Source organism: Perna viridis, chromosome 13, assembly GCF_037379345.1.
Source record: "Perna viridis isolate PV_CMFRI_1.1 ecotype Kerala chromosome 13, ASM3737934v1, whole genome shotgun sequence".
Classification (NCBI taxonomy): domain Eukaryota; kingdom Metazoa; phylum Mollusca; class Bivalvia; order Mytilida; family Mytilidae; genus Perna; species Perna viridis.
The window spans coordinates 17,088,378-17,160,466 of NC_142457.1; the positions used below are offsets into that span (position 1 = coordinate 17,088,378).

A 72,089-nucleotide genomic window follows, 5' to 3' on the forward strand; every position below is an offset into this window, starting at 1 on the left:
TAAATAACCTCGGATGCAGAAAGGTGAATTTCTTCTCAAATTGTCTTTTTTTCAGAACTCTGATGGCACACGGGTCAAAGAAGATTTATCCTTAGGTGGCGCTAAAAATCACAGAACAGTAAACCTTCCAAGAATTTTTACGCAAAGAAACTAAAGGAGCCAATAAAGAAGTAATGGTAAGAAATACAGCCATTTCAGTTATCAGTTATTAGGCGAACTCTGGACAGAATCTTCCGATTAGTACATCGAAGTTTTTTTGCGTAACAAAAACGCCTGAATGGTTCCGATTGGATCCAATCACGAGGTCCGGAATTATTTACGTACAGAAAGGGCCAACTACAATTAGGGTAAAAGTACCGTACCAATCTTCCTACAAACAATTCCTTTTTTCCAAATCATATATGTATTGCAAAAAAAATAACTAAATACTATTGAATAAATATGATGTGAGTGACAAAATTAAAACAAACAATGGCGGATTTCTTTGTTAAAAGCTTGCAATCAATGTTGTCTTTGTAAACAAGCTGAAAGGGTTGAACATAATTGTTACGAAAAATTAATTGGAGAAACATGATTTGGGTTACGTTAGATTAAAACACTGGTTCTTGAAACACGATGGTACAGAAACTAAAAACGTAAAGGAAAATATGTATGTTAATTATTCTAGTGAAAAGAGATGGGTTAATTGAACACGACCCTAATGGACTTATATTTGCCATGTAATTAGATCGTTATTGTAATAGTAAACAGCTGTTCAAAATGCTGAAACACATTAAAAGATCGCTAAGGGTGTTCATATAATTTTATGACGTCAAATTTAAGATGAATTTAAGAGACTCTAAGTGGGCTGAATCCTAAATCATTTGCTTCATACATTATAAATGCAATTTATTTATGGCATACAATGTGAAGTATTTCAAGAAAAAAAAGGTCTAAGATATCGCAGTTTCAACTACGTATTTATTATTATGGTTATTTTAAAGAAAGGGTGAAAGGCGTGCCTGTAAATGAAATGGGTCCTTATTTATACTCGGCGTCACATAAATAGCATACTGTTAAAATTTGAATAAAAATATTTTCTACGACTTTATTGACACCAACCGTCGTTTAGATTGTCTTAAATGACTTGCTCATTCGTTTAGCCAAACAGCTTCTCCCTAAACAAGTCGCGTATTAGCTTAAATCATGCGTAACAAATCCTTACGGGAAAGTCCCATACTAATATCCGCCATGTTGGTTTCTACGGGACGATTTGTTTACAAACGAAGTTCGTAAGTTCCCGTCGAACTCCGGTGACAATCGTCTGCTTGATCAACTTCTCGGTATTGTACGTTGTTCGCGTAAAATAAATCCGAGATATCCGAAATAACGCCGAAATGCATTCTGGGTTCTTCGGTTTTTGGACAAACCATTTAAACGTAAACAAAATCTCCTAGCAACCCGATCACTGTAAACATGGCCGACTTTTTACAATGTAAATATTGGCACCGAGAATTAAAATCTGACCGGAATTTAACGATTCAATGTTTAGGGAGAAGCCGTTTGGCTAAACGAATGAGCAAGTCATTTAAGACAATTTAAACGACGGTAGGTGTCAATAAAGTCGTAGAAAATATTTTTATTCAAATTTTAACAGTATGTTATTTATGTGACGCCGAGTATACACATAATTTATTTATCACCGCCTATGTTCGGATTGAAAATTTTAGTAGCAGTTGTGATAATAATTTGTATGGTAGAATAAAAAAAGATATACAAAGGTGTTTATTTAAGTATCGGTCTTTACTACTATCAGACAGGAGATGATTCATGCATGTCAAAAACCAATCGAATTCAGTCTTATTTCTTACTCAGAAACATTTACAGATCACATGACCAGTCTTAGTTCTTCGTTTGGGTGTTGTGCGTCGAGATAAAACTGAATATCAGATATAGATTGTACATGAAATTAGCACTTTTCAAGAGTTATTGCTCTTGATTTTCTTTGATTTGGTTGGTTTTAGTGGGAGATAGATGTATGGTTTTCTCAAAAGTACAGATATGAATACAAAAAGACTGCTGTGACATCTACGGCAACACCGCCTGCAGTCCAGCGGTCTAGGGCGTTGTTTTACATGTATATGCATGTATAAAAGCGTCTCAATGAACATTGCTATGGCACATTGCGGTTTGCTTTGTGTAAGAATTTTTGAAAAAAAAAGTGGAATTCGTCGCACCTCTGTACGTAATTTGGTGCTTGTAACACAAAATGCACAATTCTTTCATAAGTTGTTCAAGGCTGCTTTTGTGCTTACGTAAAAATGGTTTGCTTTCATTGCATAAATAATCCCCCTAAATTATTTTGCATTTTTTGCGTTGGAAAGATGCTTTAGTACAACAACATAAGACATTTTATTTGTTATAGATCTACCACTATATGATAGTGTACAGGATATACCTTGTCCGTTCATCTATCTGTTCGTTCATCCAGAGACCATTATAAATCATAACTCTTAAATTATTCAATCCATATTGGTTTGTATTCTCCTATGGTTTCAACTATTATTACAAATTATTAACAAATATAATTAGAAAAAAAAAAAACAAATACACCAGTGAAAAATATTGTTGATAGAAGAACAAAAAAAAACTACTCTTGTTATATCGTAGAGATATATTATTCGAGTTCTCTTATTCTCAAAACTAAGGAACAAGTGCGTATGTTCTAGCATTGCTGAAACAAATCATTTTCCTAAAAGAACGATAGTAGCAAGTTTGCCTCGAATAGAGTAAGGCCATACCCGATACTTTAAACAATATTGATATCTGCCTTCGAATGAATATTTGGAGCATTAAGCCATTATACCATTTTCGATTCCCAATTGAACTGCTCCGTCAATCTGACCTCAACTAAGAAGCTTACACGTTCGACGCATGTTACGTAATACTATCACGTGATCAAGTCATACATGTACATGTAGTAATATGTCAAAGGACATTCAAGTTATAACATGTTTTCCATAATGCTTCAAGTTTATATATGGCCACTGGAGCTAACTGATTCAGGCAGAAATCCGGCATTTCCTATGAATAGTAAGAAAGCAAACAAAAAAACAAAAACAAAAACAAAAACAAAAACAAAAACAAAACCAAAATAGCAACACAAACAGTGCTGGATTTTTAAATATCATGGACATTCACTAAAACTACTAATTCATATATAATGCCGACATTGCAGTGGTAGGTGTGTTTAATGGTTCAGAAAAACCCACCAAACAAACAATGGCGACAGTTCTTTCTGTACTCAAATTTGCATTTTTGAGACAATCAGTCAAATCAATAACGATAACTCTTGTACAGTGCTTATCTCGTACAGCATTTATCATATTATTTTTTTATCTCAAAAGCGAAACACCCAAATGAAAAACTAAGACTGGTTGTGGTCTGTAACTGTTTCGGAATACGAATTAATTGAATTTAGAGGGTTTCTGATGTGCATGAATCACCTCCTGCCTGATTTTTATAAGGACTGCTACATAATTACTGGACCATGTACATCGTTTATGTACTTGGAAAAAGTCTGAGAAAATAATGTCATTCATTTAAAGTTCACACATATACATGTAAAGAGCATGGTAAGATTGAACCATACGTTCTTTTTTCATGGAGAGAAGTAGGGAATAATCAAAATTAAACAAAAGCATGACAAGGTGAGAACACATCTAGAATATGTTAAGCTCTTATATTTATGACCACTGAGAGGAAAACCAAAAGTCAAAACCGAAACAAGTGTAACAACTAAATGTAGGATAATATAACTGTACTGCAAATACATGTTAAAATTAAAATTGTTTGACGGAAGATGCTGTATGAGAAAAATTAATACAATAACATATACGGCATGTTTAAGAACATTTTTTTGTTCTTGAATCGTGACGAAAATAAGGAAATTGATGCTGTAAGATCTATAAAAAGCACAAGATTTAAACTGCAAAATAAAATTACTATCAATTAAGGTTTTATTGTTCTCCTTTAGAACATATGTATCTGATTTAATTCACTATAAGGAGCTTCTCGACATTTACTTTATTGGAAAAGTCATCCACGAGAAATGGGAATTAAGATAAATTGTAATGTTTGTCCTAAAAACATGATAACTAAGTTCAAAATGTAACAGATTGAAGACGAAGATAGGGCGTATCCGGTCAACGCCCACTCGTACAATGAATAAGACATACATCATTGCATTAAATCTTCCACACAAAATTGATAACTCGATTCGAATGCAAAAGAATCGTGAAAATACACTAAATGTGCTGTTCATTCTCTTCAAGCAATATGAGAAGCATTTCAAAGAATTTCACACATCGACTACACTCAGTATCGAACATCGTCCCTTTATGCAAATTAGTGTTGTACTCTGGAAACGGCTTGTCAGATTTATAATTAGTAATGTTCCAATCTCCTCCACAGACATATATTTATGACCGGTTCCTGATTGGCTACGTGTCAGTCCGTTAGCAACTGGCTAGTGCTGCCCATGGCATACCAAGTCAAGTACACTACGCAACTGTGCTTAAAGTTAGATTGGTGTAGGCACGTCAGTCAAAAAGGCTCTGCTATACTGGATGTGAATGCAAAACTCATAAGACATGAGCAACACTCATTACATTTACCGTATACTGTATTAATTTGCATAAAGAGGCGGGGGTCAAGTACTGAGTCTGGCAGAAATGTAAAGCTTTGAAATAGCGGATATACACCTTCTGTGCAGGAGATTGATAGCGATTTGGCCTTGTGAAAATTTTCACCTCCAAGAAAGAAGGGCTAATTAACTTGGGTTCGCCGTTGTACAAGATACATGCAAACTGGCTTTTTTAATGAAAGGCAAAATCCGCAAATACGAAATCACTCAATATTCTTTGAATAAGGAATGTGAATCACTGTTGAATAACATTAATTAGTAAATACCAATATAAAAAAAACAACTATACATGAAACAACAACAACAAAACAAACAAAGAGAAACACATAAAATCACCATATAAAAAAATCTTTACAGACACAAACGCGTTAATTTCATAATGTATTTGGTGTAAACCTAGTGTATTTCCACTCTACAGATAGTAGAGTTTACAAATTCGAATCGCGTGAAGTTCGCCGAACATTTTAAAATTGGATATTTTATTAATGGGAGTGCAAAAAAAAAACAAAAAAACAAAAAAAAACAAAAAACAAAAAAAAAACGGAAACATAATCTGGCCTAGAGGTTTCACGAACAAAATCTCAATTTGAGAAGTTCCTCAAATCCTGCCTTTTCTTCCAGTCTCCAATTTCAAGTGATATGATTGGTCAAAGTTTGATTTACATTAGGAAAATCTCAATTTGAGATTTTTTTTATGAAACTGGCCTGGGGTTAAACAAAATCAAAGTTGAGGATTTCCTCAAGTCCTGTTTTTTGTCCTCAAATCTTCGAATCAGTTTCAAATGATCTAATTGGCCGAAATTTGAGATGAGGAAGGATTAAAAGAAAATGAAGAAAATCTCAATTCGAGACGTTCTATGAAACCAGTCTCTGGGAACAAATCTTGTGAAGTTATTGCACATCTACTTAATCCAATCTGTCTTGCACATGAAATAAATCGTAAGTATTTGACTTGTTTGTTTTATTTAAGATTCACACTTTATATTACACATAAGCGAAATGGGTTCATAGTACAATTACATATATGGGCAATTGACCCACTGTTGATGTCATTCAAAGAAACTCAGACTGAGTTCATTATAAACCTTAGTTGTACATGTATTTATTTAAATGATGAGTAAATAAAGCATAATGTTACAAGTATGAATCTTTAGATGGGGGTTCTAGAAATCTATGTCTCTCGCTGGCATCGTCGGGTGATGAGCTGGTGTACCTGAGTCGGGTTTCTGAGTTAAGTTCTGACTGTGTCGTCGGACACGTGGAGGTACGAGCTACCGATGTCGGAGTTTTGCAGATTCGCCCACTGAATGCCAGGAAAATAAATGGGTTGGCACAGCTATTGAGGCCAGTCAACAAGAGGATAATAGTCATAGCAGCACCTAAAATTATAAAAGATAAGGTAAAATACGGAACTGATGATATCTAGACATTATAAAAACGAAAATTAAAAAAGGAAATTCTGTATAACAAACAGCGATATTAAAGTAAAAACCGGGATGTTGGAAAACGACTTGGTATAGGCATTTCCGATATATAAAGGTTGGTCTTATTGTAGGATCAAGAATTCATCGATGTGTCAAATCCGACAATTCACTCACAAAACACATAAAACTCCGGAAGACTTATACGTCAGCTTTGTGAGTGTATGAGCCGATTTTATATCCATAAATACTGAAAAAAAAACAATGTTTAGTCCTTATAATTCCAACCGTTACTATATGGAATATATTAATAGTTTTCTTTTCTTGTAGACTCTAATTCAGTGAAATTGACACCCGAAATCGAATTGCAAATGGCGGTATTCAACGGACAATGTGAAAGTTTTGTCAATTTCAATAATCAAAGCATTTACGGGCTATTGATAAATATGTTCTTTCAAAATAGTTGTTTGGAATGAAAAATGTCGAAAATAAATAGAATAAAGTAGATAATACTGTTTTAAGCCTCTAAACGGCTCTATCTTTGGCGAAGCGATGGTAGCCATGGTGTTGACGATTTATACATGAAATTTATATTATTGTTTCCGCTGAGGTGGCGTAAAAGGTAAACAACCAATCATATTGCACGAAAAATACATATGCAAATTAGATTGGAATTAAAAGTGCTAATTAAAACCTTCCACTTCCATTACGGTTAAAAAATAATTTCCGGTAATTTACAATATGAACAGGAAGCTTAAAATGAATTAAAAAAGGTCAAGATTTCAGTCAAAATCCCCGTTTTTCTCAATCTTCCAAATGAAGGGCTTCCTGATAGACTAAATGGCTCCTGGTGCAGCAATTATGATAAAGAAAGAAAAAAAATTGGAACACAACAAATCGGATGAGATGCATAATTCTAACCTGCTTTAAAAAGTAAACGTATTTATCTAAAAATTGCTGCAGGGAATAGGTGCACCGGCGGAAGGCTTAAAACACACATTACACGACTTTCATTTTTGTTCCCGGAATAACGGAAATAAAAATGTTACAGTTTATTTGAATTTATTTTAGACGAAACATGACTCAATCTAAAAAAGACTAAAACTATAAAGTATTCAATAAAAAGAAGCAACAATAGAAAATCATAAATAACAAATGTGACGCAAATTTGTAAGAATTAAAAATAACAGTAACATTCTATAGATGCATATCAATTCTCTCATCATTCTGAGCCTTTTCTTATGTCAGTAATACTACTCAGACAGTTTATTATCAACACAACAATTTACTACCGTATTCCAATTGAGAAGATTTGTAAAAAAGTGAAATATGGTGTGAGCTCAATTAATCTATTCATAGACGCTCAGTTTTATGGCATCCAAGATATTCAAAGGGATTTCTACGTATGGGAACCGTTCTAAATATTTTTGTTTTATTTCGTCTGTAACAAATTGAGCATTGTAAATCGCTAATGGCGGAATTAGGTATCATTCAGTGTTAAGTTTTATTAAGTTTAGCACATTTAGTACGGAAGCCCAGCGGAGACATACAAGACGATATAATTACAATATACATGTACATATATATCGATACAACGAAATAAAGATATCATATCACAACATAACTATATCGTGATAACGATGTATAGCCAAGAGGGACATGCAAAAAACGATGTAAACGTACTTACATATATACTTAGATAACGAGATACATATATCAATATCACGATATAATTATTTTTCATGTCCCCGCCTGGCTGCTTACAATTGGGATCCATACATTTTTTGTATAAACGATGCGAGAAACACACCGTTCTTCCTTATATGAGGTGTATATTAAATATTTCCGCATACAATGAATTTAAGATAGTTAAAAAAAAAAAAAAAAAACATCTGCCGCAAATAGAAAATATGAGACAAAAACTTAATAATTTCTATACGACATTCGGGATTAACCCAAATTTACGGAATTACATGTATAATACATTAATGCACAGCTTTCCAAATTAGACATTATACAAAGAGGAGGAAGTTTAACCCTGGCCGATATTGCACCAAGTTATCATGGTTACATCGATATTCGGAATCTGAAAACAAAGCAGAGAAAAACAAAATCGAAGCAAAATTAGTCTAACTCAGATTTGCTACCCAATGATATAATGTTGCACTCGATATGTTCTGAAAAAACGTCCGTGGGTCTAACTGCATTAGCAATAAAAGAAATGTGTCCAAGTTACAAAAAACTTTAAAATTTATTTTCTTCTTCTACACAGGCAAATATTTTTCAAGTGAAATTCATATTCATCCAGCTTCACATGAAATTCATGTGAAATTCACATGAAATGAACATGATTTCATTAGAAATTCACTAAACACGAATCTCATGTGAACATTTCGTGTGAATTTCACGTGAAGGCTCCATTCACCCGAATTTTACGTGAACTCCGTCACTTAGTTTATTTGCTCAATTCAGGTGAAAATCATGTGAAATAATTTTGCCTGTGTATATATCCTTCTTACAGGTAAAGTGTACTTAAGGAGGACTTCATATATATATATTTGGTGATTATTAACTTATGGCAAAAGTTTGATATCATCTGAAAGCTTAATGTTTAATAAGAAAAATTGATCTCACTTAAGTATTTAATATACACAACAATCAGTCAAACTTGACCTTTAAAATTGACCCTATTAGGGGCACAATGATTTGTCATAATTTTGTAAAGGAAGTGACGTTTTCTGTCCCATTCTACTTTCACTTTGTTGTTCTCTCTTAGAAGCCATTAAAGGTAGGTTGATTTTTAAGCAGAGTTTCTGCAAATATTGCTCTTTACAATGTTACCACTGTCACTTCATTTTGACTAGTGATAAGAAATATAATCGACCTTTAAAGTGACTGGTTTTACTATAGAGAGTAATGGGGAAAATAGTGGTATTACACCTGTATAAATCTATCAAGCGATAAAATTCCAGCCCTAATAAATGCTTGACTATACAGAGGCAATAGGAATTTAGTTTTTTCTTATGTTATATTTTCTTAGTCAAGATTTACAATTCAAAATGAATGACCTTTAATTATGTATAGATACGAGATACATGTACATTGCACGAACTTCAAAAATCAATGAAATTGTCATTAAGTAGCTATCCTTGTAGGTATCATGCAAAATCTGAAAAAATGTGATACACCTGAAAAAGGCTACATATTTTTATTTTTGTAATTAAGTTGTTTTATGGGGCTATACCATGAAATATGTAATTATTCATTCAAATCTGCCTGCTCGTAGGAGATAATCAACATTAAAATTCAATAGATTCTATGGTATTTGAGTGTCATTTACAGAGTTATCTCGCTTTATTTTGAAATTTACAGTGCATTCTAATTTTTATCTCTTATGAACACGGGTTATATGACAAACTGGATGTTAATTTCTGTTTACTATGGCAATTCAAACAAAATATGAAGGCTTTTTACCCATGAATCACATTTTGCATGATTCTTAGCTGGAGTGCTGCTTAAATGCATTAGAATATTTTTCTACATGAATGTCTTAATTCTGGTCTATTCTCATACATATTCTTAACTGAAAGAATTAAAGCAGTGTTTTGGATAACAAACAAAATTCTTTTCTGTTTTGTGGCGTGTGAAATGTAACCACCAAAGCGTCTCTGATTTACGGATCCTTATTAATTCAATCATATTTCATGGGCAAAACTAATATTTTGTACTAAGACCACTCGTAATAAAGTACGATGATTTGTTTTGGAATAGACATATTTATTGCATTAATCAAGCAGTAAATATTTTGAAACGATTTTACGACTATTTATGTAGAAAAAGATAGCTATTTGGAGGATAGTCAAGAGTATAATTTGCGATGAAAATTGACTTTCTATGTAGTTGCTGCCTTCCGCGAATAATTGAATCTACCACTGGTCATAAACACTTCTAGGTTTTTTGTGCTAAAAACGATATTTATGAATCATAATTACAGATTTACAAGGGACGTCAATTCCGGGTTTTAATATTTCAGGTTACAAAGTACGCAGAAGTGAAATAGCGTAAAAGATATATTGTGTATTTTTTATAGTACTGACAGTATTAATAATACATATATACTGATTTTTTAAATAAAATAAAGTGTTCTATGACGCAATTTCAATTAAATAAATATGATAGTTATTCTACATTCTACAACTTTCTATTTCATATTCCATTCGAATTATGATAATTCGATATACACTAACGAAATACTGGCGGATTCAGAAATTTATGAAAATGTGAGCTTCAGTTTTGCCCTCTTATCAGTTTTGTTGGGGTGTGGTTCTTACCTCCACGCCCCAATCGGTTCTTGGTCCTTTACATGCCTTATACCAATTGTGCTTCATATCTTTATACAAAGATCAGTATAAATAATTTGATTGAATAAGTGTACTTACTCGTAAAAGGAGCTTTAAAGTCATACACAGACCACATCTGAGCAACGAAAAACGGCCCCCAGCAGAGCAAATAGCACGTGACCACTGTCAGTGTCATTTTGATAGTTTTTATCTTTGATTTCGACACTTTTTTCGTGTGAACTCTAGGTTGTATGATCTTTGATCTGTCGGTAATTGATTTCTCCGTATCGCAGTGTCCATTTTTATTCTGAAATGTTTTATTTATGAGCGATCTGTTATCAATAGAACGGCAAACCACATAACAAATCCTTCCGTAGGTTAATACTAATGCTAGGAACGGGATAAGATAAATTGACACGAATATCCACGTTATATAAGCCTGTATATGCGAAATTGGTCCGTTGCTTAGCGATTCCCAACAGTCGTATTCATTACTTCCGGGGGCAATCTCAACGTACGAAAAGAATATTAATTGCGGGATAGAAAACAAGAATGACAAAATCCAAGCTATCGAAACCATGAAATGAACTCTCTTTATGGTCCAAGTCTGGCTGTTGATGGGATAACAGATTGAAAAGTATCTATCAAGTGCTGTGGTGATGAGAACATAAGATGACGAGTACATTGAGATTAACTGGACATATTTTACAAACTTGCATAGAACATTATTCCCTTGGAATCTAAATGTCAAATCCCACGCGAACTGGGATAGCTGATTGAAGAAAGCCAACGACAAGTCTGCGATGCATAGATGAATAATAAACCACTGCATCCGCGTTAATTTCTTCCGGTGACATTTTAAAACGACAATAACTAACACGTTTCCAATGACAGTTGTAACAAACAGTATTGCCATCACGGCTAATTCCACTTTTGCCAGAACTTCATCTCTTCCGTAATTGGTCTGAGTTCCGTTTCCGGTTTGGTTCATGTCTGTTGAATTCAGATCGGAATTCATGGTTGCACTAACTTCTTCGAATATCTTTAATTCATCAAATGTGCATTAATCCTGAAAAAAACACAAAACGAATGTTTATACTAGTTTACCTTGGCTATTTGCCGAAGATGAATTATTACGGAGAGCAATTTTGGAGCATTTTAATAATTAATAATTCCCATATTTTCCCTTACGTCAATTTTTAATTGAATTAATTTTTATCATACCAAGATGTAAGGCATTGTACGTATTACACACACGCGTACTTCATGTCATTCAAGATATCTCGCCCTGGGTATCAATTATGATTATAGTTAATGAATCATTATTTCAATTCCTAGCATGCACTTACAGTACCATCTTTCTAGCTATAAACGGCCTGTAATTAAATCAAGAATGAAAGAGCAACAACATTGTAATTTACGTGTTACACTGTATTACATATGATCAATTTAAGAATCTGGCAGCGTGATGTTTTCTGAACACGATGAAAATTCTCCGGATACGGTATTTAATCAGTATCCTTAAGTATTTTTTTTTTTACTTTTGTGGCACTGGGACCGGATCTGCCTTGTTACTTTCATCACCACGTTACCACAAATTAAGACAACTTGTCCGACGATAAAAATCGATTTCTGATCTTTAGAAAATATTACTAAGAATAAGACGGTAATACGTCAATATAGTAATGTATTCTTTTCTTGAAAAAAAAATCTTCCTGGCAGTAACATAAAACTGCCATAGATTAAACGCCATAAGAACCATGGAATATTCTTCTAAAAACTGCGGGAAGTTTATTGCAAATGGAAGTAAAACCGTATAATTATCTTTATTGCGCGCGCATGCAGGTAGTACATAAATTACATTCAGTACTTGCAAATTCGTCTTCTATATGCATGTATCTGAACAATTAAACCAATGAAAACCACTTTAAAAAATGATTGAATGATTTCTAGCATTAGCGACTCCTGTACACTGCTTTTGTACGATAAATCTTTATAGCCACCCAACCAACAGGTTGTAACTTTGATATAATCATCAGGATCAAAATGCAGTAAAAATCTCTGTCACATCGAGGAAAAATCCACTTAAGTTTTAAATAGGAAAAACGCCAATTTACTCATAAATAAATGTTTAAAATTTTATTTGATATGATTACAAACATTCTGCATTTATAAAAGAATCGCTATAATTTCCGAAATTACAATTTAATTGATACACCAATGTGTCTAAATTTATCCGATATCAGACTATGACGGACCGATTCATAGAAACGTGTTTTATAGATTTCTTCAGGAATTTCAATAAGAAGAGAGACGTATAAGATCAAATAGTTTTAACTTTTATTGTTTCGTTATTAATTCTACATCTGTTACTTCAATTGTTTTTATTGCTACTTCGAGTATTAACAAACACCTCTTAATTACATTACAACAACATTGTTTCCATAATGGTTGCCCGTACAATAAATATTTGTGTTATTTTTTCTGTTCATGTAAAGATAGCATGATTTTATATGCCGATATTCAAAGAGAACTATTTTCAACTGGTGCCCCAATTTCACCAAATTAATGTGCACTCGACATATAAAAATATTAAGAAGTTTAAATAGGTTTTTAATTTATTAACATACAGAGTATCTGATCAATTAAAATTAATATATTGAAATTTCAGGTTGATCCTATGATCTCAGTTTCCACAACATAGATGGCATATTGTCATTAAACGATGCTATTTGCTTTGATTTTTTACATCACATCTACCCAAAGAACTTGAGATAAAGGAAACTACAGACACTGTGAAGTCAGCCTTATATCTGACCTTCAATTAAAGATTGATGGTAAACAAAAACTCATGACCAAATTATACGACAAACTTATTATATTCCGTTTTGTCAACGTCAAATTTAATTAATTTCCTTTCATCTGTGCCATATTTTTTTTTCTCGATCTTTCGTCGACCCCGAACTTGGTATTTTGTAAGCAACGTTAACTCGGCTGGTGTTTTCTTACAAAAAAAAAACAGAGGACGCTTATCCTACCGGTGCACCTGATCCATGCTCCCAGTTTTAGTGGAGTTCGAGTTGCTCAGTTGCTTTTGTTTTTTTTTTTTTTTTTGTGTATGTATTGATTTGGTTATTTCATATCCTTTATTGTGTGTTTGTATATGTTTTCCATGTCTGGTCTTAATCCATGGATTATATTCTTTTGATTCTGCTTCAATCTTTTTTCCCTTGATTACTCTTTAAAACTATGACAAAATGTTGTATGATGAGTCGGTAGACTACAAGATCTTGACCCTGGCGGAATCTAACCTCAAATTTGATAACATTCTTTTTGTGTTTACTTAGCTTATATCAGTATGTATCAGTTGGCGGTTACACATAAACCCAGGTACAAATCACAAAATTAAAAACTCGATGTATTTCTCTGTTATTTGAAAAGTGTAGAAAAATCGGCATTGGATTGTCAAGCAAGTCAAAGTTTAATATATACTTCACATTGAAATAACAAGATGTCTTTCTCGGAGTAGACTTACCAAATTCGTATAAGGCATTCCAATATCATATCCATATTTATGCATTAAGAATTTTCTTTTTTTAAAGATTTGTGCCTCGCAGCTTTTACAGCTGTAAATAATGACGAGAGCGGTTTTGGGTAACTGCCTAATGTTCAAACTCCTTTCAGCTCAGTATGATCTGGTCCGAATATTACCATACACCGGAGACGTACGCATAAAGTGTGTGCAGTTCAAAATTACGATTTACCTGAAGTAATATTAAAACATATATTCTTTAAATGTCTTTCACATATCATGCATATAAATTCATTCCGTTTCATATATATATGCCTAGTTTGCAATCTAATCTATTTCACTCGCAAGAAAAAGATCAAATGGTCCTGCACTATTATAAATTCATGGAAGACCACACCTTTTACTTTCGCTGCTGATCATTGCTTATTTAACTGTTCTATGATTGTAACTTCAATTAGTGTTTATTTAAGTATTGGTCTGTCTGAAAATTAGGCAGGGGTGATTCATCAAATTTCAGTAGCCTTGACCCCTTTAAACGATTTTTAAAATTACCACGCAAGCGTTTGCTTCCATACAAACGGTGTAGTTTATGATATTAGATACCTTTTAATTGGTTTTAGTGTAACAGTGTTTTGGCGGGACATTTCTATTTTTATTTAAAAAAAGACTGTTGAAATATAGCTACATTTACATTCACTAACGCTTGATAATGTTACCATTTGGCGTCTTTAAAAAGTCATATATTTTAATACTTCAATCGTATTAATTTTCGCATTTTCGTTAATTGACGTTTAGTTTAAAAAATAAGTTTTCATATATTATTGTAGAACTTATTTATTTCTGATAAAAATATAATGCAAATGGAAAAAAAGGTTGCCAATCCTTTGATTAAAAGTACTAAGTATTATTAATTATATGAACAATTAAAATATATAGTTATAACATAGAAACTCGGCGGTTGTTTTCTAGTTTAAAGCAGAGGACTCTTACCCTACCGGTACACCTAGTCAATGCCCTCAGTTTTTAGTGGAGTCACTATTGCTCATTTAGTTTAATAACTTTGTATGTATTATCTTGGTTAATGTATGTTCTTTGTTGTTTGTGTCTGTTTTCCATGTCTGGTCTTCGTCCCTGGATTATATTCTCTTGATTTCCGCCAGAATCGTGGACCCTTTGATTACTATTTAAGAAGAATGCATTTTATTACATGCCAATGCTACGATATCAAAGTGTATAGAAGCCCCACCCCCCAATACAAGTCATTGCAAAACATAGATAAAGTCCATTTTATATGTAAGTGGCAGGGAAGATTTTTTAATATATTGAAAAAAAAAATCGAGAAAAAAATACTGCGATTGCGAACAAATTCATATCCGACTTCAAAAGCCTCCCATCAGAATTAAAACAGTCGGTGTGCATTGGTGATTATACATGACAATTCTAAAATCAATTAAACAAATAAACCATTGAGATCATACATGAGTGAAAATGCAGGATAGTTTTAAATGTAAAATTCCTTTTGACTATTGCAAAACGTTTATCATTAGGTAATTTTGTTATTACCGTTCATGATAGAGCTTTTTGTTAGCAATTTAAAATTCAGTAATAATTTGTAGATAATTGAAAATATTTATACATTACGTATATATCGTAAGGTTCGTATTGTACCAATGCTAATTAAAAGCAAGCATTAACACAAAAAGAATAAAATTGTGTCTATCTACATGTCATCAAAAAGTCATTTTACTCCTGTATTAGTAATATCGTCGTCCTAGAAAACTATCATTTAATAATGCAACTGATGATAAGAATAGGATTGTATTACGTCTCAACAAAACCCTAGTTAAACTAATTAAAACTATCCTTTTAATTTTTTTCCAATGATTTACGTAATAGTTCTTATTATACTACATATTTTTACTAAATAAATGCAGCATCATATTATGTTTGAGTATTGCATATAACAATATTTTTTTTTCAAATTTAGCAGAACCCTTTGAGAAACGGCCTTAGATGTGAAGAAATAAATGAATTGTATGTATCATTTGTATTGATCAAAGAAAACCAGACATGCGTCTAACGCTTTGATAACACAATCGGTTCTGCTACGGATGAAAAAGATTGTGAGAATGTGCGTTTCTGTAAACAGATAATGGCTCCTGAATTTTATAGAGTTTCAACACGTTAGTGCAACATTAAAATCGTTTAAAGAATATATGGGGCCCAGTTTTTATTGTTTAAGTTAGGTGATCATGACACCCAAAAAATCTAAGTGGACGTTTCCCTTTATTTAACGACTTGGATGGATATAGTAAACCAATGGTTTATCTGATGAAGCATCACGTGCCATAATTATCCAATCAGATGTCAAAAGATATAATATGAAAAATATTTTGGTTCTGCAAGATAAATGACTAATTTTAATCATCGACACTATCTTCACATATTGCGAATAATTATATGGAATCGCTTGGCTTATCCCGCTGCACGCAAGATTGCATGTTATTTAGCGTCATATTGGTTGACATACAAACAATTTAATAAACAATTTCGATTTCATGATAATAATCCAAATTTTCAAACTTTATAACTTTTTTTTTTTATTTTAAACCAGTTTTGGTTCTGTAAAATTTTTATTTAGATAGTTTAATTCTTATTTTGTCCGTGAATTTATAATTCTTTTATTTGGACAAATTTAAATGAAGTAATATTTACATGGTATATGTGAGTCTCTGTTTTCATATAAGATTGTTATTAAACTGTTTTCTTCATATAATCAAATTACTGAATATTTATATTAAAATTTATAAAAAGAGTTTATTTGCAATTCGGGAACCAAAATTATTCAAATATCTTAACAAAATGTATGATAAGTTAACATTAAAACTCCACGCGACTTTATGGATTTATTTTGCCAACCAAAACAAAATCACAGGTAAGTGATAACATCACAAAAAAACTTTCCTATAAGCAATATTGATGAAAATCTAGTGGACATCTTCTGTCAAAAGAACTCCGGAAACACCAAATACCGGAATCGTATTTATTTTTACCGAATTATTCAAGTGAACAAAGTAACAATAGCAGTGATTTCAAATATATCAATTGTGCGGGTACTGCATTTCGCACAGTTTATGTTTACCGCAAAAATATCGAAAATTAATACAATGCAAAAAATACTACAGTTTTACAGTATCAAAATGGCCCCGTGCAGGTCCGGGTGTCAAAAGAATAGACCTGCAGCAGCGCTAAACTTGTCGTAAAAGGCGACTAAATAGTGCTCAGAACCCTAGGGGGGGGGGCTAGGCGCTCTGCTCACAGAGCAGCTGGGTTGTGTGCTCCAGGTGGTGGAATGGGTACCCTTGGCGTGTTACATACTGGGGGTGTCAGGCTATAATACAGAAAACCTGACCGCAAACCATAGTGGTGCACCGTGATGGGAAAGAGGCCACGTTCCTCGCAGGATAAAGAACCCTGCTGTGGTATTCGATAGGAGTAGGAACCTCATGAAAGATGACATATGATTGGCTGATGAGAAAAGTCATCTGAACAGAAAGTAAAATAAGGTGTTGTTAGATACTACATGCAGTGACTGAATGGGATAACTGATACGTCTAATTTAAATTAGGTTGACATGAAATTAACGTGATTTCTGGCTAAAACAATTCTGACTATTTCAAAATTATCAAACCATGTACCATTACTTCAAATGATATATTTGACTACAACGATGACGAACCACATTGTACCATATCAAAATGTAGTATTAAAAATTGCAAAACTTACAACATTCTTATTACCGACCCTTACTTCTCCAGTTCCCTTACAGACACAACCTTCCATACAAGAAGTCACGATGACTTAAGTTGCAAATCAACAAACTTAATATATGAATTAGAATGCAACTGATGTGGTTTAGTATATGCCGGAGAAACACAAGAACGATTAAACAAAAGAATGTGCGGTCATCGTTCGGGAATTAACACCACCAAATTTCCGACAGTTTATCAACACTTTAATCAACAAGATCAATCAATCCTCTCCATGAAAGTTCGTTTTTTAGAAAAAAAAATTAGCATCCTACGACCAGTCCCGTTCTAAGTAAAAACTATCGTAGGGAAAGAGAGGAGTATTGGATATGCAGACAAGGTACTGCAATACCTTACGGATGCAATGACAACATCAAAAGTATAGGAAACCTTTCAAGCCAATATAACAATAGCATATACGTCACCTAAGTTACATGATGTCTCCATAGATGGTCTCCCTCCCTTCATGCAAAAACCTCTTGGACTTCATCATATTAGGACCAAACTTTATTCTATACCTCTCACTCTACTACACTCTCTTTACAAAACAAGTCTTGACACTACTGTTCCTGACCCCACCTCATCATTATACAGACTTGTTGCCATCATTTTGGATATTGGTTTCCACAGACTCCTTAAACCAGTTTGTGTGAAAAGTCAAGATGAAGAAAAACGATCATTTCTTCCACTACCGTTTGTCAACAAAAATATAGATGCAATTAATTTGGCTAACATCCTCCATCACACGTTACCAACAAAATTCCCTCATATTTCAAAGACAAATTCATACCAATTATTTCATATTTCTATACTTCACCCATTGCATCTAAAATTTTCAATTATAAAAGGCTATTGCAGAACCTCGAGATTGAGGACTCCAAGGCTAAACCACCTGACTAATCTTGCAAAACCTCTCCATTGAAATATGGTCCTTCTGGTCCCGTCGTTACGGGAGATTTAACCATCATCGAAAACGAATCTCTGCGTAATATCCTTTCTAAAGGTCCCAAGTACCGTGAACTACGCTTCATAAATTGGAATTATAACTTTAAAGTTCTTATGGATGCCGTCGAGGACTATGCAAGAAAATGGATAAAACGAGTAGAAGAAGACATGGATTCTCTGTCAGAGTGGTTAAAGGCCGTGAGGTCTTTAATTTTGAAACGAATGAAAATTTTAAGTAGGTCAATGAAAGCTAAGGCTATATTAGTTATTAAAGACCCCGATGTAGCAAAAACATTGTCTACTATACATGACAAATACGTTGTCGTACCAGCAGACAAAGCCCAACACAACATTGTTTTTGTCTGCAAAACGTTTTACATCCAATATTTATTATCAGGGGTAGACGTAGAAAATTTGTTTGTTTGTTTGTTGGGGTTTAACGTCCAAGCAGTATTTCAGCTATATTCAGACGATGAACATGAAATTGATGATAAAATGAACATGAAATGATGATGAAATGAAATAGGGATGGGACACAAGGACAATGGGGTCGACAAATTTTGATTGCTACTGGAAATAGGGAGAGGTGGGTAGGGTCGGGCAATTTAGCCTCCTGTGGCGGAGCCCTATGGTTTCTACTCCGGGAGAATACCACAGAAGGGTACTTTATCGTGCGGGGAACGTGGCATCTTCCCCATCACGGTGCACCACTATGGTTTGCGGCAGGCCTATTCTTTTAACACCCGGACCTGCACGAGGCTAGAAAATAATCGCAGTGATAAGACCTATACTGCTACCACACTCTCCAAAGAAGAGATTGTGGAAAACCATATGTCTGTGCTATGCTCTTTTGGTCTTTCTACCAAGGACGATGATTGCGATTTACCATCTATGTACTGGATTCCTAACCTCGACAGGAATCCATACAAACAACGTTTCATATCTGGATCTGAAAAATGTACCACCAGACCTCTTTCAAAACTTTTAACTTCTATACTCACAACTGTCAAAGAGGGTCTGCAGTCCTACCACAACACTTGTTAATCCCGTAGTGGTATTAATTCAATGTGGATCCTAAAAAATTTGAAAGATCTTTTGGAAACAATTAGTTCAAGACTATTATCTGAATATCATAGCATGAAAACCTATGATTTTTCAACACTGTATACTTCTATATCCCATACTCAGTGAAAATCCCGAATTAAAAATATTATTCATCGTTGTTTTTCCAAAAAAGATGGTATACCTAGATACAAATATATAGTTCTTGGTAGAGATTCCTCATACTTTGTAAGAAATAATTCCAAATCATCTTCCAAATATACAGAGGAAGAAGTTTACAAAATGCTGGAATTTTTAATCAACAAAATATTTGTCCATTGTGGTGGAAGTGTTTTTCAACAAACGGTCGGCATTCCAATGGGAACAAATTGTGCTCCTTTACTTACTGACCTATTTCTTCACTATTATGAGGCTGACTTGATAGCTGATCTGATCAGAAAGAAGGAATATCGTTTGGCTAGATCCTTCAATCTCAGTTTCCGCTATATAAGATGACGTATTATCTTTAAACAATCCTAATTTCGGGGATTTGATACATCGCATCTATCCAAAAGAACTTGAGATATAGAATACTACAGACACTGTGAAGTCAGCTTCATATCTTGACCTACACTTTGAACTCGATGGTAAACTATTGATCAAACTTTACGACAAACGTAAAGATGACTTTTCATTCAGCAACATCCCTTCAGCACCTGCGCATGGAGTGTTCATATCACTCATACGTTATGCCTGAGCATGCCGAAACTACGCAGACGTTTTGTATCGCACTAGAACTCTAACAAATAGACTTCTGGAGCAGGGTTATGTTGCTACAAGATTGAAGTCATCACTACAGAAGTTTTATGGTAGTCATCATAAACTCGTGGATCATTATGGTGTATCCATCTGCACCATGAAAACAGATTTATTCAACGGGTCATAGTTTTCCTTTCCTCGTTTGTCTACCCCGGACTTAACTTTTTATGAGCCACTTGGCGGGTGTTTCTAAAAATGCAGAGGACCTTACCCTGCCGGTGAACCAGGTCCATGTTCCCAGTTTTTAGTGGAGTCCGAGTTGCTCATTTAGTTTTGTTATTTTGTATGTGCGATTTTAGTTGCTTTGTGTTCTTTGATTATAGTATAACCTTTGTTCCTTTGATTACTCTTTCACGAGAAATTCACCTAACATTAAATTTAAAATAGCTGACGCCAGCAAGATTCATTTGTTTGTATAATTTACAGAAGGAATTATTTTACACGCTTTTTATTTCTTTACGTCTCTAAAATATCCAGGTTTATTTTATTGCCCACTTTTGCAATATGATACTCATAAAACATTTCACAAACCACTTAGCGGTGCACTTGTTTTGTGATATTCTTTTTTCAAGTATTGGAGCAGACTCATTTTTCATAGGTAAACGAACTCGATCTTGTTCTTTGGACAAAGTGGACGTTTTACTGTAAATTATTTCGGAATCCTGAAATGTGAATTTGCATAACAAGAACATTTAATTTTATGTTGGTTATGGTTGACAGCAGGTATACGTAGATTGATACAGATGATTAGAGGTATAATTAACGTCAAAATGCGAGTCTTAAACAAAGGGTTATACTTGTGATATTCGTAAAAAAATATATATCTAATGACAAGTACAATAGTGACCAGACACGCCCGATATGGTCAAATTTCAGCTTTTCTATTAGATAAACTTTTAACTCCCCACGTTCCCTTTTCCACCATTACTGAATTCCCAATCGTAATCAATATAGCCCAGTTCATAGTTAACAATAATAGCACATTTTGAGAACAATATTTGGCATTTACAAATAACGTATAACTTTGCATTTTAACAAAGTGTGCATTATTCATTCGGATTTCCGTATGTCGTGTGCTCTATCGCCAATCGATCCATGCCAAATAGTTCATTTTTAGCTCACCTTGCCGAAGGCGAAGTGAACTTATGCCATCACTTGGCGTCCATCGTCTTCGTTGTGGACACATTTTTGAAAATCGTCTCCTCTAAAACTACTGGTCTGACAGGTTTTAAACTTGGCATGATTGTTTCTTAGGGTGTTCTGCACAAAATTGCTGTTAGGATTTTTTATCCATGACAAAAAACGGCGGTTGTTACTAAAAATAGAACATAGGGGTCAGATTGCAGTTTTTTTGCAAACAACTCATAAACCGTTGCCTTTAGCAAATTTCTGGTTGAATAATATTAATCAGCATCATGAGATGCCAATGACATATGCCAAAATTTCAAAACGATTGGTCAATGTAGGAGTTACGGCCCTTGAAACAGGTTTGTTTGGCATTTTTTGCATGTGCAAATTTGAAAATCTTCTTCTCAACATCCATCGCACAGAATTCAATGGAAGTTAATATTGATGTTTCTTAAGGTATCCCACACAAAATGACAAATGGGATTGTTGATTCATAAACAAACATGGCCGCCATTACTAAAAATAGAACATAGGGGTCAGATGGCAGTTTTTACAAATAACTCAGAAACCGTTTCTTTTAGAACATTTCTGGCAAGAGTAAAATTGTTGAGCATCATGAGAAGGACCTATGCCGTAATTATCAAAACCATTCAAAGACTAATGTAGGAGTAACGACCCCTGAAACAGTTTTTGTTTTTTTTGTTTTTGTTTTTTTTTTTCACATCTACAATTTTGAAAATCTTCTTCTCTAAAACCATTTAAGATCATTGAATGAAAATATGCATAATTGTTCTTTAGTGTATTGTGCTCAAAATGGTTCAAGTCATGAAAATGCTATGAATAATTTTAGTTGATTTTAACTTAGTCTGTCTCATTCCTCAAGTTTTTCAAATAAGCAAATGGATAACCAGGTGAGCGATTCAGGCTCTATTGAGCCTCTAATTATATTTACAGACTGCTATTCTGGATTTGTTTGGAACGGGACGTAACCCACAAAAATAAGACATACTGTTTGGCGGTCTCATTGGAAAAAGAAAGAATAGTAAAATGTATCTTTGAAATTTAAACTACTTTCCCTTCGATAAGTAGCTAAATTATTTAAAAGTATCCAAGTATTTATACTAAACGCAGCTACAAATATTTGAATTTGAAGTATACTGCCGTCCAAGTCGAAGTCGGGAGTATGAAAAAGTCTATTGAATGCAATGTATTCCATTCAGGAACTATACGATAGCGAAACCTTCATGTTCACTCTTCAATAATAAAAAGTATAAACATGAACATTGTCATAAAGTAACATAATATTAGAAATAAATTGTTGATCAAAAGTATTCTCTGTTTAATCAGAAGTAAATTAAGCACTTATGAAGGTAGACCTAGGGTAATGGACATTACTCTTGAAATCAGTGAAATGTTTGTATCATATTCAATTTCACCAAAGCCTTTCCAGCTTTCCTTTGAATTAGCATGAAATCAGTCCAGGTTACTTTGATGCTTACATGAGATTGATGTAAAAAGGTGAATACAAACATTCCAATGATTTGTAAGAGTTGTGTCCCTTACCCTAGGACTACCTCCTTAAATGCCAGTTCGTTCAGTCAACAGGGAATCAAAACAATACCTGATAAAAGGGATTGATAATACCGGTGAAAAGATTGTGGACAAAACAAATGAAATGCGAGAGCACCATACAGATAACACACGAAGAACAAGACGCTCAACACTTAAAAAATATATGCAGATAGAAAAAAAAGGAAAAAATAGTACGAATACCTACAAAATCTTGGAATGAAAAAAGATGCTCTGGTCATTGGTTGACATTGAACAACAATAAACAGACAGTCGATAAACGCAACCATACAATTTAGTTATTAAAGGCACACTGTTATAGACGCCCTTTTCTTCAGCGTATATTTTGAAAAAAAAAAACTCTTCCATTAGATCAATACATTTCAGGTAATTGTGTCGAGAGATAAGTTAGTATACGTTGTAGTGTTATGAGAAAGGTTATTATACTGACATAGCAATTAATAAGAGGAATGTTACATAAGAACAAGACGTCGCTCTTTGCCATTTCAAACAATACGTGAAGTAGCAACTGTTATCAAAGCGATGTCATAATGACAAAACAAGTATCAGAGATGATTTCCAGAAGTCTTCTTGCATAAAGATCATTCGTTGATAAAGTAAGCCTATCATTCATAACGAAAAATACAGGTTTCAATTTGTTAAATAGATTACTGTCCATTTTAGTAGAAAGACATTGTAGTTTTTTGCTTAAAGAGCGGTAAAAGTTTCATACAGAATGTACAATGTATTTTTAACATGGTACAATATGTCAATTTCGACAGAGAAATATTTCATTTTAAAGATCAAACAAGAACTTAATGAGTAGCATGTTAAACTCCTGTACGGAAATTAAAGTTGGTCTTATGATTATATAAACGAAACTTAGCTTCATTGACAAAGTTTGTTTTTCAGAAAACAAGGTGCAATGTTTGTACATTATATAACTGCGCAGTTGAAAATGTTAGTTTTTTAAATATGTTTTTTTTTAATTTAAAAATTCTTTTATGGTTAATTTTTAAAAATATGTCTAAACATTATCATGCTTTGGAGAAATAATTGAACAATTTCTGCAGATAATTTATAGTTTTGTTCCAGGTACATTAAAGAAGAATATATTCTTGACTATGTACATTTTAATAATTAATTTTATATATGCTTTTGTTAAATGTACTTTTACACATATAAAGATGACTAAAAATGTAAGTGCACATGTGAGAGTTCTCTGTTGCAACACGTTTCACTTAATTCGATAAAGTACCAAGTTGATAAATAGTTCTTGTATGGAATATTAAAAAAAATAATCAAGGAAATATAAAGAGTTAGTAATGAATTAACATCTTCGTGATCAGAAAAAATAATTTAATTATAATCTAATTAACGGTTCTGTTAAGTGTAGGTACATCTAAGAATCATGCGAGTTGTTTTCTCTCTATTTTTCAATATTTCTTTGTAACTTTAACTGGTTTCCAAGTCACCAGTTAATGGATGCATGTAAGTACATGTAGCAGTCAATATAAAACTCAGACAGTAGGTGTTTCATTCATGTCAAAAAATTTCGTTCTTGCTTTAGTATGATTTGTTTGATTTCATGCTATTTTTTTAATATAATAGTAATTGTTTCTGTATTCAGATCTGTTTTTTTAGACAATCATACGTTTATCTCCCACTAAAAATAGAAAAAGCATCGTTCGTTCAGTGGGTCTATCTTAATCATGAATCATCTCTACCATAGGCAGTGCCAGAATTTAATATTGACTGGTACTTAAGTTGTTAGTAAAGTTTACAACATACCTAGACTTATCATGCACTGCATGATTATGTTGTGGACCTGTTTTTAATGTGATAGAGTCTAGTATAGATTTCATAAACACATATTTAACGACGGTTTACCCCATCTCAGGGTTATCTGTTTGATCGAAGTTTTTTGAACAATCTAAAATTAAATCAATCTGCTCAGGCAAACCTGAGACTTGAAAATTTGTTTATCTCTTCTGTAAAATTTAAGCACTTTTCTGTCTAAGAATCAGGAAAAATGTTTATAATGTGTGGAATATGGGTAATTAAAAAAAACAATCAGAACTAGAAATAATCATCAAAGTATTTGTAAAGTTTGCCTTTTTATGATATTGATAGGTTAAATTTAGTTGTAATGCACAATGGAAAAAAAGACAGGTATACTTTCTTGCACCTTTTCGTATATAAGCAGTCAAAAGTACTTACGTCACAGATGCTTCTGAAAAGAAATTTAAGTAGCTTTTTTACTGTTTGATGTATGAAATATATTTGAGGCGAAAAGGACATTCTTGAAAAAAAAAATGATGTACCACTCATTGCCTAATTCTTAAATAGAGTTGTACCTTATCCAATCCTTCAATTTTAGCATGAGAATTTTTGTCAGTTGTTTTGAAAATGCTATATAAATTATATGTTTGATGTCAAAAATTGTAATGATATTTTGTGCTTTCCATTACTAATGAAGTGAAGAAACAAAAAAAAAAAGCAAGGCTCAGGTAAGTGAAGTCTTCAGTTTTTGTCTAGGAAAAGAAACTTCAACCGAAACAAATGCATTGTAGTTCATTTTTACATATGTTATCCGATTTTTTGGAAAAAAACACGAACATGCTTCCATTGACATAATATAATAAGGATTATTCATTCTTTAAACATGATACAAAAACAATTGCATAAATGTAATTACTTTTACATTGTATCCTTTGTGCTTGTTCCAAATTAAGAAATTAATAACCCTTTTCAATTTTGTTAGCTTTTGAATTTTAGTTTCTCATTTGTTCAGAGGACAGTGAAATGAGCATGACATATTTATTATTGAAGAGCTAGTCAAAGGCAGCGTCCTGTTGTGGAATATAATTTTCGCCATTCATTGAAGGCCTATAGACTGCCTTTGACTAATTTTATTCACAGATTGGAAGAGTTGTTGTCTTTTTGATACATTGCCCGATTCCAATTTCCCCCTATGTTTCAGCATTAATCGTAGAAAAAAATCATCGTATATTATGCACTCAGTGTATAATAAGACAGACTATTGAAAATCTGATTTAAATAATATCAATGCAACCACCAAAATAAATTAAATGGAAAGGGAATTACCACCTACTATTGAGAAATTATAGTAATTGTTTATTGTTTCAAAAAGGTGTGATCTGACATTTAAGAGAAATACAAAGTCATCAATTTAAGAAAAAAAGTAAGTAAAATATGCCTCACCTTTGCGCTTCAGGCGATCAATTTTCACCTACAGTAAAAATCCTATTCTCTCGGCTATTAGTTGTGAAAACACATTAGCTATTCTACAATTTGAATAATAACTGTATATAAATAAAACTAATCCAACTGATACTTTGAGCTCAACATGACAATTAGAAGTGCTTTATTATTTTTTCTAATCTGCTTTACTTTATCAATATGTATTAGCAGCTTGGTCGCTGAATCTTTCAGTTGGTATGATGGTTTATTCTAGTATCGGGAAATGATCGTCTAGAAGTAAAGAGACGGCTCTTTAATTCTAATTAGGGCGGCTGCTGATAAAGACAAATATTTTATTCGAAGAGGGGATGGCAATTTTTTGGAATGAATATTCTCTGGAATTTTAAGTTATAGTAGTGGCTTGCTATTAGCGATCGCCAACGTTAGGATTGTTAATGAGCGGCACAGCAGGCATGAAACATTTATCTTACATTATTATATACGCACGAAAATTTATGAAACCGGATTCATACGTACAAGCCAGGCAAACATGGCCCAATATAGAATAAGAATGAAATCAATCTGAATTTCAAATGTAAACTTTAAAATGTAACTTGATTTTTATTTTTCTAAATCTGATATAAGGCACCCTTGCTTCATTGACATAATATTTTTACGTGTGCAAAGTAAGATTAGTAGAAAGAAACATATGTGAAGCTTCAATGGAGTGTTTATTGTTAAATGGCACTAATTGCCATACAATATGTATGATAGTTTAAAATCAGAAACAAAGTCTTATTAATTGTTCATTCAGGGCAATTTGGTAAGTGACATTTAAGGATTCATTTACATATCTTTATTTTATATAGCAAGACATATAGATTATTATTTGATTGAAAGAACTATGATTCAAAGCCTTTTTGTTAATACAAAATACCACTAATATTGATATCGTAAATTCAGTACTAGTATTCTGTATACATGCACCAAAGATCAGCCTATCATCAGAAGCATAAGAGCAAAATACTTTATAAAATGATTGTCGAAAAGCTGTAAAAAATGTGTTTGGACAATACGATTAAAATACATTGTATCCCAATATTGCATATTCCATAGATATTCAGTTCGTCACAAGTAAAATGGTTGTATGGAACCTTAAGTAAAATGAAATGACCTGAAAAGAAGTCAAAGGAACCATGATTCGAAGGGTAATAAAAATAACACGACTCGATAAGTTTAATAGACACAAAATAAAGAACATGAAATCACAACATTAACAAAGAAACAAAAGTAAACTCGGTCTCCAATAAAATCTGGGAGTATATTTAGTCATTATAGCTATGACATATGTGAAAGGATGAGAAATTAAAGTTTTAAGGTTTTATGTTTTTATCCTTTTTAACCTCAATACATCAAGTTATTGAAGATGATATTAATAATGAGGACAGAAAATTCCGGAATGGAAGCTAAATGTGGATCCTGTTGCGATGTTATCTGTCAACGTCATCGGAAATTGAATCTTTATTTACTGTTTACCAAGGTTAACTCCTGTATGGCCTGTGTCATTTAAGTTGTCATTGAAGTAACCTAGATCTTGACCCTAGTGATAAATAATGACCAGGAATACCAAATTAAATGTTTCAGCAGCTATATATATATATATATATATATATATATATATATATATATATATATATATATATATTAAAGGGTCTGAAAAATCCCCAACGAAGTTAGAACTGTCAAATTTGCGATGCAAATTTTTGGTCGTTCCCTCCGCGGGACTCGAACTCGTACAGCGGTATATATATATATATATATATATATATATATATATATATATATATATATATATATATATATATATATATATATATATATATATATATATATATATATATACACACACACAGAACTGCAGGTAGATATTAAACTTGGGAAAACAGTCGCATGGAAAAAGAACACATTTGAGTGGCTATATGTTTTTTGTTGTTTTTGTTTTGTTTTGTTTTTTTTGCAACTAGCCATTCAAGTGAAATATGTTTGAGAATAAAATTAATCATTAAACTGCTTTGCTATAAATTGAATTAAAGTTTTTTTTCTTTTTTTTTTTGTAAAAAGTTGAAACATTTTCAAATTTGCTTTAAGAGGTTGCCCATCTTAAAATAAGGTAGTTCTTGTGATAGTGAAATTTAATGTATAAAATTTGCTTAAAATTGACAATAAATGGCTTAGAAATTAATTTGAAAATTGGTTCTCTAACAATGTAACCAAATTATTAAGTTATCTTTCCTTGTTAATGAAATTCAATGATTTTGATGTATTTATTTCCCTTTAATTAACTTTGAGACAGGATGCATTTGTGATATGGAATGTTTTTAGAACAAAATTTGTCACGTGTCACCAAATGTCTGTTTTTGTATGGACACCATCTTAACACACGAAACAATTGTTTACATGACTCTCAAATCTCTAAAATTTAAATCGATTCTTTTTTAACATCCTTCATTTACTTAATAGTGAAACGCCATGTGTGTATAATAACCTGGTAAAAGTTATCAAAACAACTTGTGACTATTTCAAAGCGACAGTTTCAGATAAGAAACTGAAAACATTTTATCTACAGGTAGTTTGTAACAACATTCGTCTATCTCTTTTAGATACAATTGCTGAAAGTGCACTAAATAATTATGAAACGTCGATTATATCAAGACAATCAAAGGCGGGTTCTTAAAATTAAATACAATAAATAAACTACATCTTTGCATAGATAACTTATAAAATTCTCATACATTTTTCTTTTAATAGATTGATAGTGAGACTAGATTTTTAAAAATCCCGATAATCAATTATAATTATTTATTGTTATCTTCTCGTAAAAATGCAGGTTTAAATCTATGCATGCAAAAATAACAAATCAAGAACAAACAGTCAGCACTTTAGGATGTACACCTAGGGTAAGGAACATAACTCTTGAAATGAGTGGTATGTTTGTATTATATTCAATTTCACCAAAGCCTATCAAGCTTTCATTTGTAACAGAATGAAATCAGTCTAAACTATTTTGATGCTTACATGAGTTTGACGTAAAATACAAACGTTTCAATGATTTGTAAGAGTTGTGTCCCTTATTCCAAGTCTACCTAATAAACAGGTTTACTTAATGGAAATCATAACTGATACGACTTCTTCGTTATCGACACTGATACATCATGTGATATCAATGATGATGAATTGAACGAAAACTATATCAAGAGATCGTCCCGTTTAAAAGCATAATGTTAAAAATGTATATGGTATTTAGAAATTGCCAAGGAAAGATTATTATGGCTCCCAGTAACGATGAAGATTTATGAGGTATTTGAACGGAAAGTAACTACTTATCGATCACTTGTAACATTTCTGTATGGAAATGGGGTAAAACGTTTCTTTCAACAATATTCTCAAAAATATCCTGTATGTTTGCCGAATTTTGACAAAGCGGTTGACTTGGCATACCGAACAATTTGAACATTTGTTTTTATTGTTAGATGTTTTTGACCATGAGGTTTAAAATTAAAAAAAGTTCATATAAAGCTTAAAACATATTTTTCTTATAAAAGAATTGTGGTCCACTTCAAAGCAAGTCAAATACGTATCTGCAAATCACTCAAGCAAAAAAAGTTAAAGGAATCGAAAAAAAAAACCTCTACTAAAAGGACAGACACAGTTAGTATAGATTGAAAATCGTGCAAACTTGAGTTTTTTTTTACATATTTGTGTTCTTCTTGACTTTTTACTATACTGAAAGCAAATTTTATTTTATATTTAAACGTCATTTATTAACGTGCCATATAATAATTATATGCCAAAAGTCCACCGAACTCACTTCGATTTCTGAATCAGCTACAGACCACATTAAACATCTTTGTCTGTCATTTTTTTTTTGGCACGTTTGAGATAAGTAATATACATAAAATAGATAAAGGATATATTCCCAAATCCAGTAATATCATCTGAACATAAAAAAATAGGAACAATTAGTAATTCAACTAATTTCGATTGAAAAAAAATCAATACACACTGCCGTGAGACGCTCACGTCAGACCCTCGTAATAAAATGTGAAATCATACCGTGGGCGTCTGCTATTTTTCTGTCTTGCACTCATAGTGGTGTTCGACTTTTATTCATCCGCATTTTACGTCTAATAGTAATTATATTACCTCTGCAGACCTATTACCGCTTCCTGTTTTACTACATATCCTTCCGCTAACTTTATCTTTATAGGTTCTGTTATAACGGGGGAGAAAAAAATTCACCCTCTGTTGAGGAGATTGAAAGCAACTATTTTCAGGCTTTAAAATGACCATTTCACTTTGCAAATTGATTCTTTACTTTACTTGATGCTGTTTCAGGTTTTGAAGAATAGATGACTATTTTATAAATGCATAAGTATACCTTCAAATGCATTGATGCTGGTTCCGGTCTGTTTCTTTAATTAAAAATATGTATTGATGCTTCGCAATTCAAATGTACGACGCAAAGTGATGCAACATCAGTAATCAAGACAAAAAGAACTAGCTTCATTTCAAACATTAATAGTGTTGATAGCGTTTGTGTGTAATTACAGATTTAACATTCCCTTTTTTTCCCATTTTTAATTTCAGCTGAGTTACTAAATTTCGGTTAGCAATACCAAATATAGCATTCAAACGGGTAAATAAGTGCACATCTACAATTATCAAATATGGCTGCAGATTACACGATGTGATTCTCTCCTTTTTTCTCATCAATCATTATAATTAAAGCAGTTGTAAAGAAAATTTCTAGAAATTATTGCACAAGAAATGTTTCCCCGGATAACAGTTTAATTTGTTTCCTCATGTTCACAATCTACCAATTACTGCATAAATATTGAATCAATTTCTCCTTTTGAGTTTCTCCTTCGTTAATCTGCTTGGAAGTAGAATTATACTTCAGTCAACATAAGAATCTGGCACTGCAAAAACATGTTCATCAAGACAACGCTTTCAACTTGATGGCACTCTAAATTTCGACATAATGAAAACATATATAGACACAATTGTCGCATATTTGACTTCCTTTCTTGAACAACTTTTGAATTTTCTCAACAAAAAAATGTTTAGAATAACAGGGGTGGATAATTCAATACTACATAGCAGATGCATTTATCTCCTCATAGTTTTTTTTTTGTGTACGGATATGACATGAGGGAGACGGCATGTATTTGTTTAAAGCAAAGTAAGATTTAAAGCAAAGTAAGGTTACCCTACCGGTGCAGGTCCGGGTGTTAAAAGAACAGGCCTGCAGCAGCGCTAAGCTTGTCGTACAAGGCGACTAAATAGCGCTCAGAAACCTAGCCGGGGGCTAGGCGCTCTGCCCACAAAGCAACTGGGATGTGTGCCCCAGGTGGTGGAATGGGGTACCCCTGGCATTTAACATGCTGGGGTTGTCAGGCTATAATACGGAAAACCTGACCGCATACCATAGTGGTGCACCGTTTCGGGAAAGATGTCACGCTCCTCGCACGTTAAAGAACCCTGCTGTGGTATTCGGTAGGAGTAGGAACCTTTGCGCTCCGCCACAGGAGGCTAAATTGCCTGACCTTACCCACCCCCCTTTTTCTAGTGGCAATCAAAATTTATCGACCGTATTATCCTTGTGTCCCTTCCTTTTTTTCATTTCATCATCATTTCATGTTCATTTTATCATCCATTTCATGTTCATCGTCTGATTATAGTTGAAATATTGCTGCTTGGACGTTAAACCCCAACAAACAAACAAAAAAACCTACCGGTGCATCCCAAATTACAGTTTTTATCTGGTCTTTTTGGTTTTTCCTTAAATTCCTAATTTATGTTGGTGTCTGATTGTGCGTTTTTCCTACGCGTGGTTACCCTTTTTTTAATTTGATTTCTAAATTTACTGTTAGTAAGGTTGACAATCAATGTTAATGATCATAATTTGGAAAAAAAAAATACAGATTTGTCACTAATGGCACAGTTACGCATCGAAGTACAATGTATATGATCTGACCGCAAAAACAGGAAACAAAGAAAATTTACATACGCAATGTAGCGAAACGAATAAAATGAATTACATACAAAAAAAAACTCATTGTTGGAGTAAACTCAGGTGATCAGGAAGGGTAAGCATGTCCTACTTGATGATATGAGGTGACAATTATCATATAGATATCACATTTTGAGAAAAAAATAGTTTGCTGAACAAATTTTGTTCGTATGTTATTTGTATTAGGCACAATTCCACACTGCGCTACACTGATATACTGAAGAATTGGGGATAGGGAATATGTTATTGCGACTAAGGGTTATGTATACGCGAGATGAGGAGTTTGAATGGTAAGGAACAGCAGTTGAAGAATTGTTATTTGTATTATATTATAGTTTCAGTAGAATAATAGTTTAAGTATGGAAGTATTAAAAATTGTTAATTTAATTTGAAAATGTAATTAATTGATATATACAATGAAATGGTATTTATTGTACAGCTTTAAAGTGCTCATATAACATTTGCCAATTTCTTATGGTGACTGCATCTCAAAAGGACACAGTTTCTCATTTTCGCCGGTTCTTAATCGGAATGCACTTGCAATGTTTGAAAAGATTATGTCCTTTACGAACTTTTAAAAAAATTCCACCATTTACTTTTGATGTAATTGTAACTCGGAAAGTCTGTGAAACAAGTTAAATACTACTCATTATAAAAAGACAGAATCGATTTGAATTGTAGCCTTAACTGTTTAAGTAACATGCTTCATGAAAAAATGAATCCATGTGATTTTCTTTTTTTTTTTTTTTTTGGCGACTGAATGGTGTAAATATGTATTTCTTTACCAAATGAAAATATTAAAATTGTTCATCCAAATAAAAATAAAAATATATAAGTAGTATATGAATAAACACAATACAAACAAACCGAAAAAAACACGGATATTGCATGCACATGCTCAGAAAGTTGGCCTTTAGGTATAAATATAGTAAATATGCATGACGTCACAAGAACTACCATAATTTTGGGGAAAAGTGTCACGAAGTGATCTCCAGTGGCCATTGGATTGATGAATATTTATTAAAACTTAATATCATTTGAAAGATATTTCAATTTAGCACTTTTATATATATATCAGTTCTTTTTTTTTTCATTTATTTTTTACACAGGTCTTTAAACAGTGGTGAGGACTTGGGTAAAATATAACACATTTTAACATTGGTATGTACACAGACCATGCAAATTGAAAAAATACCGCACGACCCTTTGTTTTAAAAGTTGCTAAAGATAATTTGCCTTACAGATAATACATAAAACTTCTTGTTTACAAAAGGTATATTTGAAGGGGCATTACCTAAAACATGGGTTTGCATTAAAAGAAATATGATTTTTTTACTGAATTTATTCCTTTCAGTCTTAAGCGTCATATTTAATCTGTATTTGTATTCATTTGTTTTACCTTTTAAATGTGGCCATCTTTTGCTTATTTATTATTCATGTGCACCCTATTTAGGTCATTTCACAACTTTCAAGCTCCAAGCACCCAGTTTTTAGTGTAGTCTGAGTTGCTCATCTGCTTTTGTTACTTTGTATGTATGATCTTAGTTACTTTATATTCTTTGTTGTGTATGTCTGTTTTCAATGTCTGGTCTTTGTTCCTGGATTGCATTCGTTTGATTACCGCTATAACCTTGGTTCCCTTGATTATTCTTTCATTATCATTCAATTGAATTTTATCTTGTAAAATTAACTGTATGTTCGCTATTTCTGTTTGTCTTGACTCTTGATGTTGCATCACTTTGCGTAGTACATATAAATTTCGAAGCATCAACACTTTTTGTAGTTTTACATCCCCACCGGAAACCAACTTCAATGCATTTGAAAGTATACGGGTATATATAAAATAGTCATTTATCTTCAAAATCGACAATAACATCAAGTAAAAAGAATTAGTTTTGCAAAGTGGAGTGTTTATATTTCAGGCTGAAGATAGTTGCTATCAATCTCCTGCACAGAGGATATATGTTTGTTTTTTTTTATATATTTACCCCTCCCCCATTCAGTGTTAACCCACACCCCTTCATGTAAATTAGAACTTTACATCATGCTTCACACACATATCACACTGTCAAGCGAGAGAAAGATCCTGAATATATCGATACATGTACTAGGCGTTGAGTTATTAAGCTTGATGGTGAAAGATAAATGGTTCGGATCGTTATCAATAGTTTTGCTACTTTTTTTATTTTTCATACATGTACCTGTTTGTAAAAAATACAGTTTTGCAGAACTAGACGAAAAAGAAACAAAATTTTTGTTCACTTGACATCTATTACTGTTCTATTCACGAAGCTATTCGCTTAAGAGTGTGAAGGAGTTAAACAGATGACTTGTTTGATTTACAATTGTGAAATAGTAATCAAGAAAACCAAGTTTATGGCGGTAATCAAAAGAATGTAATCCAGGGACAAAGACCAGACATGGAAAACAGATATACACAACAAAGAACATAAAGTAACTAAAATTATACATACAAAGTAACAAAAGCAAATGAGCAACTCGGACTCCACTAAAAACTGGGAGCATGGACCTGGTGCACCGGTAGGGTAAGGTCCTCTGCTTTTTTTAGAAACACCGCCGAACTGCTAATTTAAGTCATGGGGAGACGAAAGAAGAACGGAAATATATGACACGTTGAACAAATCAGACTTCATGGTGCAGATGGATGCACCTTAACGTTCTACAAGTTCATGATGACGACCATAAAAAAGTGCTTTACCATATTAAGGGGTAAGGTTGTTCATCAGGAAATACATGTAGTCATTTTGTCCAAATACAAGTCGTTATTGAAAAGTACATTGCAATATTATTTCGGTAACGGTTAATCAAAATCTCATCGCTTCTAAAATACAATGTAGTAAAATGAAAGACTGAAACTCACATAAAGATAATGTAAACCAATTACCATCAATCAAGAAGCCACAACAACTTGGAAAACACTTTATTCCTATTTTTGTTTTGTCTTTTACCCTATTTGATATATTCCGTTGAATCATAATGATTTTACCAGGAAGTAACATGTGTAAACAACCAACAAAAACACAAAAAACAAACACACAAATTGGTAAATATATGATACTTATCAACGTATACTGCCGGTTCAAGCCATTTTCATGAAATAAGTCAAAACCAAGTACATACAAAATAAAGATTCATCGAATTATACTCAAACTCAAAAACAACATCTATATGAGTTTCTTTTTTCTTTTTCATGTAACCGATATTCGATTTTATAAGTTCGTTTTCGTTATAAAAAAAATCGTTTTGCCAGAGCTTGCCGTATCTACGCAGACTTTTTGTATCGCGCTAGAGTTCTTACCGTCAGACTCCTTGAACAGGGTTATGTAGATAAAAGATTTAAACTACCACTACATCAGTTGTAAGGTCGTCATCATAAACTTGTGGATCGTTACGTTTTATCCATCTACACCATAGTTCACCTTTCCTCTTTCGTCTACTCTGAACTTTACTTTTTACGAGCAGCTCGGCGAGTGTTTTCAGTTAAGCAGAAGACGTATACCTTACCAGTGCACCTGGTCCACGCTCACAGGTTTTAGTGGATTCCGAGTTTGCTCATTTTATGTGCTTTATACATATAATGTTTGGTTATTGTATTCTTATGTTGTGTGTGTCTGTGTTTACTCTCTCGTCTTTGTCCCTGGATTGCATTCTTTTGATTACCCCTATAACCTTGGTTCCCTTGATTACTCTTTCACGTATTACTTAATTTCTACGTCGTTTTTCTGTATTTATTAAAACATACAGTTTTTAGTCGTTTGTTTAGTAACTTTTTATTACAAAGTGGCATAAAGCAGATCTCATATTGGTTAATCGAAAAAAAGATATACATATTAAAGCTCGTCATAGCTTAATAAAAGGAGAGCATGCCAACAAATATTAAGGAAATGCTATTTAAGTGTATATAATAATAACTGCGGATAATTGTATTGATAGCGTTATCTGTAAAGCCAGCATGCAGATATTTCAATATCGTAGTCGAATTGGACTGTGTTGAAGTCTTTGGTTCAACTACATGCTGAGATTCCTTAAGCATTACGTGTTTACAATTTGGAGATATTGTCAAATTTGAAAAAAAGAAAATATCAAACGCCTAGCTCAAATATACTTTTTTAAACGTTTAATTTAATCTGCCACTTAAACATTTAACAGACATTACCCATGTTAAACTATCAAATAAACTTAACTCAGAAAATAATTATCTACCAATTATATCTAACCCAGTGTCTATTGTCTGTTTTGTATTAATATCACAGTCCAAACTGTAAGCATTGATGGATTGGTTTTACATTAAAAGATGAAAAAGCTTTCCGGTTCCATTACATCTATTGTAAAGGTCTCATAATAATACTTTGACAACAATTGTTACTCCGTTTATTCGTGATTTCAGTGTTTATTGTCTAGTCGTGACCAGTTCACCCTTTTCCAACGCGTCACTCGCAAATATTTACTTACTCGGGTTCATTGACGTTAGATCATATTCCGGTTTTGTGTCAATATTGTACAGACTCTATTATTTACGAAGCTGGGCATGGGAACTAGATTTGTGCCGTATGAAGACGGGTCATATAGCTTTATATACCTTTTTCGAAAACATGTAATTGTAATATTTTCAGCCGATAACATTACAATTGCAAATTTAATCATATAGTAATAAATTTTTACTCATTTAATTCAATAGAAACTAAAAGTACACTTGTCGGCAGGTAAACAAATAAAATGTCAGAACAGAACGTCATTTATCTTTTTAGAAGATAATAATGAGTCGAACTCCTAGAAAAAGAACAAGCCGATTATAATTAAATAGTTGACAAATGCACACAAAAGCAAAAATCAAACAAACGTTAACTGTACAAAAACGTACTTTAAACATGGCGCACAAGTGACTAGCATTCAACTTTGTTGAATTTGAAACGATTTACATGTATTTTGTAAACCATCCGTACATTTAACTTGAGTTTTAATGTGCTACCTACATTTTATACATTTGGTGATTGTAACCGACCGAGGAAATACGAAAACATTTTAAAAATCTACTCACCTGGTAGTGTATAGGACTGGTTAAAATAAATAAATATTAATTATGTTTCAGAGAAAAGAATAAAATGAATAATGGCAACAACGCCTGATTGAACTTGTGCTTAAATATTGGACTTAATGCAATATTAGAGCAGTGTGTAAAATCACACCGCAGCTAAAAGTAAAATTGCAGACACTTTTCACTACATGGAGAGGATTTATGAATATTCATGCAATAATCCTTCACAATCTTATTTATATTTAATTGATTCGTTGATTGTTTGAGTGATTATCAGATTATGTTTCATTTAATGCAGTTAAAACAAAAATACATGTTCGACTGGGTGGACATTATAACATTATTCTCTCTTCCAAACATAATTGATTCAGATGTATCTGATTCAGGCTCCAGCAGCTCTATTTCGGAAAAAAATATCACTTTCATATCTATAGTTTGATTTGCACGACATAGACCTAATGAGATTTGCAACCTGAACCAATTACGCTTTTATATGATTTTAGATTAGAAGTTCAGGTCATGCTATGGTTATTACGATCGGACTTAATAGAATATACCTTTGAACCGTACCTGTGATCCAGATTCAATAAAGTGGGTACATAAATGACCTTTGAACCGTACCTGTGATCCAGATTCAATAAAGTGGGTACATAAATAAAAAGTTTAAGATGCGTATTTTAACAGCTACCGGAGGATTTTTATAATTACTTCAACTTCTAAATAGGACGAACATCTCAATAAATAGGCAATGAGGCATAAGTGAATTGAGGAGGATGAATGGAAATAGAATAGGTACATAATAATAATAATAATAATAATAATAATAATAATAATAAACTATTTGTTGAAGATATGAATAAAAAAAAAAGTAATTTGTGATTTATTCAAATTGTGAGCTAGAGAAAATAATAATAATTTAGGACATTAGTTGTACTTAAAAATTAACAAACAATTTGATCCTAACGATCTCCAATACAAATAATATGGCAGCTCACTATACCCATATGTGAAGGCTTGATTAATTCGCAGTGTGTTCGGAACTAAAAACACCGATTGTCTATGTTCAAAGCTTGTGCCATGAAATAGGTGAAATTGTAGCAGATCTTTATCTTGAGAAACTGAGTATACCATGATGAAATGATATTCCACAATTCGTTGACATTTTACCTTATTGTCCGAAACCTTTGTCTGCCTACTGTCAATATCAGAATTTTACTTAATGACACTGATGAATTGATATTCAATTCACCGATGAAAAATCTGTACAAGCCAATAAAACTCTTCATGTTATAAAAGGTCTGTGTCGATAAATCTAAACACAATCTAAAAATGTTCAGTGTCCGAAAGTGACCATTCATATTTTAAGCGGACATCATGTATTAGGGCTGAGCGTTATTAATTTACTCCGAAAAGTACCTCAGACATTTATTTTAAAAAAGCAAATGCTTTAATATTAGTCAGTTATCTATGTTGTAGCGGAACCTGTTTTGAAATACTGCGAAGTGTCAGCAGTGGGATAATTGTCAAAATCCAAATACATGGTCTAAATGTCTAAACATGAAACAAAGACTATCTACCAACACTGTATATATTACAAGTACGAACTGAAGATGTGACATGACCTCACACACCAAATAAAACACTGTTGAATTGAACTTCTCACAAATATCGTAGTACATCAGGTGCTCCAGAAGAATAGGCATGTCCAGCACCCGTTTTATCGCTTATATCGCTAGTGAGTATAATCCGGTAAATGTTAGCAATAATATGGCAGCTTTACAAATTACTTGTGTTTTTCATTGTATTATGTACCTAGATTATTCATGTTGCAATATGCTTTAATATAAAAAAACAGAATAAATAAATTAAAATATAGTGAAATCTATCATATCACAACTCATACATTATGCCAGAATTAGCTGTAAGTACGCCGACTTTATTATTATTTTGACTGTTTTCCAAGTGTGTTCTTATTACATTCTTTTGATTTTTATTAAAATATTGGTTCCCTTGGTTACTGCGTTGCAAATAAATCAATTAAATTCAATTAAATTAAATATACAAATAACTCTCTATTTCCCCATTCCCCAATACAAAATCCACATTCCTCATCCCCCATCTGCACATACAATATAATGGGAAATTTAAACCAAACATATACTGTGATGTAACGTGTGTACATCGAAACTCTTTTGAATTAGAAATTTATGAGATTGACAGACATCCTTAGTTCAATGGTTCAAAATTAATTGTCTATCAAAAATTATATGATTTGGATAGGTATTGAATTTATTTATTTTTGTATTAGATATTTATATATGTTGGAAATTTAAAGAAAACACTGAATTCATAATACTTAGATGACGCTTTGTTTATTTCAAAACATTTCGTAATTTCAGATGTATGACGCTTTCTGGTTGGATAAAAAAAATGTCCATCATCTGAAATACCCAATTGTGTTATATGACTGTGACGTCATTAAACGTTTTTAATGAATTTTGATATTAAAATTGAATTACAAGTAATGGCTGTTATATTTTTTCGGTCTGTTTGAAATAACCTCAATATCCGTAGTGCACACTTAAAAATAACCTGGTACACAGGTTTAGTGTGCACAGCGTGATTGAGGTTATTTCTTCATAGACCACAAAATATTACAGCCATACTTAAAATAATTTAATTTCAGATGTAATATGCCTTCTCATTGGATAAAAAATGTGTCAATCATCTTATAGACCATATTTTGACTGTGACGTCAATAACACTTTTAACTGATTAACGCCTTAAATTTCATACAAAAATTAATCATAAGGAATGACTGTTATATTTTTTGGTCTATTTGAAATAATCTCGATCACATGGTGCACACTTAATATCCTGCATGATATAGTTGATTTCCTCATAGACCGAAAAATATAAAACTCAATCCTTAATAATTGTAGGTTGAAAAGAAAACTTAAAGAAACTAAAAGCTATGTATATGAATGAAGTAAAATAGTTTTTTTAACCAATAACAGTTACTACTTTTATTAAAATAAATCTGTTTGGTACTAGCCAATCAAACCACTTGTAGGTAAAACGAGAAGTTAGTGATATTTTAGTAACATTTTATAAGAAATGACATACTTTTGTATGTCAATATGCATGTCAGCCTATTTGTCTGTCTGCCTGTCTGTGCGCCCGTCTGTCTTACTTATAGACCCGTGCAGGTCCGGGTGTCAAAGGAATAGGCACCCAGCAGCGCTAAGATTGTCATAAAAGGCGACTAAATAGTATTCAGAAACCTAGCCGGGGGCTAGGGCGCTCTGCCCACAGAACAACCGGGTTGTGTGCCCCAGGTGGTGGAATGGGGTACCCCTGGTGTGTTACATGCTGGGGTTGTCAGGCTATAATACAGAAAACCTGACCGCATACCATAGTGGTGCACCGTGTTGGGAAAGATGCCACATTCCTCGCACGTTAAAGAACCCTACTTTGGTATTCTCCCGGAGTAGAAACCATATAGCTCCGCCACAGGAGGCTAAATTGTCCGACCCTACCCACCTCTTCCTTTTTCCAGTGGCAATCACAATTTGTCGACCCCATTATCCTTGTTTCCCATCCCATTTTTCTTTTCATCATCATTTCATGTTCATTTTACCATCCACTTCATGTTCATCGTCTGAATATGGCTGAAATATTGCTGCTCGGGCGTTAAACTCCCAACAAACAAACAAACAAACTGTCTTACTTATACTGTCTGTCTGTATGGTATACACTATGGAAAATGTAATAGAATGTATCACATTTTGTGGATCAGTAGAAATATTCACTGATGCATATTTCTCTGTATATCACAAAAGAAATCATGATTTGTCAAAGTCATAAATATGACAAAGATAGGTACTCGTTAAAAACGGCTGTTACTAAGATAATTTTTCATAATCGAAGTACATATTATCTGTGCATATATTGAAACATAGTATCAAGGTAAAGAAATGTAACTGTTGTATAAATCCTTACCATCATATCAAAATGTAAATTGTTTTCTTCTTAACTGCTAACATAATCGACATATCATACATAGTAGGTCTTACTAACCACTCCCGGGTCAAATGGCCAACCCCTTATGCAGTACCAAAAACACACTGAACCTAGATCTATGCATTGTAAGTGCATACTATGTGTTTATTCTGATCAAAATAGTCAAAATTAAGCTGAGAATGTTTACTCTAAGATCATGTTTGCAATATACTACACAATTGTATGAATTTTGCTTACATGTGTCAGTAATTTGCCTCCATGCTGTAAATTAGCAGAAAAGGTAAAAATGTGGATTTTCAGTATTATTTTTTCAAGTAAATTTTGTGAAAAATTTCTACGATCATCGTTCAAGTTTTGATAGATAAGATTTGAAATAACTAAAGGTTGTGTTACAATACGAGTCATTTCATACGGTTTATTTTTGGACCAAGACCTATTCTCAATAGAGGCAAAATCTTCAAGAATATAGCGTATAACGAAAGCTTGTTCTTTGTTTAAATAGACTTCAAGAATAGTTTTAATCATAGTGTCTGTTGATTATGAAAAGTTTATATAAAAGCAGTAACCTACATCATACTGACATGAAGCAAATACCAAACAAATATATCACCCCAAGAATACTTAAAAAATACTTTGGAATTTCTAGCCTGAACATTCAATTCATTTCTAGAAGCAGTTAGGGAAGAGTTCTGCATCATCAGTGTTTAAAGGTGCATGATACGAGTTTGATTGTTTGTAGCTGAAGTTGGCCGCAATTTTGGCATGAATAATGAAAACATCTAAAATTTCTGAATTAAACCTAATTCGAAATTCAAGACTCTTTACTCTTAACATTAAAGACATTTTATCTTTAATGAAATGAAAAAAAAAACAATAACCATTAATGAACTTACCCTTAAAATATATTTGTAACTGTATTCCACTTCAAATGAGAATTCCAATTTCACATCATTGTAGTTAATCTTGACTTTCGTCAGTATACATAACAGTTCCTTCAAGTAGCAATTTGTTACAAAGTCAATATGCTCTTACAGCATTAATAAGTATTTGCTTCCGAATAGATAAACCGTTAACACACGAGGTCCCATTAATATGATCAACTAATCAGAAACAAGGATTTGTGAATATCTATTTTATTCTGATTTAGTCAATTTATGTGAGGGAATGATTAAATATCGCTTAGATGTTGAATTTGTGGTAAATGTATGATTCTGTAAAACTCTATTGGAATCATATTCTTAATATTAATTTTGACGGTTTTTTGCAGTCGACGCCGCTAGACTTGTACGGTTGTATTAATTTTAGATGTCTCACCCATTTATCGACGCTTGTGATTGTTATCATAATTACAATATATTCCAGTTAATGTTATAATAAACATAATTATAGAGCATCCAGACACCTTTTCATGCGTTTCTTATATCTCTTATATCGATATACACAGGAAAACGCAGTTTTTTTTAATTCAAAAAGATACCAATTTATCGAAAGAATGACAACTATTAAAATGAACAAAAAAACAGAAAATGAACAATAGAAAAAATAGTAATCAAGGGAACCAACACCAGACATGGAAAACAGACATACACAACAAAGAACATAAAGTAACTAAAATCATACATAAAAAGTAACAAAAGTAAATGAGGAACTCGGACTCCACTAAAAACTGGGAGCATGGACCAGATGCACCGGTAGGGTAAGCGTCCTCTGCTTTTCTAGAAACACCCGCCGAATTGCTCATAAAAAGTCAAGTCCGGGGTAGACAAACGAGGAAAGGAAAACTATGAACCATTGAATAAATCAGTTTTCATGGTGCTGATGAATACACCATAACGATCCACGAGTTCATGATGACTACCATAAAACTTCTGTAGTGATGACTTTAATCTTGTAGCAAGATAGCCCTGTTCCAGAAGCCTATTTGTTAGAGTTCTAGCGATACAAAAAATCTGTGTAGATTCGGCAAGCTCTGGCATAACGTATGACTTGTGATATGAACACTCCACACGCTGGTGCCGAAAGAATGTCGCCAAAAATGAAAGGAAAGTTGACCATTCTGAATGAAAAGTCATCACGTTTGTCGTAAAGTTTGGTCAATAGTTGTCCTTTACCATCGATTTCTAAGTGTAGGTCAAGATATGAGGCTGACTTCACAGTGTCTGTAGTATCCTTTATCTCAAGTTCTTTTGGGTAGATGCGATGTATCAAACCCCCGAAATTAGGATAAAAAGATACCAATTTATGGAAAGAATGACAACAATTAAAATGAACAAAAACAAGAATATGAACAATAGAAAAAAGGAGGAGACAAGATAAATTGGAAAACAACTTCAAAAACTTAAATATTAACAATTTGAAATTGAAGACGATCTGAATCAATGTAGTATTTTATTTCTTTTTAGTTTTACTATATACCACGATATATCAGCAGAGTCCTTATTTTACGGTTTATGATATCAATCTACGTTCATGCAGTTTTAATATGCATTTGTTTTGAAAGTCGTTTATATATTTTTCTTTCGAAAATAATTACATATTGCACTTTTTACGTTGGTCTGTTTGAAAACTAAAAAACAGAGATCCAAGAAAATATTTATTCTGTGCTTCGGTACAAAGTGCACCAACTATCTTGTTTTCGTAAAACGTTTTGCCCCACAATCGCAAAAAAAAAAACAAAAAAAAAAAAACGCCATACGGTACATTTACAGTGTAATTTTCTGAAACTTTAGTGACCTTAAATACAAACTACAAGAACAATTTCTTGTATTAAGTGCAAAAAAGACTGCTAGTAAAAATATAGTCAACAGTGACGCTAAGTAAAAAGTACGAAAACATTTTTTTCTGATACATGTACATAGCACAGTAGTGACTGCTGATAATAAGAATTTAAAAAAAAAGGTATTTTGTGAACAGCCAATTATTTACTGTTGGTAAACGTAAAATTTGGGACTTCTAGTAATTAGTACATTACAATTTTTATTAATAAGTACAAACATGATTTCCATGGACGCCTATCCTACAGTGCATCTGGTTCATGCTCCCAGTTTTTAGTGGAATCCAAGTTGCTCGTTTGCTTTTGTTACTTTGTGTTCTTTGTTTTGTATGTCTGTTTTACATGTCTGGTCTATGTCCCTGGATTACATTCTATTGATTACCACTATAACCTTGGTTCCCTTGATTACTCTTCCAGTAAGAAATACAAATGTGAATGCTAGTAGGTAGCAAAAGAGGACTTTAAAAATAATTTTAACAGTTATTCAGGTAAGTAAAGTTGTAATGAGTGCTACTAAAGCTGCTGGTAAACAGAACTAAAGCAACTTTTATTACATATTATAGGAACGACTTCTAGTTAATCCTCAATGACGGCTGATATGTATTACAACAGTGCATGCTAGTTATAAGTACAAAAGAGAAGCAAATGTAAATGCATTAATTTAGCAGTGTACTAATTTTTGTTATTTGTCTGTGGACTGAACAGCGTAAAAGATTGAACTCGCGAATTTGATTTATTACACTCTGTACATGTAACATTAACCATTTGTTAAACCGTGAAATTCGATACCATAAAATATGACCGCGAAAATTATAAACCGTGAAAATATGTTTTCAGTAAATAGTCATTCAATGTTGTGAAACGGAACTGCAGTAAGTGCTGGTAGACAGTCCTTCACTATCTGCTGGTAGACAAAATATCAATGGCTGCTAGTAATTACTGCAGCATAAGTACTACTTGAAAGTTTCCGGAACAGAACTGACTTGAAGAAACTAGCAAAGACCTCCTTCCAGTTAATACTGTTTAAGGAATACTGATACATATAGACAATAGCAGTGTATTGACTTGCATTAAAACCAATGTGCGGATGAGGCTTAGACTCAGGTTAAAACCCGAGAATTTGCGCTGAAATCGTATATCGTGTTTAGTTTTAGTAAATATTCAGTAAGTATCGAATTTTTAAAATTCTTTAAATCAAATTTAGTTTAATACAACGTGTTGCATTTCTTTCTTGACTAGTGGCCCACCAATAGTGACGCCACGATTAAGAGGTAAACCATGGAACAGAAAGACTGTGTTATATACTAACAGGGAATATATATCATCAATAAATATACAGTCAATTCTTTAGAACGATTGCAGTTTAAAACTGAACAATGACTAATTGTCATTAGTAAAAGAACTATTTCGTGTAAATATCATAACACCGACCCCTTGTAATTAGAAAACAATAACAGCTCAGTAACTTCCATTTATTTAAAAAAACATATTCCTGCAAGTAATTCAGTAGTGACTTACAGTTATATGATCTCTGAATGATAGACCGGCATTGATTGCTTGAAATTGGTACACAAATATATAAAAAGGACTTCTTTTAAGTACTCCATTGAATGATACCGATTGTAACATGAGTTACTGCTACAAGTTAGTACAACAACAAATTTTATTTATATAAGACTAAGATTGAGAGTAAATAGTGCATAATCTTACAAAATGTTTTAGCGACAATGAATGCAAGAAATTATAGCTTGAAATACAAAAGTTAGACAATACTAGTATTTGTACCTAGCACTTTGAAATATATTTTTGTGTCTGTTTAATGTTCAGATAAGATAATTCCTGAGCCACGAAAAGAAAGTATCAAATAAAAAGTTATTGCAAAGTAAGATGTGCTTGCAATGGGCGTTTTTAGAATATTATTTTATTTTACAAAAAAACTTTTCGATTATAAAAACGTCAAATCCAATATGTAAAATTTAAACTATCTTGACAGATCGCTTGAGATATGCCGATTTATGCATTAAAATATTGATATTCGTTTGATCGTAAATAGATGATTATTTGATAATTAAAACACATGCGAGCATAAGACATTTGTCATAATGACCTGTGATACCGCTTGGCGATAACGTCAAATCTAATTTATGACGGAAAATGAGAAATATTTGGGTTTTTTTCACATTTATTGATGGTTTGACGTAATCTTACTTTTTTCTAATGTTTTTTTTTTCACATTTTCCTCGTGATCATTTAGTTTAACGATGTTAGCAATGAACGAGGCGTTTATATCAATTCATGCATTTGGAATACAAATAAATGAAATTGAGCGCATGGCAATAAATTCCAAGGATAGAAAATATAAATTGACAAACTTCTACATAAACGTGTGATTGTATTTGACTTGCTATTAGTCTCTTTGTGATATAAAAAATGCAAACAAAAATATTGCTTCTTTACATAAATCCATCACCCAAGCAATTAAAGTAGATTGACCCCATATGACCCAGGGCGTAGATAAATTGTACGTTCTTCCATAAATATGAAACGTTAATCTTTCCCTTTAAATAATTACAATTAGAATATATGACTATTCTTAATGTCACATTTTGTACTAGGTCATGCAGCATGTTGCTTTTTTGAGAAAAAATGGTATATATGATTGTTTCATGTAAAGTTTGTACGAGCGTCACGCGAGTTATAGATTTGGGAAAAAATTGTTCTGCACCTCAAAGACACTTGAAAGTGTATACGCAAAAATTGTCAAAGTGAGTCCCTGTTTTGTGGTGCTTTTACCTTTTTCTCAAAAGCTTCCCTGACGATCAGTTGATTATGATGTAGAACTGTACGCATTCTGAGAAGTATATGGTGTCTTAAAAAAGAAGTAGATACTTGTAATTTTGTAACATGTCTTCTTTTAATCATAATTTACTGGCAATATATCAATCACGTGATGTGATCAAGGATTTGCATGAGTTGGATTACAATGACATTTCATATCCTCTTTCGTCTACCCCGGACTTGACGTTTTATAAACAACTCAGCTGGTGTTTCTAGAAAAGCAGAGGACGCTTACCCTACCGGTGAACCTGGTCCATGCTCCCAGTTTTTATTGGAGTCCGAGTTGCCTTTTGCCTTTGTTACTTTGAATGCATGATTATAGTTACTTAATGTTCTTTGTTGTGTATGTTTTTGTCTTTGTCCCTGGATTACATTCTTTTGATTACCGCTATAATCTTGGTTCCCTTGATTACTCGTTCCTCTTCATAAAATTGACTTAATCTACTTATGTAGTCGATCGTACTATATATGCGACAAACTGGTGTATCAGACTTTTTTTCATTTACGTAGAAGTGCTAAATAATTTCAACTTGTGTCCATTAAACCCCAAAAAGGGAACTTCTTAAACTCTTTTGGCGACGGTCCTCAGGATCTCCCATTAGGTCCACCCATGACGTCGAATAGTCATAATGGTGTTTTAATTTCAAACTATAAGAAATTAAAGTTGCAGATTGTACGGCACGTTTAAAACCACGAAGGTGTACAATTATCTTGAATGATAGATTTAACAAAGATCTAGCGTTAAAGAGGCTCTTCATTTCTTTAACACCTCATTTCATTTAGTGGAAATGAATCGCGTTTAAACATCAGGGGTCATGTTTTACGTCACGTGGGATTCGTATGGCAGTTTAATCAGTAAAAATGATTAAAATAAGCCATGCTGGCATGTGCATAAACAAGCTAAACAGTCAAACCTTTATAACCCTTACGTATATCCAGTGTGTATTCGTTTAGACACTAAAATTGTTCATAGAAACTTATACAGAAGCAGAATTAGTTATTAAATATGATAAATCTTTGATCCGCATTTTCGTTCCAAAGCAAATTCATAAAGCAATCAATGTTTTCCTTTACAGTATGAATTCGGGAATGCTTCTCTTCAGTAGTAAACATGTACCATTTATTACTTTTTTTTAATTAGAGGCCAATTATCAACACATTGAAATACTGTGAAAGAACTTTTGTTCGTGTACCAATTTTCGTGGTTTTCGTCGGTGATCCAGACCACGACATTTAATAGCAAACGAAAAAGAGATTCCCATATTGTGTATACTGAAACCTCGAATTCAAAAATCTACGAACTTGAAGTCATCACTACAAAAGTTTTATTGTCGTCATCATGAACTCGTGGATCGCTATGGTGTATCCATCTGCGCCATGAAAACTGATTTGTTTAACGTGTCATAGCTTTCCAATCCTCTTTCTTCTATCACAGACTTGACTTTTATGAACAACTCCTCGGGTGTTTCTAGAAAAGCAGATTACGCTTACCTTACCGGTGCACCTGCTCCATGCTCCCAGTTTAAGTGGAGTCCGAGTAGCTCATTTGCTTTTGTTTCTTTGTATGTATGATTTTAGCTACTTTATGTTCCTTGTTGTGTATGTCTGTTTTCCATGTCTGGTCTTTCTCCCTGGATTACATTCTTTTGATACCGCTATAACCTTGGTTCCTTTGATAACTCTTTCACCGAAATTAATCGGACAATAATATTGTCTCTCTATAGCGTCAAATATCACCGTGTTTTAACATTTTTGTTCCCTTGAACCGAAAGTATATATCAATTTTGTACTTATGTTACATTGAGTATATATCAATTAAGCTTTGTCTTAGAGGGACGGAACTGCTTGTGCTCAAATAAAAACTTGTCTTTGTTATGGGTGGTGTCACGACAAATGGGAATATGCCTGACTTATATTGACACTTGCTATTCATGTGTTTGCATCAAAGTACAAAGAATGACTTCCTTACTGCATACGTGATTTCCGAAATACCTCACTTGCGACAGAACGATATTGTGCCATATCATGTTTCATAGCATCTAAATATATAGGATGTCGTTGATCTTCGTCCCTATAAAGACAATGAAATGCTACTTCGCGTGAACCTTAGTTTAAAATCGGAAGACTAGTAAAATAAACTTAATTGTGTAGATGGTGCTACAATTATTATGGGAAAAAGTGATCTACTTTAGAAAGTTTGATTAGACCAAATATCATTTTTTGTGAATATAAATACAATTCTGCAGATGAATGCTTCTGAACTACATGATTTCAGTAATAAGGAGTAATAAGTCTTACAACTTTAGTTAAAATTATATTTTTGTTAATTTGCGAAATGTAAGCATCGAATAAAAAAGTGAGGATAAGTTGATATCTTTCCAAACAACATTAAATCGTTTGAAAAATGGCATTAGTGATAGACAATCACAAATCTGTCATAATGATCACCCGTATTCAGCAATAATCTTTAAAGACTATGGTTAAAATGTCCTTATGTAGTGTAATTTATGCAAAGTTGACCTGTAAATAAAGACCAACTGCCTTTTACAATTATGATTTATTTCCCTCCTTACGAAAACATTGAGATGTTTTTGTCTGTAGGGATTTTGTAAGAAAAAATAATATTAATAGCCTTTTTTTCATTGCAGATAAATTAATTATTAACTATTTAACTCTGCTGTCCATACCGTAATCTTTTTTTAGATTTTAAGATACTGGTTAAAAAGATGACAAAACAAACATATATCTTTGATCTTGCTAAATTAAAATTAGACCATTCAACTTTCTTTATTCAGTCACAGTACGTGTACCAACATTAATAAAAAAGGACATATTTTCCAACTTTATAATGCAATATATGGAACAAATTTAATTATCTTCAAATAATTTAAAAATTTCCAACACATGTGAAGCGACTCTAATAGTTTTACACTTTTGATTGTCAGATTGTTTGTTCCTAAACTTATGTCCTTAACGTAGTTTTAAATCATTACAGTGAAAATAAAACTGTTGACGTAAGATTGGTAGAGTTCACGGAGACACATGTAAAAGAAATATTACTCTGATTGAGTAAGCTCATGTGTACATTTACCATTTACATTTACTTTGTCCTTCTACATGTGCTCATGTTGATTATCCAAGTTTTAGTGGAGTCTAGGTGGTCCATTTATTTATTAGATTTTATGCCTATTGGTATCTATATGTATATAGCATTGTGCCTGTTTTCCGTATGAAGTCTGTATGCCCAGATTATGGATGACTTGTTCTTTATTATACTCACTATAGTCTTGCTAATTTGTACTTTACCCCCGTATGCAGTTACCACCACCAAATGGATCAATTAACATTCAATAGTGTCCCAATTGCCAATGGTATCATTTTACTTACCATTACAAGTAAAGAGTACTGTTTTAATAATCAGAAACTTGTTCAAAAGAAATGATTTTGATAACTAGCATAGTCATTGGAAGAACGAAATCAAAAGTCCCGGGCTCTATTCAAAACTTCTGTATTTAGTAGGAAAGAGTAATCAAAGGAACTAAGATTCTAGCGGAAATAAAAAAAAGTGTATTCCAGGGACAAAGACAACAAGGAACATAAAATACCCAAAAACTACATACAACGTAACAAAAAGTAAATATGAAACTCAGATTCCACGACAAACTGGGAGCGTGGACCAAGAGCATCGATAGGTTGAGCGTCCTTTGCTTTCCTAGACCCAATTCCACATATTTAGGGTTAAGCATATACCTTTTACTTACCACATAATTATACACAGCTATATTAGTAAGTAACATCTATCATGAACCGAAAGATAAAGATTTCTATTTTAATGTTAATTTGTAAGGGGAATGGTGTTCATGTATGAAGTGTTTATCCCGTATTTGTGCACTTACAATTTCATAACCCAACTACAAGAAATCATTTAAAATTATTTGAATACGTGCACATTCATTGAAAATTTTATCTTCGCTCTGTAGTACCTGTAATCGGCATCAAATTTCTCCTTCGAAACAGATTGGTTTTTTAATAATATGAACTAATTTTTAAATAACTATCGACGAATAACAATCGTATCCAACCCTTTTCCTACTATTTATTAGCATTTCATGTTTTCTTCTTTTCTTACAAGAACACGCATTTATAATAGTAATGAATCACTCAGTAACCACTTTTTAGACAAAAATAAAAAAGAAAGAAAAAACAAAACAAAACAAAAACAAAACAGAACAAAACAAAACAAAACAACAACAATACAAAACTTTTTATTTTCGTCTAACGACCACCATTTCTAAAACATCTGTTTATAAATAATAAATCTGTATCAGTGTTTTTAATTTTATCTTCTGATCAGCACAATCTTGATTCTACATTGCTATCCATCTCTATTACATCGTAACGATTCACGTGATAATGTCGTCGTCATTTCCCTTTAAAAAATTGGTTCGATCACTTCGTTGCATAACCCATTTTCTAATCTCTAATTCTTTCAAACGATCAAACCGGCCAGTTTTCTTCTTCTTCAAAAGAATAATGTGGTGAACTTTTTTCCGATCTCCGTCAATCCATTCTGTCATCTCTTTTTTTTTTAAAAATTAACTCCTTCCCTAATAGTCAATTCCCGATGTCATTTCTTTTCTGTGAACAGTACGTTATTCTATCTCTGTTTTATCTTGGTAACCTCTTTAAAAATTTCACGATACAGTAGATCATAAGTAATTAGAAAACCATGCAGGACTGTAATATCCTTTAAGCATAGCGGAGTACAACACCAGTTGCGTAGTACCAACCTACTGCTCAGGCTTCGTTTAAGAGTAAATCTTTGGGAGATGAGCTGGACCGAGCAAATAGTAAGTATATAATAATAATATATAATTTAGTGCTTCAACAGGTGCGTTTTGAAATTTTATCGATACGACCGATATCAGTCTTGTTTGGCGTATCGATAAAGTTATCGTAAGAATGACGCTCTAATATTCTTGTAAATTGTGATTACTGTTTATTATCACTGATTGCAAAACAAAGGCAATAACATAAACAAAACAAAATTAAACGGTAGGTACAAAGATAAATTGCTGTTGCACTTGTGTGGGGAAAACTTACCATTTTATGGAATATGAGGGATGATGAAAGTGGAATGGCGAGATGGAGGATGGATGGGGATATAGGTTTTGAATGGGGGATGGTTGGGAAATAGTTTTGGAAGTATTTTTTTTTTATTATGATAAATGTATCAAACTTAATAAAAAGAAATGGTGTTAATGGTAAATAATTTAAAAATATAATACTCAACTTGACAATGTTACTATTTGGTAAAGAAATGTGCAATGGAGATACTTCTATGGGGAAGGGGGATTTTCAGTGGGGAACTGGGACGGGGACAATGGGGCAGGGGAATAGGAGAATGGAACATGGTGTAAGTGAGATGTTGATACGATCAAGAGATGTATGTTTGACACTATTAACGAAAACGTGATAAAACTTTGTTTAGATTTGAATAACTAATCTATGATTTTCTTTCTTCAAAATTTTACATGAAGTATGATCAATTGTAATAATTAAATATAAAATGAGGACGATCACGTTTCGAATTCCGTGGATAAATATTGTAATTCATCATGAGCAAGTTACCTTATTTAGTTTGTCATATGCTGGTTTAATACAACTTTCTTTTAAGTAGCACTCCAGCCAAGAATCACGCAAGATGTGAATCATAGGTGAAGCATACTTATTTTTATTATTGATATTTTGTTAATGTAAAAAGAAAATAACATCCGGTTTTCATATAACCCGTGTTTTTTTGGGAGATAAAAATTATAAAGAATGGACTGTAGATTTTAAAATTAATGGAGATAATTTTGTAAATGACACTTCAATACAGTAGAATCCATTGGATATTCAATGTTTATTATCCCCTAAGAATAGACATATTGGAATGAATTATTACACGTTCATAATTTAAATCTATAAAACAACTGAATAACAAAAATAAGAATGTGTGGCCTTTTTTAGTTTTGGGTGTATTACATATTTCAGATTTTGCATGATTCTTACAATATATAATACTTAATTGTTTTGTAATGATGTTGAGAAAACTCACATTTCTAGCATTATCCACTCAACATGCATGTGTAAAAATGTCCTTTGTATCAGTTGGCTGTCCTTACTTATTCTTTTTTCTAAACGATACTTTCGATTTGGTGCTCACTCTTCCATTTAATCTCATTTTATAACACATAGAATGTTTAATGCATTTAAACAATTATTGCGTGGCGTGTGTAGGAGTTCGGTGCAAAACTGTTCCTTGAAATAACAGGTTTATTTATGACAATTGTATTACCACATTAAATTATTTTTATTTAATTCGTGATTAGACCGATTAATGCAATTAGGAAATGACATACAGTGACTCATTCTGCTTTGTATCACGTACTTATCAAGACATGAGAGAGAGCTTTAAGGACACATTTTACTTTTCCTTTGTTCTTACTTACTGTAATTTTCCGTTTCAGAATACTTTTGTTGCATTGATAAAATAGCAACGGATGTTGTGAATACCAACGGAACGTTCAGTTATCTACAGTGTTGGATAATATCACAAAACAACATTTGCCCTATTAAGTTTTTTTACGAAATACCACATGTATGTTTTAAAAATGATGACGAAACTAATTTTATTATGCATCTCATGCCACATTTGTTCGACCAGAAAAATTACATTGTAGCGTCGAACTGTAGTAACGTCAACTGTAGTCGAAGTAGGTCTTTAAGGATCTATATCGCTATGTAAATTTTTGAACTAGATGTGACCTACTATGTTTTTTTTATCATTTTGTTCGAAGCGGAAGTTATTAATAAAGAAGACCTATATATGTTTAATGGAAAGCATTTTTTTTTTACAATTTTTGATGTTTATTTTTTTTATTCTAATGAAATGTGCATCACACTTTTGGAATTATGATGTTCCAAACGATGAAATACGACTAAGATGTGTTTCAGAATACTAGTTAAAATAAGGTAAAAAGTAAAACTCATATTTTACAAATGCATAATTTAGATGAGACTAAAGAATTCAGCGAAATATGTAGTCAGTATCCGATGCATCATCCTAAAGGTAATTTAGTAATTTTCTTAAACAATACCATGCTGAAATACATGTGTTTTCTTGACAAATACGATATTCAGCCAAGACAATTTCCACTATGGTTACTGGGCTTGAATTTGGCAAGTTTAGCTTCCTTTCAACTGTTGGAAGAGTAATCAAGGGAACCAAGGTTATAGCAGAAATCAAAAGAATGTAATACAGGGACAAAGACTAGACATGGAAAACAGACATATACAACAAAGAACACAAAGTAACTAAAATCATACGTTTATGATATAAAATGGAGCAAACGTTTTTTGAAAACAAAATTTGTCATGTTGCCCCCCCCCCCCCCTGCTTGGTTTTAGCTTGGGCGCCCTCTAAATACTAGTGTTACTGATGATTTTTGACATCTGGCAGTAAATTGTTTCTTTTTGATCGTACTAGACCAGCATATTTGACTAACTTCTTTTTTTATGTTAACAATCTTAGATATTATTTTTACTATTTATATTGGAGCCGAGATTCTCTCTAGGAGTTCAGAAAGTTATTAAATCCACTTTTTCTCTTTTATTGGCATTCATTTTTGTATCTAAAAGAGTTGAGCAATTTTTTAAGATGTTTCATGCTAAAACAATATAAGTAGAAACAAATAATGGGTCAGTATGTTCATTATTAAGAGTAAAACATTTGAAATTTTGGCGGGAAAAAGGGTTTCTCTTAATTTTCATAGGTTCAAACTAACTAGGTTTTCTTTATTGAAGTTAATTTTACTCTAATTAAATAGTATCTATGTATACATGCTAAAAATGTTTTTCTTAGATTTCAAAGCCTCAGTAATTAGTCTTCATTATCTGATAAACATTGACACAGGAGACTGAAATTTTTTTCAAGCATTCGTCATGATTATGATGTATCTGTGGGTGGCACTTACCTGTCCATTGTACTATCATCTAAAGCTTCATCTGAACATGTGGTAACAAAAAACAAAATTTGGGGGAAGTAGAAATTAACATTCATGACTTTGAAATTTGAATGGAATGTAAACAAAGAAAAAAATAAACTGTTTTATTATGTTGTTCTCCTCTGTGTTTTTGTCATGAATAAGAGGTGTAGTATAACCTCTATCTATTCTCTGCCTGATAATCTGCTGTGCTGTCTCAAATTATGTTGAAATTAAAAAAAATATATCTCTGGTTTTATTTTTTGTAAACTCATGAAAAGACTATCAATATACCGCATATATTGAAAAGGGGTCCTATCCCCTGGAAGTCCCCGACGAAATAACACGGATCTAAAATAAACGTCTCAAAACATTCAGGCATTATGAAAACAAAAGTGAGTGTCACAGAGCATGTAATTGTAATTATAATGCTATAAAATGGATAAAACAGGAGCAGTTAACAAACTTTAATAAATAAAGCTTCATCAGCTGTATTCATAATTATAAATTAAAGATTTCAAACAATAAAATTTTTTTCTGGAAAGTCTTTTCCAAAAAAAAAACAAAACAAAACAAAAAAAAAACAGATATTTTTGGAAAATCTTTTCCGAAAAAAGTAAAACTAAGTTCCGGGTTACACTACAAAACCAATAACTAAGCTGCTGTATTTGTGCTAACTAGTGTCCTTGGACAAAAGTCTATGTAGTCAATAACCCTTCAATACATTGAGTGGACTTGACAGATGTATTCTTAATATGTTGTGAGACACAGAACCGTATCAATTTGTTCCACGCAGAATATCAACTACTTACTAACTACAAAAAAAGCTGACTTATCTTATAATTAACGCCCGTAAATATCATTTTTTTTTAAATTTGATCTTTTTTATTGCAGTTCAAAACGACCTGAAACCAGTCTCAACCTCTTAACAATAAAAAAAACATAAAACCAAAGAAAGTAAAAAGCTAAATAGCAACCAATCCCTCTACAACAGAAAAAAAGAACATGTAAAAGAAAACAACAGCAAATTCAAGACTAAATCAAAACACAGAACGCAAAAAATGTATACAATTCATATAATCGTAGTATTTTCGTTTTTGAATTGACGTATATTTATTTATATATATTTAAACATTATTGTTAAATACTTTCGCATATTTTACCATTTTCTTTTCATTCTCAGTTAAAGTGTGATAAAAGACTTTGGAAAGAAACAAGTTATGAAGTTGTAATATTTTGAAAGGCGACAATATAATTCAGTTCAATCTATGAAAATAAATTTAAGCCTCAATATCTGAAAATAATACTGTGGTAGTAAAAATCAAATATGAACATTAAAATAAAATAGTAGAAAAAAATTATCATTATCTACCCCGAACTTGACTTTTTATGAGCAACTCGGCGGGTGTTTCTAGAAAAGCAGAGGACGCTTACCCTATCGGTGCACCTGGTCCATGCTCCCAGTTCTTAGTGTAGTCCGAGTTGCTCATTTGCTTTTGTTACTTTGTATGTATGATTTTAGTTACTTTATGTTCTTTGTTGTGTATGTCTGTTTTCCATGTGTGTTCTTTGTCTCTGGATTACATTCTTTTGTTTACAGCTATAACCTTGGTTTCCTTGATTACGCTTAAAGACAGCAAATAATATTGCAGTAAGCAAAAGAAGTTAAATACATTACATCTGTCAATATTTGTATATGTATAGATGTTTCCGTTTAAAAAATTAACATTTGGTCATAAATAATTTGAAAAAAAGTATTTTATTTCAGGTGATTAATTAAGCAAAGTGTGAGTACGAGAAGAAGTATCAATGCCAATCGTACCAACGATGGATGCAACTATACAAAAATGCCTAAAACAATGAAAGGCCATTAGACCAAACAAATCAGACACTATTGTCCATGGGGGTTATGCTGTGAAAGAGTTAGGGGAATACAAAATAAAATTGGTATGTCATTTCTGACAAGGACAGTTTATATCGGTCAAACAGGTCATGGTGACAGTAGAAACTTTAAATTGACGATCTCATGCTATTGACACCATACCTTGTAATCAGGACATCTTCTGGTAATAGAATATATACTTTTTCCTTCATTTTCGAGTAGCTTATAATATGTCTATACTCCAGATAGTTAAAACATTGATTTTAAGTATCGAGAGTGAAGAAATATTTTAGTCCACGAGAAACTGAAGAAGTACATGTATCTGTTTCTCCGATTTTAAAACAATTTCATAATAATTTTTTCCGTCTAGTACCTATTATAGGATTACCATACGCAATTTCTATAATTGTTTTTTTGACACGTGGAGATGTAATAACTGACACAGACCATATGTTAAGTCGCTTTTTATCATCAAAACAACAAATTTTGACATTTTCTTATTCCATATGTATAATAATTGTTCACAAAATTATCGCCCCGTGCAGGTCCGGGTGTTAAAAGAATAGGCCTGCAGCAGCGCTAAGCTTGTTGAAAAAGGCGACTAAATAGTGCTCAGAACTCTAGCCGGGGGCTAGGGAGCTCTGCCCACAGAGCAACTGGGATGTGTGCCCCAGGTGGTGGAATAGGGTACCCCTGGCGTGTTACATGCTGGAGTTGTCAGGCTATAATACGGAAAACCTGACCGCAAACCATAGCGGTGCACCGTGTTGGGAAAGATGCCACGTTCCTCGCACATTAAAGAACCCTACTGTGGTATTCTCCCTATTTCCAGTGGCAATCAAAATTTATCGACCCCATTGTCCTTGTGTCCCATCCCTTTTTCATTTAATAATCATTTCATGTTCATTTTATCATCAATTTCATGTCCATCGTCTGAATATAGCTGAAATATTGCTGCTCGGACGTTAAACCCCAACAAACAAACACAAAATTATCGGACTATTTACGCGTTCTGCAAACGATTTTAATTGTACAACGTCAACAGGCAATGAGTGGCTGTCTGAATTGACGAAATTGCGATATTATGACTTTTCCTTTCCTCTTTCGTCTACCTCGGAATTGACTTTTTATGAGCAACTCGGCGGGTGTTTCTACAAAAAACAGAGGACGCTTAACTTACCGGTACACCTGGTCCATGCTCCCAGTTTTTAGTGGAGTCCGAGTTGCTCATTTGCTTTTGTTACTTTGTATGTATGATTTTAGTTACTTTATGTTCTTTATTGTGTATGTTTGTTTTCTATGTCTAGTCTTTGTCCCTTGTCTTTGGATTACATTCTTTTGATTACCGCTATAACCTTGGCTCCCTTGATTACTCTTTAAATGTGGCAAAAGAAATAAATCCCATAGCAATTAAATTACTTTCAAACACCTTGTCGTGTTGTATTGAAATTCCTCAATAATGGGGAAAATATTTATCATTTTTGCTATTTATAAGGTTTTCTGACGTTTGTGTATTCGGGCGATAGGTTTTAGAGGAGTTCATATATGTGGTGAAATTGTGTTTAACTCTCCCCGTAATTCCTTTTCACTGCCGAAGTATGTTGCGTACAGTTGCTTATCCTCAGAACAATTATTATACAACTCATTATACATTTGTATCATGTATGATGTTTTGTAATCTTTTTTCAAAATAAAACTTGTCTAAAAGTGCATACACAGGGGCATTTTGATAAATTATTTAAAACTGATTCCAATAGTATTAATTAAATAAGATTGTTATGTATCATTACGAATAAATTATATCATCTTTATGTCTTATAAATGTAGTAAACAGCTGTACACTGTGAACAAATGAATGGGAAGCAAATCCTTTCACATCTTTAATTTTCATGTTGATATTACATACGTATTAGAGTATTTATTATTGTAAATTTAAGAGTAGTTTCGAAGTAGAAGAAATCCTTTGAAATCTTTTCATGATAGAAAAAAACAAGGAAACATCTTCAATGATTTACTATCTACTATTAATAAATTACAGAAATAAATCAATATTTTCTCTTTTTGAGATGCATAGGAATAATTCAACGCAGATAGTGACTGCTGAAATTTGAAGTAACACGATTTACATTTAAGATGGATAGAAATAAAAACTTAACATGTGTCAAAGAGTAATCAAGGGAACCAAGGTTATAGCGATAATCAAAAGAATGTAATCCAGGGACAAAGATCAGACATGGAAAACATACATACACAACAAAAAAAAAATGAAGAAACTAAAATCATAATACAAGGTAAAAAAAAGCAAATGAGCATTTCGGACTCTACTAAAAACTGGGAGCATGGAGCTGATGCACAGGTAGGGTAAGCATCCTCTGCTTTTCTAGAAATACCCGCCGAGTGGCTCATAAAAAGTCAAGTCCGGGGTAGACGAAAGAGGAAGTGAAAACTATGACAAGTTGAACAAATTAGTTTTCATGGCGCACCGTAGCGATCCACGAGTTCACAAGATTTCTTTATATTAATCAATTCGGTACGAGTTTTCCTGAGTTTCCATCCGGTTCCTGTACGATACCTGTCGTGTTTTCCCATTTTCGTTGTGTGAGGATTTTTCCTTGATGTGCTATAAACGAGTTTGCACAAAGCAAAGTGATTCTTTGACTATGCTATTTTTATGTTATTGCTCGACTTTGAATAAAAAAAACAACTTTAGAACATGTCAATACTGATGTCTGCAATCGATTGTACAAAATGAAACTTCGTGGTGTACAATTAGTCGGAAAATATGACATTATGATTATAGGTATAAACGTGAATATCAAATAAATCACCTCCAGTTTTTCATTTTCAACTTTGAAACGAACGTGCCTCGGCAAGTTGATAATTGAAAAATTCAACTTTCACGAGTTATTGAACTTTTTTCACAATCCTAGAACAACCAGTTTTCATTTCATCGCTTGTTATCAAATCGTTCATGGTGTGACATTGCGAATATCTAGCCGTCCAAGAAGTAGAAGTTGCTACCAAACCCAAGAGAAAAGAAAATATTGGCATCAAAATTAAGAATATTTCTACACTAAATGTAAGTAATGAACTGACTCTTTTTATGGCCTTATTTTTTCACTTTTTGTATCAAAAAAGAAAATAATTATAAATTTCTCAGGTTCTCTGTTATTGTTTTATTGACTAAACAATACTAAACTTTCTAAGTGCAAATTCAGAACCTAGCATAATTTTGTGTCTTGTTTAATATTCCCAACAATACAATCTTAATATTTTTAAAATTTGTTATTTCTATAAATCGGAAACGTCAAAAAGTTGTTTACTAAATGAAATAGAGATTACGTAGAATTTGCGATGTGACTAAGAAATGCCTCGAAGTGTATCTCCGGTAAGTGATACTTAAGGGAAATTCTCTTAGGTTGATGAACGTCATGTTTTGTTGAATTTGACCAATGTTGCGGCGAAAATCTTATCTAAATCAAACTTTTCACCTTGAAGTATTCTTTTTTAATTATTAAACTGCAAGTGCAGTTAATAAAACATACATATATATGTTTCGAATTATAATCGTATCGTATATTAACAAACATACTTCAATACGTCGTATTATATCACATTCAATCAGAGCAAAAACATATAGGAGTTGATTAAATTACATTACCGACAGGCAGTCAATTCATGAAAGAATGAAGAATCTTTTTTATAAAACTTCTCTGTCATCGGATATTTTTAATGATTATATAACAAATATGACACGATATTCACCCGAGGGCTTCTACTTTTAAAAGTACAGCTAATCAGATGTTGAAAACCTTAATTCATAAGATGTTTGAAATGAATTCGACCAATTAATGATTTTGCGCTTAACGATTATGTAAATCAATTGATTACAGAGCTTATAGGAATAAGATTAATAAGTCTGCGTTTGATATCATAAAGAAGTTTCACAAGTGTCTGATAACTACCTTATTTGACGACTATACGAATTGTATCGCGTGGGATCTTTTCACGAATGACCCCTTTTTGGATATTCACAGTCATTTTAAACTATCATTTCAAATTAAATAATTCTGTGCGTGCAATAATTACATGCATTACATATTTATATGAGCAAAAAGCAAGTATTCTTTGTGCAATCTTAAAACCATAGTATATCATTGTTTTATGCTATTTGCGCAATACCTTCCAAAGTTGCAGCATTTATTTGATTATTAAAATTGATAAACCTCTCAAACTTATTTTTATTGAATCAAAGAGTAATCAAGGGGTAATCAAGGAGTAATCAAGGAGTAATCAAGAAGTAATCAAGGGAACAAAGATTCTAGCGGAAATCAAAAGAATGTAATTCAGGGATATATACCATACATGGAAAACAGACAAACACAACAAAGAATATTAAGTAACTATAATCATACATAGAAAGTAACAAAAGTAAATGAACAACTCGGACTGCACTTAAAACTGGGAGAATGGACTAGGTACACCAGTATGGTAAGCGTCCTCTGCTTTTATAGAAACAACAGCCGAGCTGCATATAAAAGTCAAGTCCGGGTTAGACGAAAGGGGAAACGAAAACTATGACACGTTGAACAAATCAGTTTCATGGTGCAGATAGATATACCGTGACGATCCACGAGTTCACGATTTCGACCATAAAACTTCTGTAGTGATGACATCAATCTTGTAGCAAAATAACTCTGTTCCAGAAGCCAAATTGTAAGAAGTGTAGCGCGATACAAAAAGTTAGGACAAGCTCTTGCACACAGTCCCTGTATGGGATAAACTTTCAACTTGCCCCATTGCCCCACATCCCATTCCAAATTGTCCCATGCCGTATTCACCATAGCCCCATCCCCAATTGCCCCATACCCCATTCCCCATAGTTCAATTCCCCAATGCTCCATCCCCTATTGCATTGACTTATTTCCTGTTGTATAATGCCTACTTTTCCAAATGTATACATATTCAGTCTCAGTTCGACAAAATAACATATTTCTGTAAGATGCATGGGTGCAAACAAATTTAATTTCAATGATGGACTGATATTATTGCTTCAAATGTCAAAATTGTCAAAATAAGCATCATATGTGTGGCTGCTACACATTAATTTCAGTCTGATATCTCAAAAATGACATATTTCTGCAGATTGTAAGGTTGTGAACAGTTTTAATTTCAATAATGGTCAAAAATAATTGTTTAAAATATTAAAAATGGCAATATTAGTATCCGATTGGTGTTTACGACACTAATATTTCGATCAAAAATCTTCAAAATGAGATATTTTTGCAAAGCGTAAGTGTGCGAACACTTTTAATATACCTATTAGTCTAAAAATATAATTGTAAAAAAAAAAATGCTAAAATTGTCTATATCAGTATTATGTTAATGGTTGTAATACATTTATTTCAAACCAAATTCATGAAAATGAGATATATTTGCAAATTGAATGAGTGCGGACACTTGAAATTACCTTCATGGTCTTATATCAATGTTCCAAATGTTAATATTGTCAAAATAAGCACCATATGTTTGGCTGTGACACATTGATTTCTGTTCAATTTCTAAAAATTTACATATTTCTGCAGATTGTAGGGGTGTAAACAAATTTAATTGAATAATGGTATACAATTATCGTTTAAAATAAGAAAAAAAATGGCAGTATTATGATCCTTTTCAAGGTTGCAACAAATGACATATTTATGCCATTTGAAAGGGAATCAAAATTTTATTATTATTTTTTAAATAGTCTTGTTGTTATTGTTCAGTACGAAAATGTGGAGAAAATTTGTCCTTTGCGGGATAAATATCCTTACCAGTAAGCATTATTAGGCATTTCAAAACCTTTTCATATTGATGGCTTCTTAATTTCGGAAAGCAAAACTCGTGCATCTGTTTTGAGTTGGCACCACTTCTCTGCTGAGCTTTTCGGCTGTCGGTTCTGAGTGTTTCAAAATAAATAATTGGGTTCAGCGTACGTACCATACGGGTGTACTAGGAAAAGCACAGGGTTTGTTTGATTGATCAAATTATCTTAATGCATTACGTGCACCTGCCATAGGATATTAAACTACAGCCAATCAATTAATTAATATATAAAATTCTGATACTGGAATTCGTATTAACAAATGGTACTATTGTTTACTTTGATTTGTAATCATACATCACATGCCGTATAGTGGTTTTTATTCTGAATGCCATTTCATGTATTTTTTTTTCTGGTAGAAATACCAGGGTAAAATGTTAATTATTGTTTATTTAGATATAAAGATAATTTGTAGATTAATGGCATTTTAATATTTCGACTTCGATATTGTAATTGGTTTGCATGTTTAATAATAAATGATTAAATACCTAAAAAACTAAATCCTTGTGAAATATCAAACTACACGGTTTCTTGTAAGTCAGTGCAATTAAAGCATAGTTTCATGAAGCTGTAGGTTATTATATAGAGGAAAAAACTGCTTTACAAACGAATGAATCTATCGTAAATATTCTTTCAGTAAGGCAATATTATATTATAAGATAAAACCTTACCTATGTGTATGAAGATGTGACAAGAACCTCGTATTTATTTATGGGAACTGTCGAATGCATTCTCAATATATAAAAAATAGCAATAATTGCAATTCCTTCAGCAACCTATCAAATTAAATCCCGGAGAGAAATTGATTAGTCCTGGTCGATTCAAGGGTCAGCGGTTATCCAGTTTCCCTTCGGCTATTGTATTGTTTGGTCAAGTATACCATGTTTTACTGACAAAGTGAAAACGTGTCAATCATCATTTTGTGGTTTGTTTCTAAATTATTTCATGCCATTGTCACTTACACTGATAAATTTAGATTGAAGACCACTTATCTAATACAATATTTATAGCATCTGATATATATATATATACTAATCATAAATATGGTCTCAATAAAGTTTATGTTTGCTATAGTCGCGTGGTATACCGTTGTAGCTGAATAAATGGAAATGTATTCCCTGATACATCTGAACTCAGCACCTTATGTTTGAGGCATTCTATATTGTATTGCCCCTTGATAGTCCGGGTACCAAAATAATAAGCCCGCAGCAGCACTACGCTTGTGGTAAAAGGCGACTAATTAGTGATCAGAACCCTGAATGGGGCTAGACGCTATGTCCACAAAGCAACTGGATTGTGTGCCCCAGGTGGTAGAATATGGTACCACTGGCATGCTCAATGCTTGGGTCGACGGACCATAATATTGAAAAATCCGACCGCAAACTACAGTGGTGAAACATGTTAGGGAAATGCCACGTTCCTAGCACGTTAAAGAACCCTTCTGTGGTTTTCTATCGGAGAAAGAACCATTGGTCTCCGCCACAGTAGGCAAAATTGCTCGACCCTACCAACCTCTCCCTATTTCTAGTGGCAATCAAAATTTGCCGACTCTATTATCCTTGTGTCCTGTCCCATATTTCATTTCATCATCATTTCTTGTTCATTTTATCATCCATTTCATGTTCATTGCCTGAATATAGTAGAACTATGGATGCTCGGGTGTTAATCCCCAACAATCAATCAATCCATTTCTATTTTTAATTTGTTTTTCGTGGAGAGACACTCTTTGGTATAAATTGACCTCTACCTCCCGCTAGTGAGTATACTTCTATAAAATTCATGTATTTCATGATCCTAATGCTGATTAAGATACTACTATATCATCTTGTGAAAAAAAAAAACTACAAAACATCTTTCTACAATCTAGCAGATAAACAAATGGTTACACCCGAAGTGTGTATCGTTAATCAGAATATGCATTTATATCAATGGTTTTGTTATCACACTAAAGTATTGACATTTATTTTTTAATGTAATTTTCAACATTTGATTGTCAGTTAGGTTCTATAGAATTACTCGTGAATTTTCATGTGTGAAATAACGTGTTATAACGTGTTGTACTGATTCAGGTATACTACACTGAAGTGTATACTTTCTTTGTATCTCCTTGTTCGGAAAGTGTATCGCATTTGTACCAAACGACATTCTTTTCTTTACATTGATAGCACAACGAATGTTTTTTCTCTTTATAATGTATAAGCGTTTTCATACTTGCTACACAAAGTTCATCAATGGTCAAAACAATTATATTATCTTTTCTCTTAACCTCGAGCAAATTACAATCTTTAAATTTAGTACATGAAATACGTTTCTGCCTATCATTTGTAATGAACACAATGAACCCACTTCTAAACTAATTTGCACAAACATTTTGAAATAAGATTGAAGTGTTAATGTCAGGCTTAAACAATACAAAACTTATCTACCTTATCCATTTATTATCTATTTGCAATATTTGTGTACTTCAGTACTAATATTATTGTATATTATCTCAATTGACAGACTTTAACATTCAAATCAAACAATAAGCCTTAGGCATTTATCACAAAATGTCCAGATTCCGATGATGAACAATCATCGAAACACAGGAAATATCTAATAGTTTACGTACAAACGAAATATAGTTTTATAATTCAAAATAGACTATAAAACAAACCTTTTAGTAAAAATGTCTACTAAACAGCATTATTTAAAGTTTATTAGTAAGATTCTTTTCGATTTAACAAACCAATCACATAATTGAGTCAGGCGAACCATAAAAGGTTATTAGATTGTATATAGCTTTTCGTATCATGTAATTCGTCCTAAAGTACATGTAATAGCTTATGTAACAAATTAGTGAACAATGGCCAAATTTAAAACGTAAAGAGAATTATTTAAAACAGAATTAAATTAAAACATATTAAATGAAAGGAATAAAGGCCAAAATTTTGGCCTTTTGGTCTTCGTCAGCGATAAAAAAGAACTAAGAATCGGAAAATACTGTCAATTCAGACGATAGAGACAATGTGCCTTTCAAATTTACCTCGTAAATAAACTCGAGCCTTTGCTTCGAAGACGGACACAACAAATTCTAGACCAATAGTTGGCGTTCATAACATGCCGACACAAGTATTTTCTTGTTTGTTGAAACATATACTCATTTATACTCATTTATATACACAAGTGTAGCGGCAAAACTACATTGAAACCTGCTTCAAAATCTACCCAATCCCGTTACAACAATGAAAATTCTGCACAAATTAATTCTTAAGTCTTTTAGCGCGCAACTCATCAGAATATTAAAACTTTTCACATAAATTTGGTAAGGAAAAAGTACAATTATAGAGTAATATTATGACATAAATGTTGCACTAATAGTTATTTCCTTTGTCTAATGCAAAAAAAATACAAATAATGTTAACCTTGTCAATCATTGTGGAATGACTTTAATTCGTGGATTCCAATTTTCGTTGATTAGGGAAAAACACAAATTCGTGGATTCTTGAATTCTCGGTTTTGAGATTTTCAGTATATATATTAATGTAAATTTCTTTTTTCGTTCGGATCCAAATTTCGTGGTTTAGCCTATCCACGAAAACCTAGAAAATTGGTACCCCACGAACAATAGTACTTTCACGGTATGTATTGTTTTTGTATCTTTTCACAATACAGTGCAACCTGCCGAAGCCGAACTATGAATCTGTATATACCAGATACATTTTTAAGTCAAGTATCTTAAAATCAGTTTCCATTTTATTATAAAGCGGTGTAAATAAGACACCTTAACCGAACAATTCTTTCAGCCGAATATGAATTCGGTTAAAATAGGTTTTACAGTAATCTCAGTATCAACAACATAAACATAGTTATATTGTAAAAATGTCCCCTTTGCTTGTTTATGAATCATCGGCGGATGTTTCTAGAAAAGCAGAGGACGCTTACCCTACCGGTGCACCTGGTTCATGCTCCCAGTTTTTAGTGGAGTCCGAGTTGCTCATTTACTTTTGTTACTTTGTATGTATGATTTTAGTTACTTTATGTTCTTTGTTGTTAATGTCTGTTTTCCATGTCTGGGCTTTATCCCTGGATTACATTCTTTTGATTACCTCTATAACCTTGGTTCCCTTGATTACTCTTTGATTACCGCTATAACCTTGGTTCCCTTGATTACTCTTTCTTAATCGATATGAATAATATTTACTAAAAGCGAAAACAACGAGACCCAGCTCCCTGTATAGAGCTTCTTTCTTGAAAAAAGAGATAGAATATGTTTGCTATTGTTATTTTGTATGTATTATTTTAGATAATATTCTTTGTTGTGTATGTCTGTTTTCCATGTTTGGTTTTTGTCCCTGGACAACTTTCTTTTGCTTTTCGCTAGAACCTTGATTCCCTTGATTGCTCTTTCACAGTGTACTGTTGTATCTCGATCTTCCTATGTATTGTCATTATATGCTGGTGTTGACTGGTTACCTGTTAAAGAGTAATCAAGGGAACCAAGGTTATAGCGGTAATCAAAAGAATGTAATCCAGGGATAAAGCCCAGACATGGAAAACAGACATTAACAACAAAGAACATAACGTAACTAAAATCATACATACAAAGTAACAAAAGTAAATAAGCAACTCGGACTCCACTAAAAACTGGGAGCATGGACCAAGTGCACCGGTAGGGTAAGCGTCCTTTGCTTTTCTAGAAACACCCTCCGAGTTGCTCATAAAAAGTCAAGTCCGGGGGAGACAAACGAGGAAAGGAAAACCATGACCCGTTGAATAAATCAGTTTTTATGGTGCTGATGGATACAGAAAGTGATAAGTATAAGAAAACTTTCAAATTTAACATATGACTTGCAGTTTCGTATCTTTCAATTTTAATAAAAGTAATTAATTTTGAGTAGCATTCTATATAAATATCCATAGGAAGTGATTCAGTTAGCCACAAACCAACAAGAATCACTTTTTTTATAAGATTCAAAGGACTTTTGTTACCTAAAATATGTCGGCATAGACCGATAAAAGCATGGTTTCTTCGACTGGTTTATCTGCTCCTTATCATCTTTGATTACCTCTTGGAAAAGAAGTATTATAATTTCTTAAACTGAAACCATTTAATAAAGTTCATTAAATTTGCGTTACTTTTAAAAGATGTCAATGTGGTCGATCATAGCTACATGTATCAAAATTTTCGGTATTACAAATTTCAAAATACTCAAAACACGCAAGCTTCATTCCTTGTATTGCTCATGGCAGTACCTTACGGTGATGGCTCTGGCTCCTTTTTTTGACAGTTTTGAATATGAATACTTTTTTGTCGCACTAGAACTCTAACAAATAGGCTTTTGGAATAGGGTTATGATGCTACAAGATTGAAGTCATCATTACAGAAGTTTTATGGTCGTAATCATGAACTCGTGGATCGTTATGGTATATCCATCTGCACCATGAAAACTGATTTATTCAACGGGTCATAGTTTTCCTTTCCTTGTTTAACTAACCCGGACTTGACTTTTTATGAGCAACTCGGCGGGTGTTTCTAGAAAAGCAGAGGACGCTAACCCTACCGGTGCACCTGGTCCATGCTCTCAGTTTTTAGTGGAGTCCGAGTTGCTCATTTACTTTTGTTACTTTGTATATATGATTTTAGTTACTTTATGTTCTTTTTTATGTATGTCTGTTTTCCATGTCTGGTCTTTGTCCCTGGATTACATTCTTTTGATTACCGCTATAACCTTGTTTCCCTTGATTACGTTTTGTAAACACATTATGTTCGATTTATATCTTCCGGTATATTTGATTTTATTGCTGTTGATTAGAGGTTACACATGAGTACAGCATATATCCATATGATTGGTATTTTTGCATTTGTAGATATACAGTTTAATGATGAATGGTTCGTCTAGTCTATCAGTTCCTGTATAAGGCATTGTTATTTTGTTGGGCTCCTTAAGTAATAATTCGTGCTCGTCAATCAATCTTTTTTTTCAATTTTTCTTCCAGGCAAGTTTATAATCACGATTTCCTTTTCCCTTTATATTGCATGTTACTCAGACGGTGTGAAAATGCGCAACCACAGTCATTTTCATTTAGGTCATTTCGTTAAAATCTGCTATCAAATACAATTATGTTTTTATATAGGAAAACCGCTATTTCGATAAAAGAAATTATATTTAGAAATCAAAATAAATCACATTCCGTTTACTTAGCTACTCTAATTGTTATAATATTTTCAACACGATATAATGCCTTTTACTGTTTCGGGAACGGATATGCGAAATTGTTACATACAAAGTACTTCAATAATGTCAACATGCTTTTAACACCTCTAAGAAGTTCACATTGAAAAATAGAGATATCAACTAAATTTGAATTCCTAAATAGTAATATCTCTCTGAATTGAATTACTTTTGAACTTTACAATTTGTTCGGTGAGGTGTGTTTGATTATTTTCAGAAAAAAAAACAAATTGAAAGAATATGGACGGACGTCTACAAATATGGGTTATAGCAGGTCTCACCGTAGATCAAACAATAGAAAAACAAACGTAATAAATATGATCAAGTACAAGTAATACAATCGGCAGTTTTAAAAAAAGGAGGGTTGTGATCATGTCAAGGTACTTTAACCCGGCCGTATTTTTTGCGCCTGTCCCAAGTCAGGAATTTCGGGGATGTGTATGTCTTGTTTCGCTTTCGTTTGCAGTTTAGTTTATGTTGCCGGAGTATATACAGGCAATTATTTCGCTGTACCTGTGTATAATGCTGTTTTCAGGCCAGCTACTGGCTGCCCTGTGGAATGGGATTTCCTCGTCGTTCATTGTAAATCATTGGCTGGTCCATAGCTGACATTTTAACCCGATGTGGTTGGTATCTCGTTGACACATTAACCATAGCAATCCACCTTATATTCACTTATCATTTAACTAATTTCCCTAAAACAATCAAAATCGTGTAACGCTAAAAAAAAAAAACTACAAACAGCTGAAGCTTCTTATAATTAAACAACATGCTTGGCATTGGAAGGTTTTGTTGTAATAATATCTTTCAAGGTTAAGTCATATAAAGTGAGACAGGAAGCGATTGTGTTCTACCTGCACATGGACTAAGGTAAAGCAAAAGCGGATGACTTTTAAAAAGAGGAGGGCAGTAACTTATCTTTGATATGGAATTATCGAAATAAATTGGAACGAAATCGAAAAGTATAAAATTATAAAATTATATAATGCCAAAGAAACTGGAGAAATCTTTACTAAGAAAATGTACTTATGATATACTGGGATTAAAAAGGAGTTAATATTAGTCCGACCAGCTCATTTACGTTTGTTTCTTTGTACTTGTTATTCTAGTTATTTCAAGCATTTTGCTGTATATGTCTGGTTTTTTCTGTTTAGTCTTTATTTTTGGATCATATTCCTTTGATTTCCGATAAAATCTTGGTCTTTCGATGATTTTTCTCATGTGAATCGGTCAAATATAATTTAGATATTAATACGCCTAATGCAATGTCATGATAAAGTAAACATGTTGTATATATTTGTGACAATAAGTTTTGTTAAATGACATCTGTGAAGATGCATACTATCATTAAAGCTCTCTCCATTCATTGCAGTCCAAACTGAGTGCTGTGAAATTATTATTGTTCTTAGGGTAACAATATTCGTGGTTTTCGTGGGTGTGCTAATCCACAAATTCAAAAATCCAACGGATATTAATTGCAGATCATCGGTCAAAGGGTACTGTCCTCCAACAACTTTGACTTGTTTTTGCAACATTTGTACTTTTGAAAGTTGGTTATCATTTTGTTGAAGCTAAATTGACCAACAAAATATTCATGCATACCTCAAAGATTGATTTACTATATCCCTAAAACATATTTGTGTCGTTATTTCCATTTTTATTTACGTAAATCAGCTGCAATATGCCATTTGGGAAGAATAAACTGTCTCCGGTGAGAGAAAAGATGTTCATTTTATGACATTTGAATCTAATTCTACTAAAATGTCATCTCAGTTTTAGTGTAGTTTTGCCTTTATTAAATGCCTTTGATTACCACAGAGTACATATCACATCAAATTCCTAGCTTGCGTATGTAAGAAGAGTTTGTATATCTAGTCAGTTTTTCTTCGTTGGCGGCCTAATTAAAACCAGTTTATATAATAAATAGTAATGCAATCAGTATTGATTATTACAATTATTATAAATAACTGAAAAATTGAAAAAAAAATTGTGTAATAACTATCTTTTGATCATATCTTTTAGGCAGTGATCAGAAAATGATACAATGAAATTGAAAACTACATCGTGTAGGTGCAGACTCGGGTTCAGCCAATTTTTTTTAGTTTAGTTTCTATTAAATGGGGAATCCACGAATCTATGAACCACCACTTTTTATGAACCATAAAAATTGATATCCACGAATTTAAGTACTTTTAACAGTAGTATTACTAATTAAAGACAGGAAACTACTACATTTTTTCTCTAGGTAGTATCCTTAATAAAAAAAAGCATACAGGGGGAGATTCACGTATTTGAAAAAGCCACGCATTTATAATACCAAAGCAGTTAAATACCCCATGACCAGTCTGAGTTTGTCATTAGGTTGTTGCGCCCTCGATATAAAACATATAAAGATTGTTTATGATTGCTTAGCAACAGCTATTGTTTTTAATTTTGTCTGATTTGGCAATTTTAGTTAGAGATCAATATATGGTTTTCTCAAAAATACAGATCTAAATACAAAAAGGACTATCGTTACGTAAAAAGTTAAAGCATGTTTACGTAGACAGTAAAAGAGGCGTTTGTTCAATAGGATTTTTACAACATGAAACACCTCTAACATAGGCAGTGCCTGCATTTTATATGTACTGAATATCACTTCACAACCCTGGGCATTGTTTAACAAAGTTAATGTAAGACTTATGTCCACGTACGGCATATTGGTTTAAGGATTTACGTGTACGTAAGTGTCTCAGGTACTTTGTGACACGATTCCCTGGCCAATATGGCGTGGTTGTGAGCACATAACCGTCACAAATTCACCGTGTTTCACTTACAGTATTGGATTTTACACATTTTTTTTTTCAG

At 32.7% G+C, this 72,089-nt stretch overlaps 1 protein-coding gene across 6 annotated transcripts; it reads right to left on the bottom strand.

Annotated features, from left to right (window-relative positions):
* Window positions 1-5,628: 5,628 nt before the first annotated feature.
* LOC148599772 (cephalotocin receptor 1-like) lies at window positions 5,629-42,701 on the bottom strand. 6 transcript variants are annotated; one of them, XM_088558656.1, is made up of 3 exons: window positions 42,538-42,701; window positions 10,545-11,514; window positions 5,629-6,063 (listed from the first exon to the last, which is right to left on the bottom strand). In XM_088558656.1, the coding sequence occupies exons 2-3, from the start codon at window positions 11,461-11,463 to the stop codon at window positions 5,819-5,821; spliced, it is 1,164 nt and encodes a 387-aa protein (XP_088414782.1). In that variant the 5' UTR covers window positions 11,464-11,514; window positions 42,538-42,701; the 3' UTR covers window positions 5,629-5,818. The 6 variants fall into 6 exon arrangements, with proteins under 6 accessions (XP_088414782.1, XP_088414784.1, XP_088414786.1 ...); XM_088558658.1 differs by lacking the exon at window positions 42,538-42,701 and adding an exon at window positions 26,514-27,014; XM_088558660.1 differs by lacking the exon at window positions 42,538-42,701 and adding an exon at window positions 25,509-25,523.
* Window positions 42,702-72,089: the final 29,388 nt, after the last annotated feature.

Excerpts from the sequence above, each read along its gene's own strand:
- LOC148599772 (XM_088558656.1), bottom strand. The coding sequence starts at position 11,463 with ATGAATTCCGATCTGAATTCAACAGACATGAACCAAACCGGAAACGGA. Across the intron at positions 6,064-10,544 it reads CTTTAAAGCTCCTTTTACGA|GTGCTGCTATGACTATTATC; the intron begins GTAAGTACACTT and ends TTATAATTTTAG.